Source organism: Cyprinodon tularosa, unplaced genomic scaffold (genome assembly GCF_016077235.1).
Source record: "Cyprinodon tularosa strain WSP-4 unplaced genomic scaffold, ASM1607723v1 ctg571, whole genome shotgun sequence".
Classification (NCBI taxonomy): Eukaryota; Metazoa; Chordata; class Actinopteri; order Cyprinodontiformes; family Cyprinodontidae; genus Cyprinodon; species Cyprinodon tularosa.
Genome location: NW_024039309.1, coordinates 90802 through 162890, shown reverse-complemented (window position 1 = coordinate 162890; position 72089 = coordinate 90802). Strand labels below are relative to the sequence as shown.

At 39.9% G+C, this 72089-nt stretch overlaps 2 protein-coding genes across 2 annotated transcripts; one reads left to right on the top strand and one right to left on the bottom strand.

Moving 5' to 3' along the window:
- Positions 1-18813: 18813 nt before the first annotated feature.
- LOC119797144 lies at positions 18814-26947 on the bottom strand. The gene is made up of 2 exons (XM_038306100.1): positions 26901-26947; positions 18814-19972 (listed from the first exon to the last, which is right to left on the bottom strand). Exon 2 carries the CDS (start codon positions 19967-19969, stop codon positions 19058-19060), a length of 912 nt encoding a protein of 303 aa, XP_038162028.1. The 5' UTR covers positions 19970-19972; positions 26901-26947; the 3' UTR covers positions 18814-19057.
- Positions 26948-30370: 3423 nt separating this feature from the next.
- On the top strand, positions 30371-65776 carry lratb.1 (lecithin retinol acyltransferase b, tandem duplicate 1). The gene is made up of 20 exons (XM_038306089.1): positions 30371-30682; positions 33775-33875; positions 34340-34409; positions 34484-34614; positions 34728-34813; positions 35054-35153; positions 36561-36604; positions 36744-36821; positions 39440-39636; positions 46572-46636; positions 46734-46840; positions 46948-47050; positions 49319-49418; positions 52035-52074; positions 52159-52210; positions 52310-52427; positions 53761-53844; positions 56794-56911; positions 59302-59392; positions 62288-65776. The coding sequence occupies exons 1-20, from the start codon at positions 30487-30489 to the stop codon at positions 62360-62362; spliced, it is 1956 nt and encodes a 651-aa protein (XP_038162017.1). The 5' UTR covers positions 30371-30486; the 3' UTR covers positions 62363-65776.
- Positions 65777-72089: the final 6313 nt, after the last annotated feature.

The following is a 72089-nucleotide window of genomic DNA, read 5'->3' as shown; positions in this document are numbered from 1 at the left end:
TTCTCATTCCTGAATATATCATAACCCAGCAAACAGAAATGCTGCAGAAACACACTATCAATATGATTAAGGCAAACATGGAAAAGTAGAATGCTATCGGGATGTCTGGAAAAAACATGGCTACAATGCCAACCGATACAAGGTTCAACAGCCAGGCTGAAACAATGCAGCCGTTTCTGATTCTGACCCCATCGGACTGTTTCAGCCTCATGTAGATAATAGGGTGGACAACAGCCAGATAACGCTCCATGCAAGTCAGACAATGAAAGAACGTCTGTGCAGCAGAACCAATAAAAGTGTAAAAATACCCGAACACCATGATATTTATAGTGCAGGTTCTGAGCGCACACCAGTAGGACATCTGACCACAAATAGTAATAATCTCTGTAGCAGCCATGTAGTAGGTGAATACATCAGTGTGGCTGGTTTGTCCTGAAGCTGAGCCCTTGTGTCTCCATCTCTGGAAACCCACCCTGAAAATGAAGAGGTACAGAGGGAGGATGAGGAGGATGTAGATGAGCGTCTGGACGAGGTAGTGGTTGACGTGTTTGGTGTCACTGATGCAAGAGAAGAGGGCAGGATAGAGGGATGCATTGAATGAGCAGATGAGTGGTGATGATGGGATGAAGTTAGAGGATGAGTTGGTCAGCATGACTGATGAAAGAAATCTGAAAAGATAGAGGTAAAAAAATCCGGTGACTGTCGTCCTACAGGTCAGCCCACATGTTATGTATGAGATCAAATCTCAATATTGAAATAATTGTGTGATCAGTCAGAGTTGTATATGTTTTGGAAAACTTCAGTATGCTCTTTTGGAATGTATCTCAGGATTAATTTTCTTTCTTTTTTTAGTTCTGCTTCATTTTTCAAGAGGCTATTTTATGATTGATTTGAAATATGTCCAGTTTCATGTAAAATATTCCTGACATCTAAACAGGAAGATTAAACAAATGTGAGCTTGTTTGGTTTGCAAATATGGTGTTCATGAGTCCATCTAGTTATTTATAATCCTTAGCAGAATGTCAGTAGCAGCTCCTGCAGCAGGATTTATCTGACCACATAGCAATAAATGATTACTTTCTAAACATACGTAGAAAAGGTCAGAAGTCCATTCATATAAGCATTTCAGAGTTAGATATATAATCTTTCCAATAAATTTCTCTAACTTTATCTGAGTGTTTTACAGAAATTGACTAGAGTACTGTTAATCTAATATTATGAGGGGGTCTTTTAAAGGATTGTATAACAGTGATACTGAAATAAGACTAATTAATTATTGCTACAGTTTAGGCAATTTTTTACACTATTTTCTCATTTTGATGTCCACTTAAAAGCAATTGAAATTGAACACATTAAAACTTGCCACTACTTGTCTTTGATCATATCCAAAGAATGTGCAAAATATCCACTATAATACTCACTATAAAACATATTTTCAAATCTAGCTGTCATATGGAAGATCATACCAACCTCATCAGTCGTATCTTGATTTTCTGTGATCGTTATTGTTTGCAGTCGGCCAATATTCCGAGTTAAAACAGATCTCACCTTCTAATGACAACAATTTACTGCAGGTCTGTGTGTTTATTTGGTCTAATGGGAGGGAAAATGAAAGGCTCTTTGCATCATGGCCAACCACCAATGTAAATCCATTTATGTCATTTCAAAGGTTCCCACATAGCCTGCAAAAAGAAATCACCTGATAAGTATGCAATGGAAAAACAGTGGCTTGATCAATTATAGAAATGTATATAATATTCCTTTCTTGCTAAACAATATCAATGGATAATAATAACACATGGATAATATTTATGAAAAGTTTCAATAATGTTTCAGCGCTCATCATTTTCCCATAATCTTCTCTTTATTTTGCCTTTGAAATCACGCTGTACCAGTTCCTTTCTACACAGATATTTTGTCTACATGGCATTAATTAGTTTTGCTGGCAAAGCTAATTCTCATTGCTTTAGAAAATAGTTTTGTTTCTTCACTTGTCCTGTTAGTCTCAGTGTTGCATTAGACAGAGTATATCATGATATACTCTGTCTAACGCAGGGTATATCATCTAGGCTGGAACGTTCTGTAGGAATTAAGCAAACTACACGTGGCTGGTTTAAATCTTGTCTGATATATTTCAGTTAGTTTATGTAAATAATAAATCTTCCTCGAGTTCCAGGGCTACTTCAGGAGCACCACAGGGATCACGTCCTGTTTTCTTTATTAGGAATTTTCTCCCAATTTGTCAAATCATAAGACAATAACAGGTTAATTTCAGCTCTTTATATTTAGCAATTTCTTTTTCATAAACCCTTACAATCCTGACCTGTTATATAGACTACTGGCATATCTTGCCAGCCTTTGTGCGAGAAGGAACAGGAGGAGTACTGCCAGAGCCCTGCAAAATGACTTCCAACAGGCAACAAATGTGCATATGACTGAAAAAGTGGTTAGAAACAGACTCCATGAGAATAGTATGAGGGCCCAACATCCACAGATAGGGGTTGTGCTCACAGCCCACACTGTGCAGGACACTTGGCATTAGCCAGAGAACACCAGGATTGGCAATTTCTGTGCACTGTTCTCTTCAAAGATTAAAGTAGGTTCACACTAAGCACATGTGACAGATGTGTCTGGGCACAGTGTAGAGAATTCTGCTGCCTGCAACATCCTTCAACATGACCGATTTGGCAGTGGGTAAATAATGGTGTGGGGGTTCCATTTGTTTGGAGGGCCGCATCACCCTCCATATGCTCGCCAGAGGTAGCATGACTGCCATTAGCTACCGACATGAAAGCCTCAGACTCTTTGTGAGACCATATGGTGGCGTGGTTGGTCCTGGGTTCCTCTTAACCCAGGAAAATGCTAGACCTCCTGTGGCTGGAGTGTGTCAGCAGTTCTTACAAGATGAAGGCATTGAAGCTATAGACTGGCCCTTCCATTCCCCAGACCTGAAGCCAACTGAGCACATCTGGGACATCACGTCTTCCTCCACTCACCATGTGAAATAGTTGAAAAGTGCTTTAGTCCAGGTCTGGGAGGCAATCCCTCAGAAAACCATCTGCTACCTCATCAGGTGCATGTCCAGGTGTTTTTGAGACATCATACAGGCACAGGCCTTATTTTGACCTGTTTTAATGACATTATATCAAAGATGGATCAGTGTGTAGAGTGTTTTTCAACTTTAATTTTATGTGTGACTCAAAATCCAGGCCTCCATTGGTTAATAAATCTGATTTCCATTAATGATGTTTGTGTGATTTTAATGTCAGCCTGTTCAATTTTGTATAGAACATAGTGTTTAATGAGAATATTTAATTTATTCAGAATTAGGATATGTTATATAAGTGTTTGCTTTATTTTTTTAAACACGATATTTATTTTTTATTCTGCTACATTCTATATTTATGCTACAATTCTGTAGTATTTGTTAGTCCTGCCTCTAATGTGATTCTTGCAAAGTTGCCTTTTTACATTCAGCTCTCCTCCTGGCATCATTGTCACCCGTTCCTCTCACCTTCAGATCAATTCTGAAAGCTAGCCTGCCCCGGAGCAGGTTTGTCGTTCAGAGTACATTACTGTTGGGATCCAGAGGTTTGCCCACCAGAGGGCGCCGTGGATCCCTTCCTGAGGGCTTCTGCTGTCTGTTGGGATCCAGAGGCTTGCCCACCAGAGGGCGACAAGGTCCCTTCCTGAGGGCTTGTGCTTACCAGCAACACTTGTCTTTCATCTCCTCATCCGCCTTGGGCTTACTTAAGGGGGAGGAGACTAATACTCCAATGCCAGAGTGTTTGCCAGTTACGGTTAGTAAAGCCTGAGCCAACCTGCCTGTCTGAGTCCTTTGACTTTTATGACCCGAACCAGATCCTGTTTTCTCCAATCTGCCTCACAGGTAGATCCTGCCCGTTAACCTGAAACTCTGGAGAGTTCAACCTGCTGGAAATCAGCCTGCCCGTTCTCAGAGGACGATTGGGAGAGAGACTCTGTCAGTGATCTGCCTTCAAGCACACAGTAAGCTCTGCCTCCACCTCAGCCTGGTTCTCAAGAGAGAGAGAGAGAGAGACAAGCCTGGAATCTGCCCGTCTGCACGCTGACCGTCTCAACCCAGCTCTCAGGAGAGAGAGAGAGATCAAAACCTGGAGTCTGCCTGTTTGCATTCAGACAGTTTCTGCCCAGCTCACAAGAGAGAGAGAGAGCTCATCTGGAATCAGCCTGCCAGCACTCATACTGCCTCTGCCCAGCTCTCAGCTCTCCTCCAGCCGGCACTGTGTTCCTAACCTGGAACCTGCCCGCCTGAACTCAGACTGCCTCAGCCCAAGCACTCAGCTCAACCTCTGCTAGTCCTCAACCCTCGGTCTGCCAACAGCCTCTGGATCCACAAGGTTTCCCCCCTCCCTGCAGCTCAGCTAATCTCCTAATCCAGATCAGCCTCCCAAACCCTGGACTTGTTTATTAATTTTATTTCCTTAAATAAACCTTTGAACTTTTCTCCTGCCTCCGAGTGTTCTGCATATGGGCTAGGTTCTCACCAATCATGACAATTACTATCGTGACACGCCTTGCTAAAAATGAATCCAGCTTTGTGGTACTGGAAAGTCAAGGTTGAGGCCTCATTACAGAGGCCTCAGGTCTGACCAAACCAAACAGAACTAACCAAATGATGGCATGTAACTAAATCTCAGAGCGCCTATTTATTTAAATCTGGTTCACATACTTAATTATCATTTAGTTTGAAATGGAGTCCTAAAAGCAGGCAATGCTGCCCAAACATCACTTTAATTTATGGAAATATGGCAAGGAAGCTGTGGTGTAGAATGACATGTAGATGCAAACATAAGCAGAGATGCAAATGACAACAAAGGCAACAACTGAACACCAACACGCTGAATAATAACTTCAGAAACTCCCCAGATTATTGCACAGTTGCTACAGCTTGCAAAAGTCTTACTAATGAAAAAACCTGCTTGGAGTTCTTGAAATATGCCAAATGACTTATCTTTGTCAAATAAAACCTTGTGAACCTTGTGAAAGCCCTAGAAAACAATAAACTGTTAAGATTTAATTAACTGTACTGTAGATATCTAATATCACATTGCAGCGTGGCGGGGCTGCGTGATGGTAAAGGAATGTTTTCCTTGGTGTCATGATTTTACTAAAGTTCAGACCCAAATGCAGAGGACCAAACAGGGAGACCAGGGAAAAGGTTTAACAGGTTTTATTGAAGAGGTAAAACAGAGAGAGAAGTGTTGCTCTGAACACTGCTCAACCGGAACTGAAAAGTGAGGGGAAGATACAGCGATTAGTTCAGGCTCAGTGGGAAATTTGACTCGTGAACTTGGAGAAGAGGATTTGGTTGCTGACTCACGTTTCCAGAGAAGTTGTTGAATCCTTGACTCCAGTCTGTAGTTCCAGTGTTTGATTCGGTGGAGGGCGAAACAGGGTTTACCCAGAATGTGGTTGTTTGTAGGTGAACGGAGAAACTGACTGCCACTGTGTGTGAGGAGGCGGACCAGAACCAGGCACCTCCTGGTGGAGGAAGTGAGAAAAACACAGAAACACAAACACACAGACAGGAGTCCTGACAATTGGGGTAGCAAAAGTTCTAAGAACTCATAGGCTGATGGACAATGTTTAACATCATCCATCGTCAAATCCCGTTTATTGTCAACATGCTTCTTCAAGCTTTAAAATCACCTCCAGCTGCTTGTAAAGGTGAGTTGAAAACATTTAGGCTCAACCCAAATACAACAAATCATAATCCTTGTTCCTCACTACTTTTCCTTCATCTTTTGTGGGGACAACAGTAAGAAAACTGTCAAGAGTAAGAGAGAAACTCCAGACCGCTGTGCTCAATCCAGAAAAACGTAAGCCTTTCAGATGTAATCTTGAAGAGGAAAAGCATACTGTATGTTAATCAAATTTTGACCATAGACTTCGGAGCTCTTCAAAATAATGGAGGTTACATCCTCACGACCTTCTACAGAAGCACCATGGAGAGCGTTCTGACACACCTGTCTCATCGTGTATTATAGACACTGCAGCACCTCAGACTGGAAGAAGGGGAGAAGAGTGGTGAGAACAGCTGACAGGATCATCAGGGCTCCTCTTCCCTCCATAAAAGACATTTTATCCCAGCTCTGCGTGTCCCGAACTCGTAATATCATCAATGACCATGGACTGTTATCCCTGCTGCCCTCTGGGAAGAGGCTTGAAAGCATTTAATGCAGGTTCCAACAGATTCCAGAAGTTTCTTCCCCACCGCCATCAGACTGCTGAACTGTTGAGAAAACTCTAAATCATGTCACAAACTCTGCATCACACTGACAACACCAAACTAGTGCTCTAATGCACTAATGCAAAAATGGAAATGTCATGAAAGCTGTACAAAACCAAATTTCATTTTGTATACACTCTGAGCATACTATTTTGTATGCTCAGAGTGTATACAAAATGAAATAACAATAAAAAGTGCCTAAGTCTAAAGAAAAAAAATTTAACCTCTATTTTTACACAACCTGGAACATATGAAGGCTGTTTATGACATGTTTGCACGTGTCATTAACAGTACACGTGAATAAATCATTTATTTGTTTTCATTTCCATGAGATATGCTCTGCTTACACATTATCCTACCACACAAAGTATCATGGGATTCCTTATAGCTCCTTAATTTCAGGTAAGAACCTTGTGAGCTCCCTATGCAAGAGGAACATACATAACTGTATGTATATGAGGTTATTGGCAAATGGTGTCTTGCAAATCTCTGATGGTTTTCACATTTTGTATTTAAAACCCCAAAATTTTGATCATTCTATTCTATTCTATGTCACAGGCTGAGACAGAGAAGTACACTATTGTAAATATATTGTTGCAAAAACATAAATTTGTTGCAAAAACATTTATTTGTATTAAGTTACAGGCATTTGGGCTGCTAGGAATGTTCTGTGTTCTTTTATCTTCAAACGGGAGCCCTGTTTTTCCCAGGGCCTGGTCTTATCCAGTTATGCTGCCGCAGGTGACCGATCATCACCTGCAACAAAACTACACAAGGAACTGTCATGCTTTATCGTGTGTACAATTCTGACTCCTCCTGACAACTTCTGACCCCTCCTGTTACTCTTTTGAAGTCTGTTGATAAAGACAGGGGTCAGAGATTTCCCAGCAGAGTTGACCACAGGCATTCAGGGAGTAAATTTCTCCGTCTAGGGCAGGGGTCGGCAACCCACGGCTCCGGAGCCGCATGCGGCTCTTTCATCCTTATACTGCGGCTCTGAGTGGCTTGGGAAAATAAATTACAAAAAAAAAAAAATAAGTATTTAATTGGCAGATGACAGCTTACAGTCCTGCGTAAAGATGAGAGTGACTTCGTACAGCCTCGATTTGCAGACGCTGTGCGCAGAGGTTCAGGAGCAGAAGTCCCATTAACCAGGTTAAATAAATATTTATGCAGATATTTTGCAAATATTTATTTTTCATTGTTTAGTGATACAGTTCTTTTTTCCCCGATTTATTTTTTAAATTCAGGTCAAGGCTCCGCAACATGCTCTGAAAGCGAAAATTTCATAAGCAACACACTTTAGTTGTTTATACAAAGTGTAAAGGTAAGAAAAAGCAATATATACAGTGTTATCTTCATTTTAGATAAGATGATAGCCCATCTCCAAAAGGGTAGTCAAAGCACTAATAAGTGTACTGTAAGGCTGGGGTGAACCCCGAAGCATGAAAGGGAAGTTGTTGTTGTTGTTGTTTTTTTTTTTTTTTTTTTTTCTTTCTATTTAATAAATGCGTTCATAAATAAATTCATTTTAGATGTCATAAAGTATTTGCGGCTCCCAGTGTTTTCTTTTCCGTGGAAACCGGATCAAATGGCTCTTTCGGTGTTAAAGGTTGCCGACCCCTGGTCTAGGGTCTACTCTCCTCTTCTAAAGAAATGTAACTGTGTTTGTGTTGCTTTATATCTAGAACAATAAGAGGTTATTATCATTTAACCATAACATATAAAAAGGAGTATAATTTTTTTTTTTTGTAGATAAAGAAGAAAAATTCTGGCTTCTAATAGTAATGCTGAGTTTTCTCCAGAAGATGGGAGTGTGGTGTCAAACTAGACTCCCAGTTTTTGTTAAACAGTGATGTTTTCATGAAGTTGGATCCTGTGTGGAGGTGGGTTTTAATTTTTGGGTCATTTCTAATAATTTGTCTTGTTTATGAGGTAATTCAGTTTATAAACACAACCCCAAAATATAGTTTTCCACTAGGCTTTTAGAAGTTCTTCCTTCAACCACAAAGCCATGATCAAAGTAAAACTCTTGTTTTAACTGTTGACCAGCTTTTCTAGTGTTTGTACTGGAGTTTTGATGAGTAATGTCTGATGAAGGTTGAGGTTGGACTAGCTTGCTACCATCACCCTAAGCTTTATTTCCCTGCACATGTTCTTTATCAGATTGAAGTCAGGATTCTTGCTCGAATGCTCTAAAATGGTAACATTTCTTCAACTCTAAAGAAAAATGGACATTAAAATTCAAATATTACAAAATACACTTTATACTTTTTCTCTATAAGATTAATATAGAAAAGGTGAATACTTGATTATCCAGTCGCTATCAGTTTGTCAATAGAGCAGCACTGCTGGCTGTGAGTGTTTTTGTGTATTGATTTAGTTTGTTTAGATGTGCAGTTGTAGAACAGGTCAAAGACGGGAATAAAAAAAAGAATTTCCACATCCAGCCTGCTTGATTCAACTTTTTAACATTTTAAATGGTGTGTTGTTGCTTGATAGTCATGCTGGTTTAATGGCTGTGGAGGCGACCGCGGGACCGTAATGTTAGTGGAAGCTTCTAGTTTCAAGCTAAACTCACATGATGGATTTTAGTCCAGACAGACATTTCTTCTTGGGTCTACCTTGGCTATACTGTGGCTCAACCTTTCTCACATTTCGTCCAAAATAGTTGGGTTATCCTGTGCTTTTTTCGCTATTTATTCTGCTATTTGTTTAGACTGCTGGAGGACAAAGGGACCAATTTTCCACATCTTGCTTCATCTCTATTCTCCCATTCTGAAGTATTTGTTAGTTTAATCTCTAACTTTAAGCTCTCTGTTTTTTCTCATCATAGTAGCTTCATCTGGTATGTTCCTGTTTAAACCTGGTTCTAGTGTATGTTTATTCCTGTTACAAGTTTTTCCTGTCCTTCTGAGGAATCAATGACAAAACGCAATGGCATATCTTGCAAGTCAATGACTTGATGGAATCCACTGGTTTTTCTTGACAGAAACTTGTAATCACTCTGACTGTGTTGTCCCTGTAAAGGGACAAGTGTTGTGAATTGGAGCTATGTATATACACTGAATTGATTGAAAAATTGAATATACTGCCTAAAAAAAAACAACTAACATTTGAGGTAACCTAACTAGTGTAAAAGCAACAGCTTTATTTAAAAGTTAGAAAATTATACAACACTTTTTGTTTAGTAGGAAGTATCAAAACAATAAAGGTTTTACAGACTAATAAGAAAAATTCTTTTAACTCTAATTCAAATAATTATGTTGTGAATAACTGTTAAATTCAATTCCCAGCCAGATGGGAATTCATATGTTCTGATTAGTGTTGCACAGATACCGATACCAGTATTGGACAGGGGCCCAATACTGCAATAAAATGGTGGTATCGGTGTCAGTGAGTACCAACAAATAGGGCACCGATACCATTTTGAAAGCAAAAAGTTTATTCAACTATTGTCACCCATTCCAGGTAGGCAATAAAAGTTCTATTGGATTCACTTTGGATTAGTCTTTTTCCTGCTTCACAAAGGTAGGCAGCACCTTGACAAAGCCATGATGGCAATTATTTTACATCTAGTATGCAGTTCTTCATATGTACACACACTATCAATTTGTCATGATCAGGTAGGTTTTACTAGCCCAGATGCAGAACTCACAGACACAGAGAGGCAGGGATAAAAGTCCAATGGTTTATTGGATAACGTACAGGGTTTCCTCCTGGGAGGCAGAGAAGACAGAGCAGGTTAGGTTCAGGTACAGTTTCAGGTTACAGGTTCACAGAGTCAGATTAACAGGTTCAAGCAGGCAGGGTGGCTCAGGCTTGGTTACCACAACGGGGTACAACAATTTGGCTACGAGTGGAGCTCTCTCCCAGCTTGTATAGGGAGAGCTTAATAATGAGCTGATGGGGATCAGCTGTGAGCGCTGAGCACCAGCTCCCAGGAAAGGATCCACGGCGCCCTCTGGTGGGCAAGCCTCAGGATCCTGACAGACAACAGAAGCCCACAAAAAGGGATCCACATCGCCCTCTGGAGGGCAAACCCCTGGATCCCAACAGTAACAGAAGCCCACACGAAGGGATCCACGTCACCCTCTGGAGGGCAAACCTCTGGATCCCAACACAATTTCAAACAGATGATATCGGTATCGGCCAATACAGCCAGGTATCAGGTTTCGGTATTGGGGCCAAGAAATGGCATCGGCGCAACACTAGTTCTGATACCTTAGGATGTTTATTGCCCTCACCGGTAGTTTTTTAAATCAGATATTATTCGGACTGTCATATATCGTTCATGAACAAACACCCTACTAACAGTGTGTTAGAACAATAAATGTGTCATGATGCGTTGGTTTTACTAGCCCATATGCAGACTCACAGACACAGAGGGAGGAATAAAAGTCCAATATTTATTGGAAACCAGAAGCAGCTGCAGGTTCAAGGCTCAGACAGGCATGATGGCACAGGTAAGACACACGATCCAGCACAGAGAGCAATTCACACACAGCTTAAATAGGAAGCTTCCTTAATCAGCAGACTGAAAACAGCTGATCAAGCTGAGTCCAAGCTCCCCAGGCTTGGATCCACGGCGCCCTCTGGTGGGCAAAGTCCCGGATCCTGACAGTACCCCCACCTCAAGGGCGGATTCCAGACGCCCCAAGGAAAAAAAAAGAAACAACTCGCCCATGGAGGGCGAAGGGCGAACGAGGGATGCCAGGAAAAGCCTCAGGTGGCCGGCCATGAAACCAGCAGCAGAGCAGAGACTCAAAAGATGAAGGGGCCTTGGAGGAGGGCGTCACCTCCGCTTCAGCAGGAAGCACCGGGAGAAACTCTGTCTCCGCTTCAGCACGAAGCCTCGGGAAGGACGCCGTCTCCGCTCCCGCAGCTCTGCAACAGGTCCGCCCACTACGGCTCCACCTCCAGAGCAGAGGAAGCCGTCAACTGCGGCTCCACCTCAGGAACAGAGGAAGCCACTGACTGTGGCTCCACCTCAGGAACAGAGGAAGCCACCGACTGTGGCTCCACCCCAGGAACAGAGGGATCCACAGATTGTGGCTCCACATCCGGAGTCTCTGGAAGGTGCAGAGCAGGCTCAGGGGTCTCCTAGATGGCACAGAGCGGGCTCACCAGGAGCGCGTAGAAGGAGTCTGCGGGGCTAGTCTGTTGGCTGGATCGTTCTGTCATGATGCGTTGGTTTTACTAGCCCATATGCAGACTCACAGACACAGAGGGAGGAATAAAAGTCCAATATTTATTGGAAACCAGAAGCAGCTGCAGGTTCAAGGCTCAGACAGGCATGATGGCACAGGTAAGACACACGATCCAGCACAGAGAGAAAATCACACACAGCTTAAATAGGAAGCTTCCTTAATCAGCAGACTGGAAACAGCTGATCAAGCTGAGTCCAAGCTCCCCAGGCTTGGATCCACGGCGCCCTCTGGTGGGCAAAGTCCCGGATCCTGACAAAATGAAAGAGTGAATCGAGCACTAATCATGGTCAAACAGTTATTTCTGCACATACATGGAATAAAATTACCACAACTTCTGTTCATAATATAAGAGTTTATTAACAAAAGTCATTAATCTCCAAGTCAAACATATTTCACTTCTTGACTAAAACTAGTGAAACTCAACTAAACTAAACTACTATGTACAAAGAGCAAGGGAAACATGGTTGAAAACCATATGACAGTTTAAGTGGATTTTGTGTTTGAAAACCAAAGTTTATCGGTAAGAATGTGGGATGTGATCAAATTAGCTTTTCCCTAATTTGGAGAAATTGGTATGTTTTCAGATCAATTCACAACGCAAATCCATGAGGTGAATAAAACATTATTTGGCCAAATCATGTTTTATTAACTGATTTGCTTAATAAGGAACATTTAGTTAAATTATTCTTTACACTCTTTGAAATAGCTAACTGTGAATAGAAATAATGATTCCATTAAATAACTCTTGGTCATACTTGGTAATCGAAATGAAATGAGCATATAAGAAACACATGAACACTAATGTTATATCAGTTTTTAAACCCTTAGTGAAATAAAGCTTGTCCAAGCTTCATCAACAGCTTAAAACATTTACTATAGCATAGCGTAGTATGCAGTCCATCCTGTTAGCTTTGTCTTTACTCATCAGTAAACACATGAAATGATCAAAAACATCAAAAGAAATATTATTTGTTCTGTCCCTAATGGTGCCAGACCTGCAAACCTCTGTCTATGTCAGTTTTTGGAAGGTTTGAGTTTCATCCAAAAGCAGCTCAGCACAGCAGGTTCACAGCAAACGGGGGTTTTCTTTTCCATGCGGCTCACACTAAGGGATCCTCAGTAGAATTCCTCTTCCAGTGTGAATCTGTGGTTTGTGAAACTCAAGAGATATGTGTTGCAAAAAGTCTCTTTTTTGCAGCAGTTTGGCTCTGAATAGTCAACCATCATGACTTATCCTTAGTCATCCTGGAAATATAGGCCTTTTGCCTGGATCTTCATGACGGTTGCCTCTTGCGATGTGGACCCCCAGGTATCTTCATGGAAAGACAGAATGAAATCCTGTGTGCTGTGGTCTTTTACTCTTCTCTACACAGTGGGGGGCCAAAGCAAGTCACACCTCCTGGGTCCAGTGGAGCCAGTTGGCTGAAAAGGGGGGTTGCAGGGCAGAGAAGAGAGGTCTCACAGCTGTTTATGAGCCAAAACTGCATTCTCTTCTTTGGTCATCATGCCAAGATGAAATAGGGACACTTGTTTCCAATATCCAAAACCACGATCATGGCACATGGCACAATTATTAAATTAAACATATAAGGTCCCACAGATGAAAAGCAGTCAAAAGTTCCCTCATTACTCCCTATTTAGTGTTTGAAATCATCTAATATGATTGAGTTTGGATAACTATAAACTAATTTATAGTAGTTATCTAGACTAATCCTACAAAACCACAAATTTATTTCAAGCATGTTAGTTTTCCTGCTCTGTGTAGAAACAGAAGAGGCAAAACAAGACTACTGGGATAGGTTAAAAAGACTGCTGCATCCAGCCTTCCGCAAGAGTTCCTCTGATCCAGTGATCCCACATTTTTTAAACCATTACCTACCAACATGCCAATAAACCTTAACACCAGGGTACCTGTTATGGCCAAGATAATGTAAAAAGCTCTCTGTTTGGTTTGGTCAACCTGTTTCTTATGATTCCTCACTTCCCCTGGTGCTGAGTGAGTTAGACCCCACAGAACAGAAAAGCAACAGAACAATATAACACTTATACTGGTCCCTAAAGTGAGGAGAAAAGGAACAATGGGAAAGTTTGGCAAATGCAAATAAACAATCCCCAGGTAACCAAAGCACAGCAGCCAAACACAAATGTTGCTGATGTTTCTGATTCTGACTCCAAGTGTGTCCTTTTTGAGCATGTAGGTGATGGGGTGAACAACAGCTAGATAGCGATCAACACATATCAGAGTATGAAAAAATGATTGGCCAGGTAAATTAAAAGCAAGTAAAAACAGACCCAACAGGTACAGATCCCCATCTCCAGAGTACATGGCTGAAATAAAGAAAACTGATCCCAAAACACATATTGTCTCTGAAATCATCATGTTGAGGGTGTAGAAGTCTGAGGGGTTTATTGACATTCCTGCTGGTTGAGAGCGCTGATGTCTCCATTTTTGGATCCCGACGTAAAGGACGGAGAAGAAGAGAGGCAGAAGAAGGAAGGTGTTTATAATGGCATACACAGTAAATACTGCTCTTCTGGGTACCGAGTGCTGACATGCTAAGTAAAAGGGTACAGTGGAGGAGTTGGAGGTTGAGAGGGGATCAGAGAAGTTACCAGTGGACAAGGAAGAATTGGCAGACATGGTCTATAAAAAGAGCAAAAACAAAACAAGGTTAAACCTTCACTAATTAACTGTCCTCCTGAGTCTGCAATATAGTAGTATCATTACATAACCAATGTTAACCAATGTTATTTCTTCCTTGCAATTGATTAAAACCATTTAACACAAAGGCAGTTCCTTTAATACATCACAGCCAGAGTAGTAATACACTTTAATACAACAGCTGATACCTTTGCAATGTTGCTGCCTGGCGTCCTGTTGTTATCTATATATAAAATGAAAAAGAGAAACTTTCACATACTGCTATTATTCTTTTTTTCTTATTACACCTGTCTCCCATTCGATCCCATTTATCACATCATGTTATATGTACTGTTGATTATGATCTAAAAAAAACATTAAAAACTTTATTTTTTGTGCACACAAACATGGTATTTAAAGTTGATTCAGAATTTGAAATGAAGAATATAATAACGTGTGGATAAAGAGTTAAAAAACTTGACTTGTTAAAATCAAATGAATAAATTTACCCATTTGTCCACCCCATTATCACAACCCCTCATATTTTTATGTAATAGCATAGTTAAGTCTCATGCAGTGTTGCAGAAAAATGTTCACATTCACCAACTGCCATTAATACTTAACAGTAAAATAAAATTAACAAAACTATATTCTCTGACCATTATGTCCAGACAAGTAACCTCATATCTACAAAAAATGCTTTCTTAGACCGAAGGAGATATACATACATATATATATATATATATATATATATATATATATATATATATATATATATATATATATATATATATATGTATATATATATATATATGTATATATACGTATATATATATATATACATATATATATATATATATATATGTATATATATATATATATATATATATATATATATATATATATATATATATATATATATATATATATATATATATATATATATATATATATATATATATAAGAAAAATCTATCTTAATTAGCATTACTAAATGTAAAAAAAAAAGATATTTTCTGTCAAAATCCTAAAATATACCTGATAATTTGAATCTTGTCAGTGGTTTGGATTTCTCCTTCTCCAAGATTTCCCCTTTTGTTGGTTCTGACTTTGAGAGTCTCCTACGATAACTGAATATATATTCCTCAAGCAGGTCAGGGTTAAACAAACAGATACACAAAACTGATCAAATGCTGCCATGTAACTAAATCTAACTAAGCCTATTATGTAAATCCGATTCCTATTCTCAATTGCTTAATGTGAAATTGAGACCTAAAAGCAGACAATGCTGCCCATTCATGAGCAAAACATTTATTTTGCATGTATGCAAAGACAGCGTTTGCAGCTATGGTGTAGAATGATATACACAGCACAACAATAAAAAGTTCTTAAAATCCAGGCATGTTCGGAAATAACTTCTCTGACTGATGCACAGTAGTTATAATTTGCAGAAGTTTGAGGCTGTTACAACGAGATGAAACCTAAACTTAAAAATATTCTGAAGAAAAAGAAACTGCTTGTTGTTGGTGAAATGGCCTAGTGACCCACCTTGTAGGAATGGAAACTTTTGAAAATCCTGGAAAGCAGTGAGCTTCAGATCTTTGCCTCATCATCGAAATCCAGCATTATAGAATAACATGGTGGTGGCAGTATCATGAAAAAAGAGTGTTTAAAAAGATGGGTCTAGTTTCTGTCACAAGATTAATTCATGGTTTTTGAACAGTGACATGTTTTTGATTCGAGTTTAGTCAGCAAGAAACTTGTGTGGACTGAAAAAAATGACAAAATATTGCTTTCTAAGAAATGGAAAACACAGCTGCTGTTTCCCTTTCAGTAAAGGGCTGGTTTTCCTCCTGCAGCAGTGTATCACATGACCTGCGGCACACACGCAGACGACCTGGTTTCCAAGTTTAGATCAGCCATAACTCTGCAAGAGGTTTAAACTAAGTACTACACTGCAAAATGATCTAGAAATCAGTTAAATTAAGTGTATTTACCCTTACTTTGAGTGGGTAAATAAATTATTTCCCAATGGAATGAGTATTTTAACTCTTAAAATAAGATAATTAAATAATATGCTCTTGAAATAAGATAATGCTATTTTAAATTCAAATAGTCTTGTTCCATTGCCAAGGTTTCCCACTTACCCTGTCAATTCAAGACAAAATGCACTTATTTTAATAAAATTGCTGTGTAAAAAACCTCATTCAAAATAAATGAAGTCAAGTAGCTGAAATCTGGGCCGGATTTTCATGTTCAAGTAACTATATCCATTGCAATGAAGCGCAGGCCTATGCAAAGTGTCTGTGAAACAGTTAGGGCTGTGTCAGAGCTAAGGTCCATTTACGCTGCCAAGTAAAAGCAGATCTGGATCCTGATCATTTTACATGTTGCCAGATCTGCATAACAGCAACCTGATGCGGATCCCTACCCCACCTGTGTAAGGATCTGCATCAGAACTGTGCTGGGCTTAAATGCTGAGCCCTCCTAAACACATGCAAAAAGGCGCGGCCCCAATCCTGCCCTTGTTTGATCGGTCAAAAATGTGAAAATGAATTTTTTTGTGTGAAAGAATTTAATTAAAACATTAACTGATATCTTAGTTCAGTTAATTGAGCTTCTGCTGAGCTTTATGAAACACAATGTCAACCTACTAAACCATACTTAGCCAAATAAGCCTGACTTTTCAACCAAATGTAAATCCCTTTATTCTCCCACAATGGGTAAATTCCAACTCTGCATTTAATCCATCCCCTTTGGGAGCAGTGTGGGGTTCAGGGTCAGACGTATGTATTTGGAAGCCTGACTTTATGGACACCTTTGCTCAGCCATACCCCTAAAAACACTTCATCACCGCAATAGGTTATAAAAAGGTATTTCTGTCAAACTCAGATAAACAGTCTTCAAAAACACATCCAATATAACAACTTTCCCTTAGAAAATTGTAAACTTAATAATGGTAAAGGCTACCATAATGCTGTTAAAAATAATTACAGGACTTGACGAAAAAATAATACCTATCAGTGGTATTTTAAAGTAGGCCTTAGAAACATGGAAAAGAAAACAGAATCCCTGACAAAACTCATCGGTTTCCATGATTAACTAAGCCTGGCGGTCAGGATGGTCTGGGGCAGGTTAGCTGCATAGAAAATAAAGCAGCATGGTGATTTATGGATAGAGGCTTAATTAAAACAGGATATCTAAAAAAAATCCCAGCTTGATCCCTTATCTGGGTTTTGTGACGCAATCCTGGAGTCTTGGAGGTTGAAACCAAATGGCAGCAATAAACGCAAAAACCAAAAAGGTTTTATCCTTTATTTAGATCTCCAATAGCTCCCACAAAGTGGTTGCTAAAAATTTAAATTTACTTGTATAACTGACATCAAAACATGTTACAATTTAAGATAAAATGAAATACCCACAAAATAACAACACATAGATCCCACTAAGATGAAATAAAATAGATCCAAAATATGCTACATTATTTTCATAAAAGTAATCTGAAAGAAGTCTACATCAGAATGAAGTTCAAAATAATTTTAGTGGAAGCTTCCTTAATTTTCAGGCCAGCAGCATCACATTAGGCAACATGAAGAATGGATGTTAGAGTGCCTCAATACATAAAAAAATCTACATTTGACGCAACTTTACAACAGCTCCACCTAAAGTTCACAGCTATGTTTTAATTCAATCTACACATTCATTCCAAAATTATTATATAAAGTACCAACAATGTCAAGTAGTCATAAGATTCTTCATTGCTATTACAGGGTTTATACAGGAATGAGTAACTATAATCTAATACTTTTTAATGCTCTTAGAAATTATTGTCATGCCATCAACAAGTACTCTCATGACTACATGACTCACATATATATATATATATATATATATGTATATATATATATGACTACATGACTCTCTCTCTCTCTCTCTCTATATATATATATATATATATATATATATATATATATATATATATATATATATATATATATATATATATATATATATATATATATATATATATATATATATATATATATATAGAGAGAGAGAGAGAGAGAGTCATGTAGTCAGTAATTGTTGATGGCATTAAATAATTAAAATAAAATAATTTCTAAGAGCATTAAATTATATATATATATAAATATATTTTATATATATATATGTGTATATGTATATACATATATATATATATACATATATATATATATATATATATATATATATATGTGTGTATATATATATGTGTGTGTATATACATATATATCTATATATATATCTATATATATATCTATATCTATATATATCTATATATATAGATATATATAGGTATATATATCTATATATATATATATATAGATATATATACCTATATATATATATATATAGGTATATATATCTATAAATATATATATATATATATAAATAGATATATATATATATATCTATTTATATATATATATATATAAAAATCTTTACCGTCGACAGGCTGTAGCCATAATGAATGCCTCATTTTCCAGCCACTTTTGTTTGCAATGTGTATTTTCCCCATTCTTTAGGTTTTTCTCGGCCTCAAGCTTCTTTACCGAACATACGGCTTTAGGATCAACCGGAAGCAGTTCTGCACAAATATATCGCCACACAATATATCTGACGAAATTGTTTTTATAAACGTTTTTCTTTCTTTTTTTATAAAGCATCTCAAAATGATAATTACATTTAATGAATTTTAATGCAGATTAAGGCCTTAATTTAAAAAATCTAAATTTAATGAATTTAATTATTTCTAATGACCCACGGAAACCCTGTATTGGTTGGGATTTTTCAAATCTTCTTAAATATAAAATTTTGGCTGTATATCTAACAGAGTAGTATCTTGTCCTCCTATCCAAAGAGTTTTTGTCTGAACTCACCATTCTAAACCACCAGTTTACTTCCAGCATGATAGTTTTCCTGCTCTGTGTAAAAACAGAAGAGGCAAAACAAGACTACTAGGAAGGGTTAAAAGGACTGCTGCATCCAGCCTTCCACAAGAATTCCTCTGATCCAGTGATCCTACATTTTTTAATCCAAAACCCACCAGAAGGCCAGTAAACCTCAACATCAGAGTACTTGTTATGGCCAAGATAATGTAAAAAGCTCTCTGTTTGGTTTGGTCAACCTGTTTCTTATGATTTTGCACTTCCCCTGGTGCTGAGTGAGTTAGACCCCACAGAACAGAAAAGCAGCAGAAAAACATAACACTTATACTGATCCCTAAAATGGTGAAAAAAGGAATAATGGGAAAGTTTGGCAAATGTGAATAAACAATCCCCAGGTAACCAAAGCACAGCAGCCAAACACAAATGTTGCTGATGTTTCTGATTCTGACTCCAAGTGTGTCCTTTTTGAGCATGTATGTGATGGGGTGAACAACAGCTAGATAGCGATCAAGGCAGGTCAGGGAATGAAAAAGAGATTGTCCAGGTACATTGATTGAGAAAAAATACAGACCCAACAGGTACATAAGCCTCCCTCCCGAAAACATGGCTAAAACAAAGAGGGCTGATCCAAGAGCGCAAATTATCTCTGAAATCATCATGTTGAGCGTGTAGAAGTCGGAGGGGTTTGTTGATATTCTTGCTGGTTCAAAGCGCTGATGCCTCCATTTTTGGATCCCGATGTAGAGGACGAAGATGTAGAGGGGGAGGAAGAGGAGGGTGCTGATGATGGCATACATAGTAAATACTGCCATTCTTGGCACTGAGTGTTGACATGCTAAGTAATATGGTACGGTGGAGGAGTTGGAGGTTGAGAGGGGATCAGAGAAGTTACCAGTGGAAAAGGAAGAGTTGGCAGACATGGTCTATAAAACAGCAAAAACAAAAACAGGTTAAATCATCATTAATTAACTGTCCTTTTGATTCTTTAATGGGTTCACGTCATCACATTTGCTGATCCATCCATCCATCCATCCATCCATCCATCCATAAATCATTCCATCTTCTTCCACTTATCTGGGGTCGGGTCTCAGGGGTAGCAGCACTAATGGCTGGGGACGTCCCTCTCCCCAGTCACTATTGCCAGCTCCTCTGGGGGAATCCCAAGGCATTCCCAGGCCACCCAAGAAACATACTCCCTCCAACATGTCCTGGGTCTACATCTGGGCCTCCTCCCGTTGGGACTTGCCCGGAACACCTCGCCAGGAATGTGTATGGGGGGCATCCTAACCAGCTGCCCGAGCCACCTTAACCGGTTCATCCCGACGTGGAGGAGCAGCAACTCTACTCTGAGTCCTCCCCAGATGACTGAGATCCTCACCCTATTTCTAAGTAAGAGCCCAGACACGCTATGGAGAAAACTCATTTTGGCCACTTGTATCCAGGATCTCGTTCTTTCGGTCATAACCCAAAGCTCATGACTATAGATGAGAGTAGGAATGTAGATTGACTGGTAAATTGAGAGCTTTGTCTTTTGGCTCTGCTCTCTTTTCACCACAAGAGGCAGGTAGAGTGCACGCTTCACAGCGGACACCACACACCTCCTGTTAATCTCCCGCTCCATCTTCCCCTCATTCGTGAACAAGACCCCAAGATTATTAAACTCCTCCACTAGGGGTAGTACATCCTCCCCAACCCGGAGAAGGCACTCTAACCTTTTTCTGCTCAAGACCATGGTCTCAGATTTGGAGACACCGATCCTCATCCCGGCCGCTTCACATTTGGCTGCTCAAACTGCTCCAGTGAGAGCTATAGATCAAGCCCTGATGAAGCCAATAGAACCACGGCATCTCCGAATAGCATATGACTCGAGACTAAAACAGATCCCCTCAACACCTTGGCTGCGCCTAGAAATTCTGTCCATAAAACTTGTGAACAAACCCTCACCGGAAACGAGTCCAACTTACTGCCTTTATTAAAGGGCCTGGTACTCCATACTCCTAAAGTACCCCCCACAGGACCCCCCGAAGGACACGATCAAATGCCTTGTCCAGATCCAAAAACACGTGTAGACTGGTTGGGAAAACTCCCATGCACCCTCCAGAAGCCTGCTGAGGGTATAGAGCTTATCCAGTGTTCCACGGCCAGGATGAAAACCACACTGCTCCTCCTGAATCTGAGATTCACTATCCGAGGGACGCTCCTTTCCAGAACCCCGGCACAGACTTTACTAAGGAGGCTTAAGAGTGTGATTCCTCTGTGGTTGGAACACACCTTCCGGTCCCCTTTTTTTAATAGAGGGACCACCACCCCAGTCTCCCCTAGACCCCTGGGGCCTTGCCACCGACGAGCTTTTTAATAACCTTAGTTACCTTAGCACCAGAGATGGGAGAACCCAACCCGGAGCCCCCAGACTCTGCTTCCACAATGAAGACTTGTTCGTGGGATTAAATAGGTCTTCGAAGAATTCTGACCACAGACACAAAATGTCCCGAGTCCAGGTCAGAAACACACCACCCCCAACTTTAAAGAGTGTTGGTTCTGTACTGTTTCCAAGGACTCCAGATTGTGGACCACAATTGCTTCGAAGCCATACGAAAGTCTTTCTCCATGACCCCTTCAAGCTCTTCCGACACTCAAGTTTTTGCCTCAGCAACCAGCCAAGCTGGTTCCACAGGCCAATAAAGCCAGATTATCCATCAACACATTTGCTGAAGACATAGGCGGTTTTAGACAGGGGCCAACAGGGGCCGGTGCCCCTGTAGAACCGGCCCTGGCCCCCGTTATGGCCCCTGCACCGAACCGAATGCGATGACACGGAAACTGGAACTAATATGCCGCAACGTTTCACGCGGAATCTTTAGTGCGGTGCGCGCTAATATTTCTCAACGAGAAAAAGAAAAAAGAAGAATAGCATTTACAGACGAGTCGGACGACTAACGGAAAATGGTGTAAAGAGACGGAGGTAAGCAAGAAATATGATTGTTTGTTGATGCGCTGTTTGGCTCATCTTTGAGTGCTGCTGTCGTTTTTACTGCAATGAAACCTGGCGTCATTGTTTTGCCTAATGCAGTCCATACGGGTTAGGAACTAATAATATTTTCTTTCTTACCAGTGAATTAAATATAAAGTTGCTAGTTTTAAACTTAAGGATTTTTAAGATTCTGTCACAGTTATGCCAATTAGATATTATCCATTACTTTCTTGCAGCACAGGAAACGTCAGTAATCATGAAAAGAAAAAGAGACATTGCCTCATTTTTCACCACTGTTGGCAAGGAAAAATGTAGAGAGAGGGAGGATGAAGATAACAGAGCCGAGGAGCAGGATGAAAGAGAGAAGGAGGAGATGGTTAGTGAGGAAGCTGACAAATCAGAAACAGAAGCATTCAATCCTGAGATTGAGGAAGACGATGTAGGCTGTGAGGGAGAGAGTGAGGAGAAGAAAGGACAACCAGTGGATCCTCCATCACATTTATCAAGTTCACAGCCATCAGGTTTGTGATGTTGAATAAACCTGTGTGACTATGTGTAAAGTGTCTGTAAATTGTATCTGAAACTTTAGAGAGAGAGAGAGATTATTTTTTACTATTCTAAGAGCAAAAATCTTTCTCATTGGCAGATAATATTATTTACCTGTTCAAATCAAGGACAAATACAATAATTTCAAACAATTACTTAATTTTAGTCATCTTTTTTCAGTATGATCTTAATGTATTATAATGAATAAATATATACAATTACAAGCGAATAAATCCACTAATGCTCTCGGTTACACCCTCATGTTTTCATTCATTTCTTTTCAGATATCAGTAAGTGCAAGGATGATCAACCAGTGCAGCCTAATTTAAAGATGTTTCCAACCACAGTTATGGCGGACAGAAGACGCAGCTTCCAGGCAAGCTGGTATGAAAGTCATCCTTGGGTGGAATATTCTGCAATTATGGATTCTGCATATTGCTATGCCTGCAGACATTTCAGCCCACCAAATATTTCTGGCAGTGTGTTTGACTCACCATCAGGCTTTAGGAATTGGAAAAAAGCAACTGAAAGAGAGGGAGGGTTTTCAGTACATGCAAAATCTGACAGACATAAGCAAGCAATGATAGCATGGAAGGACTACCAAAGGGCTGTGAAAGCTAATACAACATTGGAAAATATCCTTAACCAGGAACACAGTAAACAAGTAAAAGAAAACCGTGAGTATATTAAAACAATCGGGGAAGTAATATTGCTCACAGCTAGACAAAACATAGCACAGAGAGGACATGATGAGTCTGAGGAATCAACTAACAGAGGAAATTTCAGGGAAATTCTTGAAACAGTTGCAAATCACGATGCAGCTGTTAAACACAGACTAACATCCATTCACAACGCAAAGTACACAAGCAAGACGATTCAGAATGAGGTTCTGAATTGTTTAGCAGAAATGGTCCGTTCTGAAATAATTGAAGAAGTAAAAAGCAGTCAGTTCTTCAGCATCATGGCAGATGAGACTAAGGATGTCTCAAAACAGGAGCAGATTTCATTTGTACTCAGGTACTATTATAATGGAACAGTCAAGGAGAGTTTCTTCATTTTGAATCTGCTGAAAGACTAGATGCAGTGGGGCTCACTGAAAAGATAGTCCGCTTATTGGAACACCATGGCCTAGACTACAAAAACAACCTTATAGGCCAGGCATATGATGGAGCTGCTGTGATGAGTGGTAAGCATTCAGGGGTCCAGGCGAGAATCAGAGAGCAAGCCAAATTTGCATTTTACATCCACTGCAGTGCTCACTGCCTTAATTTAGTGCTAGTTGATTCTGTCAAAGCAGTACCAGAAGCAGAGGAATTCTTTGCGTTGTTGCAGAGTATTTATGTTTTCACTTCTGGCTCATATGTGCATGCCAAATGGCTGGCTGTACAAACTGAAATGTATGGCAGCACAAGAGAGCTCCAAAAATTAAGTGACACACGATGGGCTTGTCAGTTCATCGCCCTACGTAACATAATGAACAGATTACCTGCCCTAAAACGTGTCCTACAAGAGATGGCACTAGAGCACAGGGGAGAAAAGTCTTCTGAGGCCCGTGGTCTTCTGGCCCAGATTGACCTAGAGTTTGTTGTGCATCTAGTTATGCTTCGTAAGTTGTTTGGGGAAACCAAGCTTCTTTCAGATATGCTGCAGTCATCAACTGTTGACCTCTCAAGAGCAGCAGATTTAGTGGAAGGTTTGGTTCAGACTTTGACAGATTTCAGGCAACAGTCCTTCTTTGACAACCTGTGGGGTGAAGTATTAACCATCTGTGAGCAGTGTGATGCTGCCACCCAGTCGTTGGCAAAACGACAAAGAAGAAAAAGTTCCAAACTCCGTGAGTACTACGTACTAAGTTCTGTTGGTCAGAGGGAGCAAGTCTGTGATAAAGAAACTTATCGGTCCTCTTTCTTTTATCCTGTCATTGACTGCATGCTTAGTGAACTAAGCAGACGTTTTTCAAAGACCAACCGTGAGCTGATGAGTTGTATCCAATCTCTTAACCCCAAGAGTGATGCATTTTTAAAAGACACAACTCTGTTTGAATTTGGCCGTCTTTATGATGCCAATATTGAGGATCTGGGACCAGAACTCCATCAGTTCAGGAGACTTTTAGAGAGAAAACTAAAGAGTCATGAGATTGGAAACCCTTCTAATACAGTGGAGTTGATCCGTTTCATTGAGCCATACAAAGACGTATTCTGCGAGCTTTTTAGACTGTGCAAAATTGCTGTTGCACTCCCAGTGAGTTCTGCCACCTGTGAGAGAAGTTTTTCCAAACTAAAATTAGTGAAAACCTACCTCAGGTCCACTATTACTGATGAACGTCTCAGCAGTTTAGGGATGCTAAGCATTGAATCCAGAAGGGCAAAGGCTTTGGATCTTGATGCATTTGTGGACTATTTTGCACGAAACCACAAACGCAGAATACTATTATTGTAATGTTTCAGGATTTGGTATTGCCAGTGCACGTGCATGCAAGATTACTGAAATTAAAATTTGACTGTTAGTCTCCTAAATGTTAGTGTACAGGTTTGTGAAGGTTTATTGTTCTCATGTGTTGTATTTGAAATATTTTGAATAGAAATTTTTGTTTCATTGGTGCTCTAAATAAACAATAAAGTTGTTTAAAAAAAGATCGTCATTTTTTTTTCCCATTCTTCTTTCTGTGCCCCTGTGAAAAAACAATGGCCCCACCTTGGCCCCCCTGGAAATGTTTTCCTAGAACCGCCCCTGGCTGAAGATAGTTTTCCATAAAAGTATTTCTGCTCAACAGCTGACAAAATAAAACCACCAGAGAGGCAGTTCCTCTTTTGAACCCGATAAATACCTCACAGCAGTTAACAGTCAACCTGCCTTCTATTATCATGCATCTACGTAATAAAATCACACTTATAAATATGACTTTTCTCTTGTTTTCTTTATCTTGTCCTTAAACCCTTTAAGCAGTCTTTTAACATAGCATTGTTGATCTTTGTACTGTTGATTATGATAAATACAAGTTCTTCTGATTTAATTACTTCTGATTCTAATTCAAACAATATGAACATAAAGACTTGTGGACCAAATGTTGAGGGAGTTGGCCTGATTAGAGAATTCATTGTTCTTCTTAGTCTATGACATAGGTGTCCAACTCCAGTCCTTGAGGGCACTGTCCTGCGACTTTTAGATGCATTTATGTTTTATTAAGACACGTGAATCAAATAATGAGATCAGTAGGACAACTCTGGCAAATTATAGCCCCTGGCTCTTGGTCCTAGGTTCTATTCTTTTACCTTTTATTTAGACAATGGGAAATACACTATTGTACGTGGGAAAGTAACTCCGGAGTTCTCTACGTTTTTTTGCGCCCAGTGGGCAGAAATATGTCACCAATCCAACGACAAATGGAACAGATTTACATCTTTATCTTGCACATCTAAAAAAATATATTATTATATTTTGAAATATTTAAATTTTGTTATTTAATTTTAATTTTTTCTAAGGCTTAAGCACCCTAACACCCTGTTGGCTGCACTAGCACGCTATTGACCAGCCGCCACTGCTTAAGTGTCTGTGGCAATCTGTTCTATTCAGATGGACCTGTTCACAGCATGATCAGTGAAGTAATTCAATTATGATGGATTAGAAGCATATTAAAAAATTGCAGTTTATCAGCCATCAAGGACTTGATGGGACACATTTCAATCTTCTGCCATATACTAATGATGGTTTTCTGCTCTATCGAAGTACAAATGTACCCTTAGCAATTGCCAACAATATAGAATTGTAGAATAGAACTGAGGATACTGCATTCTCTATGTTTCTTAAGGGAACTACATAAAAAAATGGCAAACCATTACAATTAAAAGTGCAGAATCTTGGTGTCCTCAACATATATATAATGTCATCAGGACTAAAATGTAATTATTCTTTCCAAAGGACAATTTTTACTGAATCTGCGAGCATTATTGTTGTACTAGACAGAAAAAGAACAACTTTTTTTCACAGAATAACCATTTTTGATGCACAGTAGGGCATCTCCTGCATATCTGAAGGAAAAACAGTAGAGACATTTGAAATGGTCAGGTTAAACCTCCCCCTTAAAATGTTTCGAAAATGCTTTGCTAACCAAATGAGATATTTGCTTTTTGCTTTAATGAATTTTATGAAATATAAATATTCTATAAAAATGTTTCCTAAGGACTGTTTGAAGATGGTTCTCAGAAGTAAGACAGAAACAAACAGAAACAAATAACTTAGTTTTAAATATCAGGATTCAATCCATAAATCAGCACATTGTGGAAAATACAATTTTGAATGGATACACTTGTTATTTCAGTAAAAATAGAATGTACCTGATCTTGCTGGTTTTCGTTGTCAATCAACCAAATTTCAGCTATTTGCAGCTTCTGACTTCGAGAGCGTTGGGAAAGAAGTGGATTTATATACATGAAGCAGGTCTGATTTAAACAAACAAATAACCAAAATTGATAAAATTTTGGCATGTAACTTCATCTCACTGGGCATATTATTAAATTTGATTAAAACCCCTTGTCAGTTTCAACTGATATTGACTCCTTAATCCTCGAGGGACAACCTGGGCCCTCGAGGATTAAGTGATTAATGTTCTCATTTGTCATTTATTTTGAGATCGAGGCCTAAAACCAGGCAATCCTGCTCATCCAGATGTAAAACAACCCAAAATGTATGCAAATGTGGCGAATGAAGCTTTGGTGTAGGCATGTTGATGCAAACACAAGCAGAGATGCAGAGGAGAACAAAGACAAGAACTGTAAACCAACATGCTAAATATGAACCTCAGAACCTTCGCAGATTAATGCACAACTGCTACAGCTTGTGAAAGGTTGGGCTATGGCAAAACTTAAACTACAAAACATCATGATAAATAAACGTGCTTGGAGCTTGTGAAATGGGCCTATGGCTCATATTGATTGAATGGAACCCTAAGAAAAATATTAGAATCCAAATGGCTTTGCTTGATCATATATATCTCACAGTACAGTTGAAGCATGGTGGTTGAAGCCTAATGGTAAAGGAGCGTTTGATTTATTGAGCCTGAACATTTCTCAGAACCTCCCAGATGATTATGAGGATGAAGAGGATGCTAAACAGAAGCATGTTCAAATCCTGTAATCTGTGATATCAGGCATTTGCCCGTTGGGCCAGTCCTATTTTCAATGTGCAAGGGCCGGCCCTCCTTTAATCATGCCTCAACCTTTACTCTCCTACCCGTGACAGTAAATAACTCAAGGAGCTCAAGAACTAATACAATGTTAACTACCTAAATTATTCTGTAAAATAAAAAAAGCAATCCACTGGACGTGGTTTCCAAGGTTTGAAGGCAGAACATGTCCCTACTAAAACAGAAGGGAAGCACAAAGAACAGAAACACATCAGAGATGCTCTCCAAAACTGTGGATACCCAGACTGGGCATTTATCAAATCAGCAAGGAAATCCAAAAGACACGCAGCAGAAGATAGCGGGGAGAAAACTATACGCAAAAACATCACAATCCCTTATGTTGCTGGAGTTTCTGGAAAACTCAAGAGGATTTTCTCCAAACACAAAATCCCAGTACATTTCAAGCCAAACAAAACCCTTAAACAGAGGCTAGTGCATCCTAAAGATAAAACCCCCAGACCGAATATGAGCGGAGAGGTATACAGGTGCTGGTCATAAAATTAGAATATCATGAAAAAGTAGATTGATTTCAGTAATTCCATTTAAAAAGTGAAACTTGTATATTATATTCATACATTACATACAAACTCATATATTTCAGATGTTTATTTTGTTTAATTTTATGATTACAAATGACAACAAATGAAAATCTCAAATTCATCATATCAGAAAATTAGAATATTGTGAAAAGGTTCAAAATTGATGGCCCCTGGTGCCACACTCTAATCAGCTAATTAACTCAAACCACCTGCAAAAGCCTTTAAATGGTCTTTCAGTCTAGTTCTATTGGCTACACAATCATGGGGAAGACTGCTGACTTGACAGTTGTCCAAAAGACGACCATCGACACCTTGCACAAGGAGGGCAAGACACAAAAGGTCATCACTAAAGAGGCTGGCTGTTCACAGAGCTCAGTGTCCAAGCACATTAATAGAGAGGCGAAGGGAAGGAAAAGATGTGGTCAAAAAAAGTGTACAAGCAAGAGAGATAACCGCACCCTGGAGAGGATTGTGAAACAAAACCCATTCAAAAATGTGGGGGAGATTCACAAAGAGTGGACTGCAGCTGGAGTGAGTGCTTCAAGAACCACCACACACAGACGTATGAAAGACATGGGTTTCTGCTGTCGCATTCCTTGTGTCAAGCCACTCTTGAACCACAGACAGCGTCAGAAGCGTCTTGCCTGGGCTAAAGAGAAACAGGACTGGACTGCTGGTGAGTGGTCCAAAGTCATGTTCTCTGATGAAAGTAAATTTTGCATTTCCTTTGGAAATCAAGGTCCCAGAGTCTGGAGGAAAAGAAGAGAGGCACTTCATCCACGTTGCTTGAAGTCCAGTGTAAAGTTTCCACAGTCAGTGATGGTTTGGGGTGCCATGTCATCTGCTGGTGTTGGTCCATTGTGTTTTCTGAGGTCCAGGGTCAACGCAGCCAATACCAGGAAGTTTTAGAGCACTTCATGCTTCCTGCAGCTGACCAACTTTTTGGAGATGCAGATTTCATTTTCCAACAGGACTTGGCACCTGCACACAGTGCCAAAGCTACCAGTACCTGGTTGAAGGACCATGGTATCCCTGTTCTTAATTGGCCAGCAAACTCTCCTGACCTTAACCCCATAGAAAATCTATGGGGTATTGTGAAGAAGAAGATGCAATACACCAGACCCAACAATTCAGAAGAGCTAAAAGCCACTATTAGAGCAACCTGGGCTATCATAACACCTGAGCAGTGCCACAGACTGATCGACTCCATGCCATGCCGCATTGCTGCAGTAATACAGGCCAAAGGAGGCCCAACTAAATACTGAGTGCTGTACATGCTCATACTTTTCATGTTCATACTTTTCAGTTGGCCAACATTTCTATAAATCCTTTGTTTTTATTGGTCTTCAGTAATATTCTAATTTTCTGATATGATGAATTTGAGATTTTCATTTGTTGTCATTTGTAATCATCAAAATTAAACAAAATAAACATCTGAAATATATGAGTTTGTATGTAATGTATGAATATAATATACAAGTTTCACTTTTTAAATGGAATTACTGAAATCAATCTACTTTTTCATGATATTCTAATTTTATGACCAGCACCTGTATGCTGTTCAGTGCAGCGAGGAATGCTCTGATCTTTACATTGGAGAAACAAACAACCTCTCCACAGACGCATGGCCCAACACAGAAGAGCGCCCTCCTCTGGACAAGACTCTGCAGTACATCTACACCTTGTGGACAAAGGACATTCTTTTGAGGACCAGAATGTTCACATTCTGGATAAAGAAAATTGGTGGTTTGAGAGGGGCGTGAAGGAAACCATCTATGTTAAGAGAGAAAAACCAAGTCCAGTGGATTGTTTTTTTTTTTTACTTTTACAGAATGTGGGTATGATATTGATGTGTAGAATACAAAGTTATATATTAGTATGTATAATTGTGTGTGTGTGCCTATATATATGTATATATATATATATATTTATATTATATAAATATTTTTTTCCCTTACAATTTATATATATATATTTATAACTACATAGTAGTCCATCACGAACCACACTCCATACCAGTAAGTGGCGGTAATGCTACAATAAATTCAAGAAGAAGAAGAAAAAGCGGAACCTCCGTGGTTTGTTTCAAAAGGGACTGTTTTTATCGACGCACCAGTGCACCTTGAACTCCGTACAGAAACAGTTTGGACTTTCCTCCTCTTTTCTGGTCTCATGTCTAAACGTCCCGTTTTATGAAGCATGTCTGGGTTCCCTCGGTTACTCCGGCCGTGGCGCAGAGGGGGCGCCAGAAAGCGCGCCAGTTTCAGGGCTAACTGTCTGCCTCGCTGCGGCTCGGTCCAGCAGAGCAGCAGAAGCGGCTCCAGGTGTTACAGTCACCAGAAAACGGTCCGGATCGGCTGCGCCTCTGGGTTCTGGGGCGACACTGCCACATCAGGTAAAACTGGACGGTTAAATATTTAGAAACGCTAAAACCGCTCAGCTCAAAATCCGCCATGTTAACATGATATAAACAAAAAAACTGAACTTCTAAGTCCATATATCCGCACTTAGACCCTCCAAAATAACAGTGGTTCATCTCTTTAACACATTTCCAGGGATTCCCTGCGTATTAAAAGTATTTAAACCCTTAAACACTGATTTTTAATAGGATTTAATTCCCCTGAATTATTAACTGACTAGGTAACTTCATTGGAGCTGCATCTCAATCCTTCCGGAAGAAACCTGGAAGAAAGTCCTGGAAATAGATCATGGCTCTGTTCGAAAACCTAGGACGGGACCTCCAAGGACGCGGTCTACCTAGACTGGATCCTTCGAAGTACTTGAAAATAAGGAGACCGGAAGAGTTCTGGCTGTAAATTCGAACAGGTCCACCCTTCGGCAGGTTTTACCGCCGTATGCTCTGTTGCTTAACAACCGTGAACGTTGACACACAAAGCAGGAAAAGAATGAATACAGAAGTTTTCAAAACTGTTTATTTATTTGTTTTTTATTGTGAAGTGATCAAAGACTACACTCACAAGAATCCAGAGTGGAATAAAGGTTCCAACCACCGGGAGCAGGAACAAATCAAATCAAATGTAATGATAGAAACCTTAGTCAGTTAAATAACCTGCTGCTGTCATTCTGCACATCTCTGATGCTGCTGCTATTTTCAAATATCCATTACTGTAAAAATGCCCATAGCTGCATATTGGTTATTTATTCCCCAGTTTTATATTGTTAAAACACTTTACAGGATTTTATTGTTTATATTTTAACTCTTCCCTATTATGTTATTCTTATACATTTTTTTCCTAAGGTCCACATTTGTGTGACCATTTTCAATAATCTTTCTGCTGCTGTAAATTTTCCCATTGTGGGAAAATAAAGGGATTTTCTATTCTATAAAAGGGGTAGAAAGATATAAGTAAATCTAAACAATATATTTATAAAAAATATATCTGCAAAATCTCTAATATTCAACAACAAAAAATACGAAGTTAAGCATATTGTGCAAAACACCAATAAAAAGATAAAAATCCTATCAGATTTATAGTCCCCACCCTGCAGATATATTAGAATCTGTCCTTAAATTCCAGCCAAACCCATTTACACAGTAACAGATAAAAACCTTTAGATAAACCAAACATTACCGCCACATATCTGACTCAATAACCATTAAAACAACTATTTTCATTCATTTCAGACGGAACTATTCACTGATTTGTATTATATTAAACTGAACTTCCAATTTTCACCACTGTTCGGCGCCAAGTAACCTTTCCTCTGATCACAGCTTGCTTGGTCTCGCAATGAATCCTGGGTAAACCAAGAATACCGAGGATACATCAGACCCGTCCTTCAAATCAGGCAAAAAGAAGGACGCATTTTAAGGCCGCATAACAAGGACTCTTGGAATCCGACCAGACCTCGGCGCAGCGCTATGACGTAATCAGCCTTCGAATCCGGTCTTCTAAGGATGCGTCCTAGGTTTTCGAACAGAGCCCATGATTTGGAGAACCGTACGGAAGAGGATTAGGGCCACTAAAAAAAATAATAAAAAAATCATTTTTAAATTTTATTTCAGTTTAATATGGGGAAAATTTCAGAATTCTGTGAAAAAAGTCAGAATCCTGTGAGATAAAAGTCAGAATTCTGAGCAAAAAGTCAGAATTTTGTAATTAAAGTCAGAATTCCGAGAAAAAAGTCAGAACTCTGAGAGAAAAAAGTCAGAATTCTGAGATTAAAGTCAGAATTCTAAGGAAAAAGTCAGAATTCTTTTTTCCCATAGTAAACTGAAATGAAATTTAAAAATCAGTTAACTTTCTATTATTTTTTTCAGAGGCCCTAATCTTTTTCTGTAGAACAGGGATATGCTGGTGGAGATTCTATTGTCCTGTGCTGCCCTGTTGAGATGTCTGCATGAAAAACTCATCTCTCCTCATTCCCCACCAGTTTCATGTCTGATGTGGGGTTATGGTGTGTGAGGCTGCTTTCTTCTGTTAAAGCATCCGTTTCTTGGCTGATCACTCCAGAGCAGCTTCTTCAACACCTTTGTATGATCTTTTCATGCATTAAAGGAATCCACAAGCACTGTTAACAGTTTGCAGTTTCATAGAATGCGAAACCGAGTTTCCATTGTCATAGATGAATAACGATAGTACAGTGGATGAAATGGACGTACAGAGAAGTTCAAACCCTATCAACACCTCCTTTCTCTCCACCTTAAAATGGGCGAATAAAAGTGTCGACTGCTGGGCAGCTGCCTCAGCGTAGAGCCATGAGCCCCCCGTCCTCAGACGAAGGAAGGGGGCCGGTAAGGCAGGCGTGGGGAAGCACGGGGCCGCCTGTGTCCAGGCTACTGTCACCGGGTCGGGTTTGGTCGCTCCGTCTCTTGCTGGCTCCCTGCCTCCGTTCGCCGGGGTTCCAGGACCAGCCCCAGAGCTGACGGTGCTTTCCGAATGCCCGGTGTGTTTCAACTACGTGGTGCACTGTAGTCGACCAAAATCCCGGATGATTTTGACATTTTTTTAGTTATGAAAAGTAGGACATGTCGAGGAAACAAAGGACGTCTGGTCCCCCTACCATATCAACAATCTGATGTTTCAGTGAGTGAGTGCTTGTTGCTATGATGCATCTTTGCTCAGCAGCTTCGCTCGTTGTAAACCAACCAATCAGCGCACAGCTCATCTAAATATTCATGAGCATACCATAAAAGGAAGAAAACCTGTTGTTTCATTCTGGGGCTTTTAACCAGGCTGCTTTAGGGCTCATAGAACAGCAAATATGCCATTTTCAGCCCAACCAATGTTACACACCCTATTCAGAGACCTTAAGGACCAAATGCCCTATAGAATCATTCTATGACCCCTTTAATGCTGTCCTTTCTTTCAGTCAGGTGGTCCGTTATCATTTGATGTCCAGGTGATGAGTTAAATGTTAATCTGGGAGATTTAACTAGTAACTGTAGCTGAGAACCTAAATGGACGCCGTTGCTGATATCCGGCGCCGTGAAGCTCATCCCCCTTTTTTTGTTCTTGTCCTCAGCCCCTCAGCTGATCTACGGCGGGAAGCTGGACTTCCTGGTGTTTGACTACCTCAGTGAGATCACCATGTCTCTGCTCACCGCTGCCAGGACCAAGATGCCCGTGAGTCTCATTATCTGTCGACAGGACGCCCGCTTAGGGCTGATGTTCCAGTTGATTCTTCTGCTCTTTCTGAACACTAATGGTTTTTAGATTTAGCTTTGTAAACGGGGGATTCTGTTGACCATATAACAAAAAAGCAAAAAACATATCACACTAATGAGTATAATCCATTAGATTTATTCACATTTGCCTCATAGATTTTATTCTCATTTATTTGACCTTTTTTGTGTAATTTCAACATGTTCTCATCCATCCTCTCTTGCTTTTTATCTATTCTTTTTTCATAACTATTGTTTTTTTATGGTAGTTTTTTTCTTTATTAATATATATTCATAATGTTTTTAAATATTTTTTATTTGTATTTAGTTTTACTAATGAGAAGTATTAAAGTGTAAGTTGCAGTTGCAGTCCAGAGCCTCTAGAGGGCGGTGTCTCCCATGTTTTAACTTTCCATCCGTCTGCAGAACCTGGGTTATGCTCCAGACTTTGTCCAGGTGGCTCTGGCTCCGTTCATCAACGACATCCACAGGAAAGGTGAGTCCACATCTCCGCGGGAGACGCCCTCCGTCTCCATGGCAACAGCCAATGCAGGCCTCTCTTCTCGTCAGGCATCCGCGTCGTCAGCAACGCAGGGGGAGTGAACCCTCTGGCCTGCGGCGACGCCATACAGGAAGTGGTCAAAAAGGCTGGGCTGGACTTGAAGGTCGCCGTGGTGACCGGTGATGACCTCATGCCCCATGTACGACCCCCCCTCCTCTGATGTGATATGACCGTTTTTTTTTTTTTTTTTTATCGTGATGTGTAGCGATTAAGTCCACCTGAGCAGATCTCCTCCTCTCTCCGATGCTGCAGAGGAGCCGCCTGTCTGAGGTAAAGATGGCCGACGGCGGCAGACAGCCGTTGCCGAAAACCCTGCACAGCATGAACGCCTACCTCGGGTACGAACACAGCGAGCACTAGGAGAAAAATTCATTTTACCATCAATCAAACTAGACACCTTGGTGACTTTTGGCTTAAAGGAAGTGAAACTTTAAATGAATCTATGTGATATTTATCAAAGAAAGGATGTAGGATCATTATGAGGTTATTTCTCAAGGATTCAAACCAGATCTGATTTTATAATGTAGTAAGTGACCTTAAATATTGTTGGTGACTTGACGACCCTCCCCTGTCTTCAGGGCAGAGCCAATGCGCCGCTGCCTGGATCTGGGAGCTGACATCGTGGTGACGGGGCGTTGCGTGGACAGCGCCGTGGCTCTGGGGCCGCTCATGCACACGGTACGGCTCACGGCTAGCATCCATGGAGAGGGAAGCTTCACAGCCCTGCTGCTGCTGCTGAACTGAGGGGGTTTAAAAAGCAACAGCTTCTTCTCCGCCACCATCAGACAGCTGAATGTTGAAAAAACTCTAAGTCACGTCACAGACTCTGCATCAAAATAATAACACCAAACCAAAACACTGCATATTTGAACCAGATATATTTTAATGCTCATTGCATTTCTTTTCACCATGTTTCTTTCTCCAAATGTTTACATTTTGATCACGGCTGCACTTTAAGAAATGGAAATGTCATGAAAGCTGTAGAAAACAAAATAAAATTTTGTATACACTCTGTCTAAACAAAATGACAATCAAGTTTGTCTAAGTCTGATGCTACTTTCAGACTGCAAGCATTAGGAGCAGCAAAAACTCATGTGCTGCTTTATTTTAGATTTTTGTACAAGTTTAGATCTGACGCGCGGCTGAAGCATCTTTGCTGCTCTGGCTGCGCAGTGGAATAATTGGGTCTGATGCGCGTGGGTGGAGCTACCCTATCCTTTCTTTGCCTGCAACAATGGCAGCTATATTTGCTGTTATCAGTGGTTAAAAAGTAGTTTTAATATGTTTTTCAATGAGAAAATCCTCCTTAACCCTTTAAAGCCCGATCCAAGAATAAAACAAAACAGAAAATTACTTTTTTTGGGTTTGAATTTCTTATTTGACCTTTTAACAAAATATGTAAAAAGAAAAGAACAGAAAAACATTTTTGATATTAATAATTTATTACTATGCGATAAGTCAAGATTATTTTTTGTGTAGTCTCCTACTGGCTGTTATCACAGCGGCTGGAAGGCGTTTTTCACGTACATATTTCAAACTGCAGGCACCAAAATAATAAAATCAAACATATTTTACCTGCAGGTACTTTAATAAACGTTAAACGCTAGGAGTTAGTAAACAGTTTCAATCAAGTCCTGCAGCACTTTGTCTGTCTCCCTGCCAGCTCCAGATCAGCTTTCTGATTGGTTGATGTGGCGCGTCGAGCAGCAAAAGCTCAATTTTTCCAACTCCAGCAGCTGCTGCGTTTGCAGCACGTCGCGCGCGTCCGATGCTCAGAGGCTCACGACGTGCTGCTCTTGCTGCTCCAAACTCGCTGCGGGACCTTTTGCTTTTTCAACCATTGACTTTGCATATAAACCAGCTGCTTCTGCTGCCTCTGCTGCTTTAGGTGTGAACAGAACATAAGGCTAAATATCGTTCCATGCTTGGACTTTTCAACAGAAGATGTAAATTACAGAAACAAATATTGTATCTAAATGTTGACTCAGTTTGTAAAAGTGTGGTTTCAGTTTCTTTAGAGCTGTGGTGAAAGATTTATGTTGGTGGCCTAAACGTGTTTATTCTTAATCTGTTTTTCTCCTGCAGTTTGGATGGAAGAAAGACGATTACGACTTGCTTGCAGCAGGGAGGTACCAAAACTTAATCAGAATCATTTTAACTACATATTTTGAAACTTTTAAAAATGTCTTTTACATAATTTACATCAGAATGTTTATTTATTCACTTGTTAAGCCCTTATTATTGTTGTTGTTATTGTTTGTCTCTCAGCCTGGCTGGTCATCTGATTGAGTGTGGCGCTCAGAGTACCGGGGGCATCTTTACCGACTGGCATCAAGTTCCAGACTGGTAAATTTTAACAGGAAAAAAAATCATCCATCCCAGTTTTCTGTGATTTACTCAAGATTTGAATCAAGTCCTGAACTAGAGCCTTGAGATTAAAGGGATATTATTCTTCTAAGTGGGGTTGTGAAGAGTATTTATCAGTATTCAGTATCTAACTACTTTTTTTTTTCGTCAGACAGCCCTAATTTTAGGAGAGAATTGGTTTTTCTTTCTGATTTTGTTGAGTGCTGCTAACCATCTGAACCTGGAAGAACTCATCTATAACCTGTCCTATATCTATAACTAACTATTTTTATTAGTTTATATAGATATTTTACTATCTTAAGGATAAAGAAAGCAGTAAAACTTCTAGATAAAATCCTTTTTACTTTCAATGAGACTGTTGGTTAGAAACATTTTTGACTTTTACTAATTTCCATACATATAAAGTTTACCTTAATTGAAGATTTTAATTAAGCTAAGATTTTCTTCTTTCTTCTATATTTCTTTCATTACATTTCATAAGTAGTAGATTTTATTAGCTGATCACTTTTTTTCTTCATACTAGCAATTATCTTAACACTGAAAATCAGTTAACTTTACTTCGACTAGCTGTTAGGTTAACTCCTAAAAACCTTAAGTCGGACATTGAGAACCTCTTAGTTTTAATAAATGTTGCTTGACTTTGATTAACTTTCAAATTACCTACAAATAGTGGTAAAAGTGATCATCTGTGAGCTTGCTTCATGGTAGCGGTTAGCTTGACTTTGACTAGCTGTTAGCATGACTCCCATAAACTGTTAGCTGGCTTTGAGAACCTGAGAAGCTACAATAATGTTATTTTTACTCTAGATAATTATTTTATGTGCAGTTCTGAATTGTATTAGCTGTTAGCTTGATTAATGGCAGCCATCACTTAACATATTAGCTATAAACTTGATTTACTAATAGCAGTTAGCTTGCATAGCTTTTATCTTGATTCTCTCCGCAAAAGGGATATTATTCTTGTAAGTGGGGTTGTGAATAGTATTTATCAGTATTCAGTATCTAACTACTTTTTTTCGTCAGACAGCCCTCATTTTTAGAGAGAATTGTTTTTTTTTTTATTTTTTGAGTGCTACTAACCATCTGAACCTGGAAGAACTCATCCATAACTTGTCCCATATCCATAACTAAATATTTTCATTAGTTAGCTTGACTTTGACTAGCTGCTAGCTTGACTCTCATAAACTGTTAGCTGGCCTTGAGAACCTGAGAAGCTTCAATAATGTAATTTTTACTCTAGATGATTATTTTATGCGCAGTTCTGAATTGTATTTGCTGTTATTAGCTGATTCACTTCAGCTATATCGGATTTTGAGAGCATTTTTACTTAACTAGGGGTTGTTAAGGGCGGATTATACTTCTGCATCCGCAAACATCAAATGTCGCTTGCGTCTGACCGCAAACCAGTTTTGATGGTATGCTTCTGCAACATCGGTCTGGAATTTCTAGAGACGCGCAGCAGTTTCCCGCCAAAGAGCTAGGGGAAGCCTATTCGGGAGCTCGCGAGAACTTCAGCGGATCGTCACGAGAACTTCTTCGGCGGTGCCATCGGGAGTGTTTATTTTCCAAAACAACCTGTGGGGCATCGTACAAGTGGTTGTACTTCCGAACCTCCTCGATCAACCTTTCGTCGTGGTTATCCATTGTTGTTATTGCTCCTCGGATTTTAAAAATGGCGCGCCCCGGCAAAGAATCGAGAAGGACAACCACACAGACAGCCAGAAAGGCATACCAAGGACCAATCACAGCTGCTTTTTGTCCGCGCACTTCTGCTTGAGGTATGCACGGGTTTGCGACCATCCGACGTGTAGTCAGGATTTTTTTGAGGGGCGCGACAACAGTTGTAGAGCCTCTGCGCGGGGACAGATTTGACGGTTGCAGAGGCTATGCGTCAGAAGTATAAATTAGCCTTTAGTCTCTAATTAGCTGTTACCTTCCCTCTGAATTGTTGTTAATTTGGTTCCAAGTAGCCGTTAGCTTAGATCCATTAAACATTTAGGTCAACTCTGCAAGCTTTTAAACTGACTTTAAATACTGGTTAGCTAGTATAACTGTTAGCCTCACATAGAGTAGCTATTAGCTTAGCTTCTCCATGATAAGATCACTATACCTACAGCTCTCAGCTGTACCAGAAAAGTTCCTGAAAAGTCAGTATCTTTAGATACTCAGCAAAACGGCAAATTTTCCCAAAAGGGCCAGAAGCGGCCATTTTGTATTGTTCTGGTCCTCTAGAATGAAGAAGAATGAATCAATACATTTAAAGGTTAAACATCTGTAATGTTTACATTTCAAAGATTTTGAAACAGCTGTTCCTGGAGAGTAAAGAAAGCCACAGATTGTGCAATATTATTCACTCTGAAAACTTTGAAGCTGAATCTAAACATTTCCAAGATGGCTGTTTATTGAAATGATATCAATGTTTAAGGAAACATTTTTGTGTTTGGTTGCCTAAATAAAAGTAAGGAGTTGTCACTGATTAATAAAGAGCACTAAATGTTGTTTTCAGGTGCTTTGATTGTATTGAGTCAGTATCCCCCACATTCAGATCTTCCAGCTGACAGACAGAAACCTGACGCTGCTCTCTGATCCGCTCTCAGGGACAACATGGGCTTCCCGGTGGTCCAATGTTCCTCCGACGGCTCCTTCGTCCTCTCCAAGCCTCCTGAAACGGGGGGCCTGGTCTCCTTCGGAACCGTCGCCGAGCAGCTGGTGTATGAGATCGGCGACCCGCGGAGATACCTGCTGCCTGACGTCATCTGCGATTTCAGCCAGGTGGCGATCCAGGAACTACCCGGTACCCACACACACACACACACACACCGAGAGCGGAGGACATGACCACAGTTTGAACCGCTGACTGTTTTCATAACCCCGAAAAAAACTCCAAAACAAATGCATCTGGAGCTGGGTTTGGCCCCCCCCGACTGAACCCTTCACCCTCCTCTGAACCTCCATTAAACGCTCTATCAGCTATCACTCACAGCTTTCCTTTTTATAAACCTAAACACGGATCCATCACCCCCTGCCTGAACCCATGGGCAGCTCTGCAGCAGCGTCTAACCTTCACTTGAACCCATGAAACCTTCTGCTGAACTCTGATAAAAACGCCTCGTTTTCGGCCTGTTTGGTCGTTAATTCTTGATTGATAGAGAGAAACTGCACCACTGTTGCCAGATTTCTGAAATTCCACCCTCAGCTCTCCCTCCCTCTGCTCCGCCTGAGTAAATAAGAGCCCTGTATACATTTGGTTTCAGAACATACAGAAAATTTCACACATCTAGGTTGATGTTTAGTTCAGTTTGACCCAGATCTGCACCATGGCGTCCCGCTCAGGGAACAAGAGAGAGCAGAAACAGCAGGCATATATATATTTTTTAACAACTGTGTGACTTCTAGCCTTTAAAAACATGTCATGTTTTCTAAATTTATGCAGGTAAAACCATTTGCCCTAATAAGCACTCTAATAGACAGACTCCACCCGGGTCTAATTCAAGCTTAGTAGACAACTGTTGGCTGTTAAGGTCTACAGCTGTAAAGTTGTATGCCGTTGTTATTTAATACTTAATCTAATAACTAGTGCTGTCAATCGATTAAATTTTTTAATCGCGATTAATCGCATCAATGCCTGAGTTAACTCGCGATTAATCGCATTTTAATCGCACATTTTTTTCCTGATTGAAAATAATTTAAATACTCCCGATGACATACAAAAAAATACATACAGGCTAGGTTTGTGCCAATGTTCTTTTTTTTAAATGAAAACAGGTCACAGATACTGATTTATGCCATAGAAACATATGGCAAGAAGATGGGGAGGCATGTAGCAAAAAATAACAAATATGTAGCCAAAAAAAAGGCCCTGAAAACAGGCTGATGTAAAAGACAGTCTTTACAGTTAATAGTCTTTTGAACAAAGACAAGCATTTTACCCTACTGCTATAAAATTTAGTAGAGTTAACATTAGATGTTAATTAACCAAGATAATAATGAACAATTTTCAATCAATACATCAAAATCAATAGACCAACATCACTAGATGGACGTTCTATGCTCTAGAAAGTTACTTTTCAGCCTCTTAACAAAAATGAGAACACACACAGACACACCCACCCACACACACACACGCGATACCGAGCTGTGGCGTACACATGCGGCAAGAGTGCCGTAGCAGATTCCATTTCACCTCAGTAATCTGTTTTCTCAGCGTATTTCAGGTTGCTACTAGTTACCAGACACTCAACTTGTTTGTTGGTGGTGGGGCTTAAAGAAAAGGCACTAGCGTCACCCAGTGTATGAGCGTCTTTTTCCCTTGAGGAGCTCCGCTCTGGAAGCCTATGAGAAATGCATACACTGGGGGAAAATAGCCCCGCCTTCCCGCAGGCTGCAGGGGGATGTACTTGGAAAATTGTACCATAAAACCACATAGCGTTAATCTCACGTTAAAAAAATTATCGCCGTTAAAATGGCCTCGCGTTAACGCGTTAATAACGCGATAATTTTGACAGCACTACTAATAACTTTTTCGGACTGTTATGTGTAGTTATGTTTGCTAGGAAAGCAAATGAAAGTGTGATTCAAGGCCAAACAGTTCAATCTGCACACATTTGGAATCAATTCTCAAAAACATCCATTCAAAATATTGTAAACACTTGATCAGGGCAATTAATTGCATTTGCAATATAATTGCCATTTTAAAAAGACATGATTCTTTCTATTTCCTGAGGCACTTAATTGGGGAAGAGATTGGCTGTTTCTCAATATGTGTACTTGTGCGTTCTCGTGTACTCGTGAAACGTCATCAGCCTCAGCCCTAGTACTGTTCCAGTTCACAAGATCAGCAGACCGAGAATAGATAAAGTGACTTTCACATTTCATTTGCCCAGAAACAATTTTTACTTGCCCAGTATAATGTTTGATAAATATGGTTCCTAATATTCATTTTTGTATATATATCAATGAAACATGTTTGTTTTTTAAATGTTTTTTTGTAATTCAGTAAGTTTCCAGGTTCCTGGTGTGTATATGCGTGCGTCAGATAATGAACTCAAGCCTACATTACCGTGTTAACATGCTTTTCAATCCTTCTTGCACATTCTTTTCAAACTAAACTTTGCTTTAAACTGTTGTGTGCTTGGAAAAATATAAATTGTAATGTTAAAAATCTAAAAAAAAAACTTGACAGGTTAAAAACTTACACTACTACTACTCACCAATTTAACATGTTTAGCTCTATAACATTTAAATGCATCTCTCCAATGTCTAAGAGAAAAAAATTTAATGAACATTTTTCAATGTATGACCACTGTACAGAAGACTGCCATATGATAGAAATATTTACACTGTGTGCATACAGTTATTATTATTTTCCTAATCCCTGACGGATCATTTTTAATCTAGCGTGTATTATAGTATAGATTAAGTTCATCATCCAGCTGCTGCTCTGCAGAATTCTCTCTCCAAGAGCTGAATCACGCCATCTAGCGGTAAAATCACGCGGCTTTTTCAAATCACGCGAGAATGTGTACAAAACAACAAAGATGGCGCCGGCAACGTTTGTGGGTCGTTTTCAGCGAATGTCGGTGATTTTAAAGTCATTTTGAGGGATAAATATTTTTTTTTGTGATCATTGCCCGGCGGGCAAATGCAATGAAATTTGTACTCTCCCGACAATTAAAACTACTTGCCCCGGGAGATCGGGCGATAGTTAACATCGAGCCCTGGTATGCCCGCTTTAACCGATTTTCTACTGGGAAGCCCACTCTGGTAATTAGCGCACCATAGAAACACTCAAAGACATGGCATTAGAGGCACCAGGGACCTACTCTAATATTTGCTAGGGGTCAGAACAGGTGACATCAAATCCTACGTTAAAGTGCCGGCTAAGGATAAGGTTAAATACATTAAAAATATTACTCATGATGGCGATAATGACACCTTTATGAAAGTTCTTATCTACATTCATAAAGGCGTCTATAAGCTTTACCTGAAACAATTATGACTGTCCCTCAGGTACGATTATTAGGCCCACTGTATTTTTTCTCTATGTTCCCACTACTGTACAGTATGTCTATTAAAGGGATGCAGGTGTTTAAGTGTACCTTTTTCCTTAACTGAACAGCTATGATATCTTTTGAGTTAGTGTAAAAGCATCCCTGGAATGCTTTAGTCTTTAAAAAAAAAAGGTATTAAAACTTTACACTAGCAGCCTATTTTTCATTGTAAAAACCTTCCTGTCTAAAGGTTTGATGGCGGGGCTTTGGTCACTGTCAGTGAGATGGGAACGTCCTGTTGCTTCTAAAAAAATGTAAATATAATCAGTGGAATTCAAAGTTCCTAAACTCTCAGAGCCTGTTTGACCACTCGGTGACCCGTCTTAGTCATCGACAGTTTATCTTCTAACATTAGCAGGGCGGGAAAGGGAACTGAAGACGGGCCAGTGGTGAGTCTGCAGCTCGGTTCAAACTGGGGTGAACGAAGCGCTGCGTGATGTTCTCAGGAAGAGCTGGGAGAAAAGAGACGAACAAAGATTTTAGAGGTTAAGCTGGAAACAAATAGTCTGCATAAAGCCGCAAAGCTGCATAGCCGGGTGTAGCAGAAAAAAATCAGTTGTTGTGGAGAATTGTGTGGGTATGGCGAGTGGGAAAGAACAGGAGTTGGAAGATACGCCAGCAGCACTTTATAGGTCTGCTGTATGGGAGCGCTTTGCATTTAGAGTGACCTACGATGATGGCGGAAAGAAAGTTGTGGATAAAAGTGCAACAGTGTGCAAGCATTGTGCAACAAATTTGTTTATGCCAACAGCAACATGACCAACATGTCATGCTAACAATCAACATATACCGAACCGAACCGAAAACCGTGACCATGAAACCGTGAACCGAACCGTGGATTCTGTGAACCGTTCCACCCCTAATGACAATAATAACTCAGGATTTTTTTCTTTAATGAAAATAAATTAAAAAAATTAACAATGCTGAAAACATTTTTTTTTTACACTATTAAAAAATAAGATAAAAGTCTTTATTGGGGGCCCCAAATAATACTATTTGTATGTTACGCAATGAATGTTAGAAATATTTAAAAAAAATTAGACATTTATTTAAAGAAGTTACATATTGTAACAATTTAGATATATATTATCCAAATTAAAGAACAATATTCAGTGCAGAAAAGTTAATGAAATGCTTTATCACCTCATAGTAGAAATTTGTTAACTTATCAACTTGTAAACAGTATAAACATAAAACAAATACAAAAACAGGCTGATCTCCAACATCTATAAACAAAGGTGTTGATGGCAGCAGCACAGCTGATATTTCTCTCCAGGATGGAGTCACAGACAAACAGGAACAGACCAGATGAAGCTACTATGAGAAAAAGCAGAAAGTTAGAGATTGAACCAACAGATTCTGTAGAGTGGGAGAATAGAGATAGAATGAAAATATGTCCCTATGTCCTGCAGCAATCTAATGCTACATTCAGACCGCACGCGACAGAAGCTGCAAAAAAATCCTCCTGCTTCATTTTTGATGCTTGTACACATTAACATCCGACGTGCCTCAAAAGCATCTTCCATTCTCCTGAAAGGCGTCCAGTAAAGTGTTTCCAGATGCATCTGATGCTTCAGCTGCTCCTGTGTTCGATGGCAGAGAGCAGCTTTGCTATATTTGCTGTGATCAGCGGGTAAAAAGTAGCTTTAATATGTTTTGAAGTGAGAAAGTCCACCTGAAAACTTAATCTGTGCAGTCAGTTTATCCAGATTAAGATCTGCCTTCAGATGTTATTCCACTGGTGGACCAGCACGAAACCCCCGTACATCGGTGGTGCGCCGTCACTGGAAATCCCATTCAACGGCAGCCTCTGGCCCGGTCGCCTCTTGGGGGTTTTCCACTACTGTTCGTGGCTGGTGGAAGGTGTTGTTTACTTACGTGATCTAAACTACAGGAACCAGAATAATAAAATAGAACATATTTTGCTGGCAGGTTTCGACATTTAAATTTAATTTATGCCTTAATAAACGTTTCAGAGGAGTGATCATAGCAATGTGCATCAGCAGTGCTGTCTGTGTCTGTCTACCTTCCAGCTCCCAGGTCAGCTCTGATTGGTTGATGTGGCGCGTTGAGCAGCAAAAGTTCAATTTTTCCATTTCCAGCACCTCAGATGCTGGAGTTGGTGCTGCTTTGGCAGCTTGGATGTTGATTTCTCTTTTTCATTTTCATTAGAACTCTGGCTGCAGCATTTTGGATCAGCTGAAGGCTTTTAACTACAGTTTGTGGACTTCCTGATAGTAAAGAATTACAATAGTCCAGCCTTGAAGTAACAAATGCATGGACTAGTTTCTCAGCATCACCCCTGGACAGGAGATTTATCATTTTTGCAATATTCCTCAGATGAAAGAAGGAAATTCTAGAAACCTCTTTGATATGGGATTTAAATGACAGGTCCTGATCAAACACAACACCAAGATTTTTTACTTATCTGTGATCAGGTAAATCCCATCCAACTGAAGTGACTGACTAATCAGTGTCCTTATCAAAGACTTCTGTTTTGTCTGTACTCAGGAGAAGAAAGTTAAGAGTCATCCAGGTTTTTATGTCTTTAAGACATGCCTGTAATTTATGTAATGGGTTAGCTTCATCTGGATTTATAGCCAGATATAGCTGGGTATCATCAGCATAACAGTGAAAATTAATCCCATGCTGTATAATAACTCTACCGATTGGGAGCATGTATAAAGTAAAGAGAATTGGTCCTAGCACTGATCCCTGTGGTACTCCACAGGTAACCTTTGAGCATGAGGAAGATTTGTCATTAACGTGAACAACCTGAAATCAATCAGATAAGAGTTAAACCAGTCTAGTGCTGTACCTTTAATACCTACAAAATATTCAAGTCTTTCTAAAAGAATATTATGGTCAACTGTATCAAATGCAGCACTGAGATCCAACAGGACGAGCACAGATACAAGTCCATTATCTGAGGCCATGAGAATATCATTAGTGACTTTCACCAGAGCTGTTTCAGTGCTATGATGAGCTCTAAAGCCAGACTGAAACTCTTCAAAAAGTTCATTATGGTGTAAGTGGTCATACATTGGCATCTACTTTGTCAATAATTTTAGATAAGAAAGGAAGATTGGATATAGGTCTATAACTGACCAAGTCATTTGGTTCAAGAGACTGGGGAGATTAATCACAGCTATAATGGTGGAGAAGATCAAACAGAATACTTAATTAACCTGGTTGGAACTGGTTCTAACATACAAGTTGAAGGCTTAGATGAAGAGAATAACTTTGGTAAATCTGAAAGTTTAACTGGATCAAAGCAGCCTAAACCCGGTTCAGATTCTATGGCTTCCTCAGGTGCTGCCCCACCTTCAAGAGATAAACCAATCATATTTAGAGGGTTGCTAATGATCTTATTTTTAAATAAATCAATCTTATTTATAAAGAATCCCCTAAAATCATTTCTGCTAAGAGCAGGTGGGATGGATGGTTCAACAGAGCTATGGCTCTGGGTAAGTTATGCAAAAAAAACTCAGATGGACAAACAAAACGTTGAGGTAAAATCCTATAATAAATGCTGTACCAGCCCTCTCAGTATCAGGAATCATTATTAGACAATATTTTAACGATATTTGGTCTAAAACAATATTTGGTCTAAAATGTTTTGATCTTTACTCCTGCTGGGCTACAATGAGATTAATGAAATGTGTTTGTATTGATTCAGGGGTAGAAGGAGGGGCCGTCAGAGTCACCGGTGCCAAGGGCTTCGCTCCGTCCCATGACTACAAGGTAAGTCAGAAGTATCAAAGGCAGAGGACGCTAGTAAGGAGAGGTGGGGCTTCATTCAATAGTTTAACTATGATGTTATTTTGGTCCTGGTGTCCAGGTGTGCGCCACCTACTTGGACGGCTTTAGAGCCACGGCGGTATGTCCTGTCGGAGGGCCGAGAGCCGCTCAGAAAGCCCGACGGACCGCAGATAGCATCATCAAACGGTGCGTAGAACCGTTTGATGATGAACCGGTGTTTACCATAGTTATTACTTTAATGGATAGGATACTTATAATCCTCTAAAATCTACCCATTTTTATTGTTTGTTCAGGACCAGAAGAATGTTCAAGCAGCTGGGACTGGAGGACTTTAGCTCTATCAACATCCAGGTTCTTGGAGCTGAAGACACTTACGGCCCAAACGCTCGCAGTACGGTAAGACGGAGCGAACAGAACTTTAACCAGTTGGTTCAGCTCAGTTTACCAGTTGTTCAGTCTGTTTACTAACTGCTGGTTCTGGGATAGAATAAACCCAGTTGAGGTTCTTCAGATGGTCTCTAGAAATTAGATTTATTTAGAAGCTGTGTCATAATACTTCTAGAGATCAAAAAGCGATACGATTATTCTAGTGGTTGTAAATCTTTGTGTTGTGGTCGTACTGTGGTTTAGTGGGCCACTCAGTACTGCTGCATTGTTTTTGGGATTATTTGCACTCTTCTGTTCCTGAGCTTGAAAGGCTGAGTTATCTGAATTATATCGGTCACATGGTTGACAGCTTTAGCACAGCTGATTATGATGATTGCAGCTGTGCAAAAGCCTGTTAATCACCTTTCAATTAAAATTAGCTGTGCTGGAGCAAGGAAACCTCTCAAACCTGCTGGACAGCGGCCCTCGATCGACTGTGGGAATGCCTGCAAGACCAACTAAGGGAAGTAGACAGAGATCAGAGCTTTCATGTCTAATAGACCATGTCAGATCTCTAACATAAGTAAATGCATGAATGTCATTGGGTTTGTCTTTCTGAGAATTCATTAAGAATTGCTGATTAGTCTTTCCTGTAACCAGATTAATCTGTAAACTCTGATTTAAATGGTTCAGTTAAAGTCGTAGGGAACCAGCTGTTCCTACCGTTGCATTTCCAAATTCTCCCGAGTGGTGCCCGACTTTACACGAGTGAATAAAGTGAATGTGATTTGTTGATTATCATGGGGTCGGGATTGTTGTGGCGGAAGGGTCGCAAGCAAGTTTGGTTGTGGCTGGTTTGTCAGAAGCATCTTGCTAACCAGTTACCAACTCAGTGCTAGTAGGTTCCCAATGGGAAATTCCATTGGGACCAATTAGCACTAAATTGGTGACTTAGAATCGACACTGTCAAGGAACGCTATGCACAGCGGAAACATGCAAGAGGAGGAGAGTTTTGTGTCAGAGGTCGTGGATGAGTCTCCTCCGTCATACATTTTTTATTTAGAGGAGGAAAGCGGGGGCAAAGATGTGGAAGAGGACGCCAGGGTGGCAGAAGCTTGGTTTGGTGTAGAAGGCTTCCAGCCGTACATGTTTGAGCCCTTGCCTCGCAACGCTGCCAGTTCTGTTAGCTCTACGCCTGCTGAAGACACAGACGTCCATCCCCGTGAACACTGGGACGGAACTCAATGGGAAAGGAAATGATTCTCATTTCTTATTTCAACCATATGACTGAAAAAATTTGATTGACAGGTAACCGTTGATATATGATTGGCCGAATTTAGGTGTTCAGGCTGACGTATAACTAACTGACTTGCATAAGATAACGAAAAAAAAAAACAGATTTTAAGACAGGATTTTTTTTTTTAAAAGACATTTTCTAAATTTAAGGACAATATGGTCTGATAAAGAATACATTTATATACATGTTTAAGCCAGAATGATTTGAAATTTAAATATGACTTCCCTACGACTTTAAAGGTGCTTTGGTTTGAAGGTCTGTGTGTTCCAGTCTCACATCAGCTCAGATTCCAGTACATCCCATTCAAAATGGCTCTTATTTGGTGACCAGTTACATTGTTTGAGTCTTTGTATGTGTGATGCTGGACTTAATTTAAACTCACTGAGATCAAGTCTGTAAACCAACTACAGAAACTGTCCATCTAACCAAGCTTAATGCCGGAGAGGTAGCTTTAAAGCTGCTTTATTAAGCAGAAGCAAGATTTTGTAGCTGATTCATCTTCTTTTGAGAACATTCTACTTAAAATAAGTGCAGTAAGGCATGTGCACCATGATACAAGAATTCTTACCAAGTCAAACCACACTGGCAAATTATTGTTCTTATTTTGAATAGAGGATTAATAATCTAAAAGAGTTTCTGCAGTGCTAAAAAGTCAGCTCCCCACTAATTGGACAGATGAGAATCTTTATCTTCCATGTTGGTTTTTATTCTTAAGGGCGTTAAAGCTACACTAACTCCAGTCCTTCCAGCCCCCGTCATTCCTACGTCCTCTTGTTAAACCAAATGGGCCGGGGTCAGAGTTAAGCCTGTTTCAAGCCTCTAAACTCTCTCTGTCGCTCTTTTGTTCTCCATTAGACACAGACGCTGCCCTACTTTCACCCCCAGAGTTCCCCTTCAGAGAGTCGGGTCAGGGTCAGAGCGGTCGGGCCGTCTTCCCCTCTGAAACCAAACCCTCGGCGGTTCTGACTCTCATCTTTGGGTCTCTGTCTGTCTGTGTTTAGGAATCCAGAGAGGCTGTGATCTGGATGGCCGTCCACCACAAACAGAAGAAAGCTCTGGAGATATTTGCCAGAGAAGTGGCTCCTGCAGGCACCGGCATGGGTACGGTAATCAGTCGCTGACTTTGCGCCCTCAGGAGCTCCATCCCTCGTCTTTGTAAACAGCAGAACATCCATATGATCCGCTTTGCATTCGATGAAAGCCTGATTTTATCAGTATATCAGAATGAGCTGAAGGAAAAGACTCAGTGTGCAGCTCCTTAGCCCTGAGGCAGATCAGATACCAGTGAAAGCCTTAAAACACAACCTATAGTTTGGTCACGTCTTCTTCCATCCATCCCCAGGTCAGGATGGCTCTGAAGATCCTTTCTGAGAAAAATTCCTGGATTATTGGGGGGAAAATCTCTACAAGTTCAGATGTGGGTCATGTTTATATTCGTTCCTCAGCATCACCACACCCTGTCCTGGTTTACAGATTCTTTTCTGTTTGGAAGTTCTCCAGTTGGAGATTCTCTAAATTGGAAAGTTTATTTTGATGGATTTTAGATTTTATTATCTTTAAACGAGAAAAAGCATCAGATCGGCATCGTTATCATCCTCCAGGGAGGAAAGTGTGGTGAAATCATGGAGTTCATTACATAATCCTCTATAAAGAAGGAAAACTCGGATTCCAAACCACTGATTTCTTGATCTATTATTTACTCCATCCGCCATATTTCATAGATTGATCATGTATTGCGGCGGGGTAACATCCCACTGAGAAAAAATCCACATTTTCACTTGCAGGATAATTTGGAGGTATGGAGTGAGTTTTGTTCCATGACTTTGTATATGAAAAAGCAAATCTAGAAAAAACGTATTAAATAAAAGATTTTAGAACATTTCTCTGTGAATTGCCTCCCTTTCAAATAGCGTTATGTAGATAACATTCTTTTCACTCTTTGGGCCGGGCTTTACCTCTGGTTTGAGGAGCAAAAAAGGATTTCTATTGGTCTGCTGATCATTAGCAACATTTTTATTGGTCACTATCTACATAAAATGTGACTCTCAAAGCTACTCTCAAAAACTTTTTTTTTATTAAAATCATTTGTAAAGTTATATTTCTGATTACATTTTTTTTTTTTCAGATTTCAATTTTACTAATATTTTTCTTTGCCTGCAACATTGACGGAACAAAATTCACTCCATATTCAAATTTCCATTTTACAAATATTTTTCTCTTTGCCTGCAATATTGACGGAACAAAATTCACTCCATATTCAAATTTCCATTTTACTAATGTTTTTCTCTTCCTGCAACAATAATGGAACAAAATTCACTCCATATTCAAATTTCCATTTTACAATATATTTATCTTTGGTTGCAACATTAAAGGAACAAAATTCCCTCCATATTAAAATTTCCATGTTAGAAATATTTTTCTTTGGTTGCAACATTGACGGAACAAAATTCCCTCCATATTCAAATTTCCATTTTACAAATGTTTTTCTCTTCCTGCAACAATAATGGAACAAAATTCACCCCATATTCAAATTTCATGTTAGAAATATTTTTCTTTGGTTGCAACATTGACGGAACAAAATTCCCTCCATATTCAAATTTCCATTTTACAAATGTTTTTCTCTTCCTGCAACAATAATGGAACAAAATTCACCCCATATTCAAATTTCATGTTAGAAATATTTTTCTTTGGTTGCAACATTGACGGAACAAAATTCCCTCCATATTCAAATTTCCATTTTACAAATGTTTTTCTCTTCCTGCAACAATAATGGAACAAAATTCACCCCATATTCAAATTTCATGTTAGAAATATTTTTCTTTGGTTGCAACATTGACGGAACAAAATTCCCTCCATATTCAAATTTCCATTTTACAAATATTTTTCTCTTCCTGCAACAATAATGGAAGAAAATTCCTCCATATTCAAATTTCCATTTTACAATATATTTATCTTTGGTTGCAAGATTGACAGAACAAAATTCACTCCATATTCAAATTTCCATTTTGCAAATGTTTTTCTCTGCCTGCAACAATAATGGAACAAAATTCACTCCATATTCAAATTTCCATGTTAGAAATATTTTTCTCTTCCTGCAACAATAATGGAAGAAAATTCACTCCATATTCAAATTTCCATTTTGCAAATGATTTTCTCTGCCTGCAACAATAATGGAACAAAATTCCCTCCATATTCAAATTTACATGTTACAAATATTTTTCTTTGCCTGCAACATTGACGGAACAAATCTGGCCAGCAGCCTGAGAGGGAAAACATCTGATTATATAACCAGACGTTTCTGAAGCAGTTTGTTGTTTCATTTAAAAACCAGATAACGTGACCAATAGGAAGGCTTTTATCTTTCTTATCACCCAGAGGAAAAAAATCTGTAAATATGAACCAAAGTTCATGGAGTTGTTTCTGGATTTTTCTTTGCAGTCAGGGAAGCTCCTCTCAAGGCATTAGTTTATGTCCAGAAGCTAATTAATTATCTTCGGTGTATAAAAATCAGCAAGCAGTAAACAGAAGCAGAGGTTTATTGAACCGTGGTCTTCCTCGCCTGGCTGCAGATAAGACGATGGGGGTTATGACCTCCTGAACCGCTTTTCCAGCTCAGAGCGAATCCTGCGAATACAGCCGGTTCAGACTGAGAGACGTGCAGGAGCTCATGTGACCTCTGAAGACCAGAAACTGACCTCTCTCTCTCTGTACCTGCAGCTCCTGGACTCACCGCCATCGTGGGCGGACGTCCCAGAGTGTGAGTCCATCTCCCCGCCGAGGCCTTTCTCCCGCAGTAAACAACATTCCTTCAGTGCTTCGCTTTGCTTTTTGATATTTGCAGATCCCCGGTCCTGAAACCGTTTTTCTTCTTGCATCCCAAATCCCAAATAAAGGTCAGTGTGATGGAGACGCTGTTGTGTTTTTTAACGGCAATAAAGACCCGCACCTCCAGATAAAGCAGACTTTCACCCGAAGCGTCATTGTTGCGGCAGGTGGACATCCACGTTGCCGGGGAGGTGGTCCAGTCGCTAACGGAGAAGGAACCAGACGCAGCTGAACCGCAGCAGGATGAAGCTCCTCCCACATCGGATCAGGAGGTGCCCGACACAGGTAACCAAACTGCTTAGTTGTCTCAGTTTCACTTTTTTTTTTTTTTTTTTTTAAACGGTGTCCTGGGCAATGTTGCAATAAGAATAATTGTCTTGATGCCAAAAAGAGTCCAACAGATTTGACTTTCACAAAAGGAGCAGTACGGCTATCGCCATAGTGTTCCGTTGATTTATGCACATAAATTGCTTTATTATAATCATGCAGGAAGTTTTACAGATTATATGGACTCTGCAATGTAGGTAGAACAGGAAAGAAAAAACAGAAAAAAAGGAGAAAAGATGAAAGAAAGAGGAGATAAAAGGGAGATAACGATAAAACGTCTTCAGTCTGCTTCATCACCTGCAAAGAGATGTAAAAAGAACAACACAACCAACGGATATAGCATTAGAGATGCAATAAATGAACATCTTGATACCATCGGTGAAGTATAAGTAGTATTATTTAATCTGACATGTATACTGTGATAGTTGAAGATAAGAATTTGGTCTTTATGTATGGAAGTGAATCTCTTAAGTACCTGGAACCAAGCACCTGTAGTTGTAAAAGTGCACTTGTGCATGTAAAGTTTATCCAAAGGAAAAATGCCCAATAGTGGTTGTGAAGAGCCGAAGACCCGCCCCTCCAGATCACCCAGGCGAGCGTCTCAGTTTCGAACCGGACGGATTCCTGTTGGGTTTTTATGAGTCTCTGGTCCATAAAAAAATGAAAAACTCAACATGCATGGAAATTATTTCTAGGTTAGAGTCAAAAATCTCAGCAGGAAGATGCTTATTAGAAGCGTTCAGAAACAATCCGGGTTCTCTCTGTGTTTGTTAACCTCTAAAAACATGCGCCCGTTTCCCTCCCTTTGTTCTTACAGCTCTCAGCGGAACCTCAGACTCTGCATTGCTGAGGGTAAACCCCCCCCAATCACACGCCGCGTTTGAAGCACCAGCATCAGTAGTTTGAGTTTTTATTCATGCCTTCAGTTTCACAGATGCTTGACTCAGAAATGGCTCCATAAAAAAAGATCCTTCAGCCACAGTTTAAGTGTCCCTAAAGGGCAGACATGTTTCCTGAAAAGTCTTTGTTAGAAGAGATGTGCGTATGTTGGAAACGAGCTAAAGTGATCACAGATGTCCTCCCGTAAACATCGATTTTTGCCATTCTCAGAGAAGTTTCAGGAGCTTTCATGGTTTGTGGAGAGCCTTCACTTCAGCTGAATGGATTGCATTGGGAAGGGAGCAGAGGACTGGCAGGAAACGAACTACTTCACAGGAACTGAATGTGTGTTTGCCTGTTTTACTACAAGTATCTGAGCCAAACATGCAGGTCTTTTCTGGTTCCTTTTCAGACCTGCCCTGCGGACCACACACCTACAGGCTGGAGGACCTGGCATACACACGCAGCGGCGACAAAGGAGACTCGGCAAACATCGGTGAGAACTTCTAAGCCTTGCATTTTAATCGAGCCAACAGACCCAGATAGAGATTGCTTGGAAGCAGTGAGCAGCGGAAATACAGAAAAAATTCTAACGGTATAATAGTTCGAAAGTGAGAAATATAAAGATGAGACAGAGACTCATCAGCAGCTTGTTAGAGCAGAGCAGTACACTGGTATGTTTCTAACTAGAAGCAATACCAGTAAACACCACTCTATGCCACTGTTAGGAATGTAAACAACTAATCAACCTTTGATTAATTATTGATTAGTGTTTTTTTTTTGGTTCAAATATGCTCCATCCGCTTAAAAGAAAGCTCCAGTAGATGGCGCCAATGTTCATTCCTGACCGATATTTGCAAGAGAAGAAATAGAGTAGAGAAACGCTAGAGCAGAAGCATGAATAAATCCAGAGTCCGGTCCGATTTATTCAACATGGTTTCCACAGGTCTTTAAAATCATTTAAATTAAGGCCTTAAATTCAATAAATGTGATTATTGTGGCATTTAAAATGCTTAAAAAAAATGTATAAATACAATTTCGTCAGATATATTATATTGTTGTTTAATGGCTACAAGGAGGCAGAATTAACTTTATTTGGTTCTGATTGAAAACATAAAGACTGGATAAACTTCTAAAGTTCTCACCTTAATGGAGGATATTTAGCTGTGCTGCATTGTGGAGCAGCGTAACATTTCTGCTGTTATAAAGGACCCACCCGACCCTCCACCCCCCATCCCGCGTCTAAAATCCCTGCTAGCAGCATAGAGTCTCTTCCAGCGCTAGCTTCTTGATTAACTAACGGCGAGAACTGCTACACGCCCCCAGTGAAAGGCATTCTTTGTTGCTAGCGCAGTGGCAATATTTGTGCTATTTGGCGGAACCAGCGAGAAAACAGCGAAAGCCCATGTCGGGTTATTTAGACACATGCATTACAAATAATGTATGAAAACATGCTAAATTTTCAAACTCGAAAATTGGAACAAAATAGTCACTTACCGCAGTAGACATGGTGATTCGTTGCGTTCGCCTGTCTGCTAAGCTCAAAACAACCGCGCCTGGCTTGACGGAGAAACCAGGAGAACAGCTGAGCATATTTACGACAGTGCACTTTTACTTTCGCCCTCTGGGGGGAGCCTCGCTGGAAAATCAACACCAGTTGCATAGTATACCTTTAAGGCAGTGGAGTCGCACATGCGAAGCAATAAATACAAAGTGTAAAAATGGAGTTACCGAGAAACAGCCGGTATTTCTCAGTTTAGTTCCACCCTTGTCTCTGCAACGCCTCCACTTATCACCAAATCAAACATACTAAGAAAACCATACAATGAAAAATAGCTGCAAAAAAGACTTAGCACTGGTTATGTTGGGGCTTTAAAACTGATTTGTTTTGTTCCCTGCTAAAACAAAGTTTGTGAATTCAGTTAAATAATTGTTAAAATATATCTGTCATTTGTTTGTTTTTAGCTTTCTTCCTGTATGGGAAGCTTTTCAAAATCTGAAACATTAGTGCAGTGGTTTATGTTAAAATAAACCTTTGGGTTAAGTTGTCACAAGCGGGTTTTTCTTGTGTTTCTTGTGAATTTGGTCTTAAATTTTAATTTCAAGTGGCATTAAAGAGTCTTAAAAAGTCTGGCCTCTATCTTTGTATCAATATTCGGTTATAATGACAGCAGATTTAGTTTCATGTCAGTTTGCACCTGACATTAGGGGTGTAAATCCCATCCATCATGGTGATTCGATTCAGTATCGATTTCCTGACCCAACGATTCGATTATTTTTGATACTCAAGAATACACCACGATTCGATTTGATTAATTGGTTCTTTTTTTTTTTTACACCTTACAGGCTAGACAATGTTTCAAATTTGAAATAAATCAATGAAAGCTGTAATATCGTTATGCTTTTTATTTGAGAAACAACAGCAAATAACAGAAGTAGAAAAGTTGTACTCCACCTATTCCTATTAAAACCTCATTCACTGAAAAATAATAACACCCCTGCGTTATAGATTCTGAAAGCCCTTGCATCAAAAAATACTGCACAGAATCAGTGCAATGAGTGCAATGCAATACCTCGGCTCCAGACGTCCCGCCCCCTGCACAGACGCTCCGCTGCACCTCTCCCAAATTGTAACTGACGGCAGACAGTGCCGCAGACAGGAGGCCGGCTTGTTTTGTTTTTATGACCGAAATTGCGGAAACAACTCATGAAGTTTGACCCGCTAGAAGAGCGAGGTGCGCAAGAACGCTGGGACCCTTTTTCCAGCTGGATCTCCGCTCTTTTTGGCCCTCATGTCCCTCCGTCGTCTGACTAAACTCACCACCACTTCCTCGCCGCCTCGGCCGTATCTAGACCCACAGTATGTAGCGCAGACCACGCTTCAATATTGAGCATAAATCAAAAATTTCTGTGTCAAGCTCACTGCAACACACTGCTGTAAGAGTATAACCAGGAAGCGAGGTAGGAGGGCAAAATAGGTTTAGCGCCACCACAGCACGGGAGGGAGAATTACACCCAGGAGCAAATGGATAAAAATAGACCGGAGGGAAAAAAAAACACAAATCAATGCATTGGATCGTCGGCTGTTGGATCGATGCGTCGATACAAAACAATTATTATTTACACCCCTACCTGACATTGCAAAAAAAAAAAAAAACTCATAAAATCTAGTTTCTGATTTAAAAGAACTGTTTTCCACGTGGTGAATGTTTGCATTACCATATCCCCATTCCGTGAATTTGCACAGTTTGGTCATTAGTATAAGATCTGCTTATTGATGAAGGCAAAGGTTTGCACAGCTGTCCGCTGAATTGCAAACACCCTGAAGATCTACTCTGTGCTTACGGACATGTTTGCCCTTCCTTGTTTAAGATTCACCAACCTTCTGAAGATCAGACCCTAGGATCTGATCTAGGATAAGCTAACCCTTCTTATGTCTCTGTAGGAGTTATAGCTCGCCATCCTCTCTACTTTCCCTACCTGAAGAAACACCTGACTGCTTCTGTGGTGGAGGACTACTTCTCTCACCTGATCGAGCCTGGAGTCCACAACGCCATCACACGGTGAGCTCAACATAGAGGGCCGCAGGATTTAACCTAACTAGAATGCTAAGTCATGCTCAGACCTCTGGAAGACAATGGTTGTCTGAGGACTTGGAAGCTCTCCATCAAGTCGGTTTAAAGTCTTTTGAGTCCAAGTGAAAGCAATCCGTGCAGAATAATGGAGGAGAGGAGCCTGACTTCCTTGGAATATTGTCCAAATGTGGAAGACCGACGGGTGGATCAGGTCTTTAGCTGTTTAGGTGAGGTTACAGGAAAGGATCAGAATAAATAAACTGCGAGTAGCCAGATTGATAACTGTGAAAGTGAGTCGAGTTCTAAGTTACACTGGAAAAACTATCTAGAAATAAGTAAAAGTTTCTTAAATTAAGTGTATTTACCCTTGATTTGAGTAGGTAAATGAGATAGTTTGCCAATGGAATCAGTATTTAAAATAAGATAATTAGATAGTGTTCACTTGAAATAAGAGAATGCAATTGTGTTATCTTATTTTAAATCTAAATTGTCTTGTTCCATTGGCAAGACGTCTCTTTTATCTCCTCAATTCAAGAACAAATGCACTTATTTTAGGAAGAAATGACTTATCAAGATTTAGTTTTTTGCAGTGTATCAATCTGGGATGGCTGCAGTTCATACTGAATACTCAAGTACTGACATCTAGATAAGTCATTTTTTTCATAAAATAAGTGCATTTTTTCTTAGATTGAGGAGGTAAAAGAGACATTTTTTGCCAATGAAACAAGAACATTTACACTTAAAATAACAAAACACAATAGCACTGTTTTATTTCAAGTGCATATTATTTAATAATCTTATTTTAAGAGTAAAAATACTCTTTCCATTGGCAAATAATCTCATATACCTGCTCAATTTAAGGGTAAATACTCTTAATTTCAGAAATTTTTACTTATTTCTAGATTGTCTTCCCAGTTAAAAGTGAAAGTAACACAAGGTTTTACTTTTACTTGTTCAAAGAATTAGCTTAACACTCAATAATTAAAGAAAACATGCAGAAAATGTAGATTTTTTTTTAAAATCCCAGTAGATTTGAAATGTAAGGTTTGCAGGTTGCAGGTTTTCCTGGTCAACAAGAAGACGATGGCGAGCTATAGACGTTTTTCCTACATCATGCTTTATCTTGCTTATGATAAAAAAGCTCGTACAAGTTTGTTCTTCAGTAAAAGTTCAGGAGGTTTGTTTCTATTTGCAATTATTGAATATTGCACGCTAAATGGAAATAAAAAAAAAATGCAATCTGGAAAAGAAACTTTGAAAAAAAAAAAACGTTAAAAAAAGAACTAAAAAAGCCTTTGAAATAACGTTTTTTTTTCTGTTTTCTTATTATTATTTTATTTGTTCAAATTTCGGTTGCGCAAATTGAGTTTTATACGTTGTATTCTTTACAAATTGCGTTCCACTGATCAACGTTCTCTTCACTCTTAGCCCAACACAACTAGCCTGGGTGCCATTCCGAACTTAGTCCCGCCCACAACGTTTGAGGTCGGGAAGTTCTGTCTGGCATTGCTCAGTAGTAGCGCGAGTATGCTCGCACAATATCTGGCGGGCCAATCAAATTGTCAGGGCGGGCTTTATACGATGATGGACAGATGATCAACAGTAACGTAATCAACCACGTCACCAAAGCGCGCATGGGTGACAACAACAATGGCTGCCGCTGGAGAGTTGAGGTGTGTAGATTCTGCTATTAGGTCTGTTCTAGAAGATACGTCTCCGCTCCTCAACCCGAAGCAAAATCCGCCACCACAAATGAAGAGAAAGTCAACTTAAGATGCATTTTGAAACTCGTAAAATTCAATACAGAAAGCAAATTGTGAAAAATTAAAATATGCAAAAAAGGAAATATTTAAAAAACAATAATTTCATAAATAGTATATAAGAAAACAGTTAAGTTTCATTTCTGAATTATATTTCTTATTTTATTTTTATTTCTAAAACACATTCTCTGCATCAATAATGGAAGAACATTCGCTCCATGTAACTGCAGCAGTTGGAGCAAAGGCTCAGAACATGTTGTGGTTCTGATTAGCTCAATAAAAAGTTTCAGGCCGACTTTTCGCACCTCCAAGCGCCTCCAGACGCTTCATTAGCACACTGCGGCCGCTCGTTAACCCCGCAGGCGGGCCCTGCACACGCTCACCTTTAAACACTTACAGACGCACACGTTTCTGGAGGCCTTAGAGTCCGACCCAGGTTTTAGAAATGGGAATGTTCTCCAGCGCACGTGTGCCGCGGTGATACAGCCGTTCATTCATCACACGTGAACTTCTGGTAAGTCCCGCCGACGCTCCAAGAAAAACACGCAGACATGTGAAGGTATGACTAAGGCTGGTGTGTTAAACAGATTTTCTTTTTGCTCGTTCCTTGTTCTGCAGATACTCTCTTCCTGGGATCCATGCCCTCAACTTTGTCCTGAGGAGTTCCCTGGGAGGGGGAGGGGTGGCCTCGCTACGCAGCGACCCCCAGGTAACGTTCACATGCATCACTGCTGCAGGCTCTGATTCTACCTGGAAACAATGCAGCCATTTAGAGGAAGAAATGACCTTAATATGAAACAAATGCAGGCCACCTCTCAGCTTCTTCAGCTGTTTTGACTCCTGCAGAGATTTCTGCAGAAAAACATTTAAAACTAAAATATTTACGAAAGTATAGGCTGGAAATTCATGCATGTTTCTTTAAATCTTTAACGTAGGAAGGATTTTCATTTGTGCACAAAGTTTAGAGCTCGCAACATATCCAGCGTTTGTTCATGTTTTAGTCACAGCCGTCAGCTTCCCACAGCTTGCTTCTCACTAACAGATCAAGAAAAGTGATTTTTTTATGAAATAATTACAATGTAGGAATTAATTTCTTAGTTCAGCTCTCTGCTGAGAGGAAATCTCTCCATGACTCAGAATATCTGCCTCTCTGACTGATTTTTATCAGATGTAAAGATGCTTTATAGAACATTTCTTTCTTTCGGCTGCTTTGCTTTACTTTACGTTCCAGTTTTTGGCTCTGTGCTCCCAGCATGTTGGGCGAAATTAAACACAAATGTGGAGAAAATGTGTAAAAAACAGTGCAACTGAATCACGAGCTGGATGGAGCAAAGCTTAAAAAGGTCACTGAAAGTTTAACTGAAACTGTCATTTTAAGAACTGGTTTAGTTTTAAAGAAAGTTTATGTTTTATGGCTTATATTATTGTTATGAAGGTCTGGATTATGCACAATTAACTTTTCAGATTTACTTTTACATAGAAGGATAATCAACCCCTCCAGGAAGCAAACAAACGCCAAATTTCTCCAATTAGCAAACAACGATTTGAGGCAGAGCCCCATCTCTTTTCTTTTAGTTGAGATTAAGTGGCTATTTTAGCTAATTCAGTTTATTTCTATAGCACCAATTCCCAATACATCATCTCAAGGCACTTTACAGTTCAACCAGATCATACAGTGAGATTGATTCAAAGTTTTTATCTAAGGAAAACCAGCTGATTGCATCGACTCATTGACTCAAAGGCAATCCCTCACTCTAAGCATGCTTGTAGCGACAGTGGAGAGGAAAAACTCCCTTTTAACAGGAAAACACCTCCAGCAGAACCAGGCTCAGTGTGAGCGGCCATCTGCCGAGGGCGACTGGTTTTTAAGGAGACAGAAGCAGAGATACAAAAGGCAGCTGTAAAAGGCGGGAAACACACAGCCAGGCAGACGAGCTCCGAGCCAACTCCCATGTCAGAGGATGAAGAGAGCACATCCAGTTAGCCACAGTCAGAGAAACAGGACCACACTGGAAAACAGGCCGATCTCCAACATCTATAAACAAAGGTGTTGATGGCAGCAGCACAGCTGATATTTCTCTCCAGGATGGAGTCACAGCCAAACAGGAACAGACCAGATGAAGCTACTATGAGAAAAAGCAGAAAGTTAGAGATTGAACTAACAGATTCTGCTGAGTGGGAGATTAGAGATAGAATGATAAAATACGGGTCCCTATGTCCTCCAGCAGTCTAAGCCTATAGCAGCATAACTATAGAGATAGCTCAGAATAACCTGAGCCACTCTAACTAGAAGCTTTATCAAAAATGAAAGTTTTAAGCCTAGCCTTAAAAGTAGACAGGGTGTCTGCCTCACGGACTAAAACTGGTAGTTGGTTCCACAGGAGAGGAGCCTGATAACTAAAAGATCTGCCTCCCATTCTACTTTTAGAAATTCTAGGAACCACTAGTAAACCTGCAGATTGAGAGCGAAGTGCTCTGTTAGGAACATAAGGTACAATCAGATCTCTGATATCAGATGGAGCTTGGCCATTTAAGGCTTTATATGTGAGAAGGAGGATTTTAAATTCTATTCTGGATTTAACAGGAAGCCAATGAAGAGAAGCCAGGATAGGAGAGATATGATCTCTCTCTTTAATTTTTTCTCAGAACTCCGGCTGCAGCATTCTACTTATCTGCACCATGAAGATAGTTGTTCCTTTTTTAGCTTTTTTCTAGGTAATTAAAATTTGTTTTTGGGCTTTGACTTTATTCAGTATCAATTCTACTTTCCAGACCCTAAAGTGCTAAACTCATCTGTTAAAACACAATCATGACTCTTAGAAGTCATGATTGCTAGCCATACAATTTTTGAGTTTTTTTGATCAATTTCAGAACAAAAGTAAAAAGAAAAACCTTGTGAAGATGCTGGAAGAGTCTTGTATATCAGTGTTAGTAAGTAAATCCTTAAACAACCTGGGCTGAAAAGCCATTTAGTGAGGAAGAAGCCATTAATGCAACGTACAAATCCAGGATTGCAGTTTACAGATGCATTTAGAAAACAAAAGCAATCATTTTTGGCGACATGTCTGAGGAAACTAAAACACATGTTTGTCTATGAAAGCTATTATCATGTTGGGAGATATAAGGGGGAGTCTACAAGCCTGATTAAACCATTCAAACAGTGAAATTGCTGCAGGAGGGTCCACTGAACTTCATGAAATAGATGGAGTCACAAGAAAACAACAGAAGAATCCCATGTTGACCAACCCGTTTCTGTTGGAACAATATGTTTACTGGAAACCTATGGGAGAGTGGTGAAATATACAATGGTGTTTAGTTCGTTACTAACGTCTGAAGAGAAACATGTCACTGTTTTTCCTTTAACTGGTTTCGAGTTAATCTGACCTAGGTTTTTTATTGAGATGTAATAAAATTTTTCAGTTGAAATGAAGTTCTGAAGTTCAACATTTCTTTCTTGCAACATCAAAGAAGCAATTCAAATGTGCCAAACCACACAGATTGCAGGGCCATAAAACTCCAACACATCCTGAGAAACCAGACACATTCTGAGTGTTTGTTGTTTGAACACATGAGGAACATTTCGTTTGGCCTTTTCTTTTCTCAGGGTAAAGGCTATGGACAGATGCTGCTGGACGTGAAGCTGAGGGGACTGCCAGATCTGAAATCACTGGTGGACTGAATGCGACCAAGACCCACCGAGAGAGACAAATGGAGCAGACACCAATATTTCACCTCAACAGGAAAACTAATTGACCATTTATTCATTTTGCATCCGCTAACTAAAATACATGAAGCCTGTAAGACAACTTTATTTAATCTAACAACCTGTGCCAAATTTATATTGTAAAGAACAAAAACAAAGAAAGGGCAAAGCAAGAAACAAACAACAAATCTTTACTTAGGTACGTAGTTTACTGACAATGGAAGCAGATTCTTTATCTCTGAAATAGCCGTTCAATTAAACATTTCGTTGTGCTTTTAAAGAAAGGTAAACATGAGCTGTCGGCCATGTTTAGGTCAGTCTTGGCTCCTATTTAAAATAGGTACTGTAACATATCGTCATATTGAGAAGCAGGAGTAAAAGAAAGCTTTAAAAGAAACAAAATACACACTGAAACTGTTGCAAAATCTCTGCAGCTGCCAAAAAAACTAAATTCTCCAAACCCAATGTTTATTTCAGATGTTTTATTAGTTCCCAGATGTTCTTCTTTCCCAGCAGAAAGGACCCTAAATATGATCAAAAGTTGCCGTTTTGGGGGGAGAAAAAAATCTTACTGTCATCAGCATAAGTGATGAATCACTCAGAATGCCATTAATCAGGAAGGATTCAATTTTTGTTAGAAATTTGCAGTATCTAAGTGAAATATAAACCGATTGACCCAGGCGGTACGCACAAGTCAGGCACGCCTTGACAAACAAGTTGTAGATTTACCCATATTTACACATCAAGTCCGGATCTCCAAATTTGTACGAAAATTCAGTCTGCAGTAGCACTTTGAACATTTTATGCTGTTTTAAGGATTGATAAAAATTGGTGTTACGCCAATGCCATTTTTTGGCCCCGATACCGATACCTGGCTGTGCAGTATCGGCCCATAACGATACGATTGAAATTGATGTGTGTGTATATATGAAGAACTGCATACTAGATTTAAAATAATTTACATCATGTCTTTGTCAAGCTGCTGCCTACCTTTGTCAAGCAGGAAAAATACTAAAAGTGAATCCAGTAGAACTTTTTATTGCCTATCTGGAATGGGTGACGATAGTTGAATGAACTTTTGGCTCTCAAAATGGTATCGGTGCCCAATAGTTGGTATTCGACGATGCCATTACCACCATTTTAGTGCTGGATCGGGGCCCTGCCCGATACTGGTATCGGTATTGGTGCAATACTAATAAAAATGAAGTGTGGAATATTTTAGCCCGTAAATAATCATTACATCTCAGTCAGAACGTTCTTTGTGTCTCTGCTGAAAGTTTATATGGCATCATTTACTATTAATAGGCATAGTTAAGAAGTTAAACATTTTGAAAACCTGGACTCATTTATTCCTATTCTGATTAGCATCACCTCATCATATCTTGTTTGCAAAATGCAATGACAGTAAAACAAGCCGGAGGTCTTTAGAAGCTATGTGTTGCTATAGGGACCCAAATATGTCTGGCTATGGTGTCGGAAGTGTAACACCACCAATACTTCCAATGCCAGAAGACTGTAGATATCTTTGACTCATATCAGCCTTTAAAAAATGTTTTTATTTTTTTATGAATATAAAACATTGATTGATTGATATGTTGCTAAGTAAAATGGCATGTAGGTGCTAACATCGATCCAGACTTTTATGGAATCTCTTTGTGAAAGTTTATATTAAAGCAGACGGTAGACAGAATAAACACAACTTCTTGAGATCTGCCCAAAAAAAGTAAAAACAAAAAACAATCCAGTGGACTTTGTTTCCAATTTTGAAGACATTTTGCTTCCCATCCAGGAAGTTTTTTCAATTCAAAATGTCAGGAATAGCATTGAGTTTGAGGTTTTATACAGTAGCCCAACAAGGCCTTGTTTTTGTTTAGAGAACCTTCAAGTTGAAACAGACAAATGGGTCCCGCCCTTTGGAATGGGGGTTGTTTGGCTTCTTTTGTTAGCCTGCAAAGCCCCATACCTGTCTATGTCTCTGAAAGGAGGGTTGTTAAGGGTAATTGTTAGCCTGGCTAAACAGGAGAGGTCTTCAGTTCCCCTGTAAAGGGGTGGCAGTTGCGACGATAGCAGGAAGGGATCAACTCAATGGCTGCATTGTAGTTTGATATCTGAGTCCACCCCCTCGGTTTAAGGTTGTTGTTTTTTTCTTAACATAGAAGGCTTCCTTCATGCCCCTCTCAAACCATCTGTTTTCTTCGTCCAAAATGTGAACATTTTAAAATAATGTCTTTTGTCCATAAGGTGTTGTGAGATCTGTTTAAAAGAAGCAATTGCTGCTCATTGTATTCAGATTTTTCCTAAGCTGGATTTACCATCCATTAATGAATATTGGAAGAAAGATGGGTTTGCTTTCTTAGTTGGGAACACCCCTCGTTTCAGGTGCCATTTTTAAACTGAAGACTGATCGTCTCACGTTGCCAAAAAACTATGCAAAGCATTAAAAGTTTCTCTTTAGGTTTAGATTTTGCTACCTTTCTGAAGGGCAACTATGCTTGTTACCCCACTGCTTTCCCTCAGGGATGCTGACCTTTGACCTGAGGACTGAAGGGTTTTGCTTTGGGTTTCTCCACGAGATTCTCCTGTCAGATACCAGGTGGCTTTCACTCAGTGGCCTTACATCCGACAGACACAGTGGTGTCTTATTCACCTTGGTACGACCTAGTTCTGATGTTAAACGCGCCCAAAGGAATGCGTGTCTCTTTCCACCAACCAGACCATGCTGCCTTGAGTCTGTTTAGTCATAATTGCATCCAGACTGAAGCTGGGAGTCGCAGTCAATCTGCACTTTAAATACCTTCCAGCTCTGAATCATGTCTCTCCTTCCAAAAACATCCTCATTTGATCCTTCTCTACCCCCACCCCATTTTAAAGGAAAGTCTTCAGCTACTGTTCTGTTTACCTTTGACCTGAAGTGCCCAAGAACCAGAAAGCAAACGTTAGGAAAAAAACTGATTTAAACACCAATGAAGCCACAATAAAGTCTATCCAAAACAATAAATAAACAGCAGCCCTATAAACACGCTATCAAAGGTTTTTTGGCTGACAGTAAAACAATAATAAATATCAACAAGTCAAGTTCTTCCTGACAAGAATTCAAAGCAGACTATAAATCATGACTTTCATTTAGAAAACACAGATCTATGTGCCTTTGTTTGAGCCTTAAAGGACATCCAGGGGGAGGGAAAGGGGGGGCCACAATAAAAGCCTTAAACGCTTGTTCTCATAAAACCCAAACTAAAAACATAAGCCGCAAGTTTCACCACTTTGCTTGATGACTTAAAATGAGGCCTGGACGCACATCTGTCCCATGTTTTCCCTGTCAAGAAACGAGGCGTTCCAAAAGAACCGGTGATTAAATATTTGTGCTCATTGCTTTCTCATAATAAACCACCGTGAACCAGAAACTAAATCATATCTTTGTAATCCCAAACATCCTCGCATTCAAATGACATCTACCCACTGCTTTGTCCCATTCTTTCACACACAGCTGTAACAACTCATGAGACTTTCTTCAAATTAAAGGACTAAATTTTGGAATTATTCAATTTCCATGTAACAATTTGATTATTAGTCCTGAAATATAGTGTTATTCGATAGAGTTTATAGACATTTTCTTACAGAAAAACAAAGTTTTGTTGGTCCCTGTGTAACGCCACAAACCTACTTCTTAGCTCGACCAAATTTGGAAGCTGTAGACTTGTTTGAATGTGATTAATACTGAAATAGAGATCAGTTTGATCACATGGAATCACAGATTTTCTTTATTTGTTCACAATCAGGTATATTTAAAACAGTTTAGAAGGAAGTGTTTTGGTTAATTTGTTAGTAAACTTCATTAAAAGGAACTAAACTTTGAATTTTAACTTTTACCTCTGAGCGAATATTCTCTATGGAAGAGAAAAAAGAAGATTTGAAAAGAGCTGCAGAATTCTATGGAAACGTATTGCGTTCACCAAAGAAAAAAAAAATCAGACAGCTTATCTCATTACAAGATCAGTATCTCGTAATTAAGAGATCTAGACTATATATGTGGTTATGATTACTTGAGCCAGTAATGTAGCATCTCTCAGAAAACTGGTCTTCATGATTACTTTTTAAAAATATCTGCATCTGTCCCACTGAACAGTTCTCTGTACTGAGGTCTGACCTGATGTGCGTTGGTGCCATCCTGATCTCGTGAGCTTTCAAGGTTTCACTCGCAGATCAGTCTGGAGACTCTCCGTTAAAGAAAATTTGGAGCAGTTCACCAAACGAACGTCCAATCAGCGTTGGCTTTGAGGCGGGTTGAGGTGTGACGCAGTGAGAAGCGCGACAGTCTAAAGAACATGGCGGCTTCAGCCGATGAAACTAGCGTTAGCGTGGCTATCGAGCAAGTTTTATCGGAATTACAGAGTATTTCTTCACTGAAAGAAGAGCAAAACACTGCTCTGGAGGCTTTTCTCAGAGGAAAAGATGTTTTTGCTCTTCTCCCGACTGGTTTCGGCAAGAGTTTGATCTATCAATTGGCTCCTCTTCGTCGTCGCTCAGTTAGTACGTCATATGCTTAGTTGATCTGATTGGTTTATTTGGCCCGTCTATCACCAACATAGGCCAATTAGCTAACCAGTATTTTCGCCCCTTCCCAGAATTACTTCAACGGAAGGTTTCCAGATGGATATGCGGAGCAAATCCATCTGGCGGAGTCAGGTTAGCGTTGGTGCTCCGCTCCTGTTTTTCACTTCATCAACAAAGTACGCAGCTTTAATCCTGGGATTAAGCATGCAGCCTTATGAACACACGCGAAAATCCGTCAACAGCTCCATGAATCGGGATGGGAATCGAAAACCGGTTCCATTGGTTCTAATTCCATGTTACTGTTTGGCAGATCGCTTAATGATTCTCTTATCGATTCCAGGCAGCACCAGAGCCTAGCACTGGGCAGCACGACTTACAACAGGTTTTTTACGCAAGTTATGCACACGGCATTCAGTAAGCAAGTACGACGTGACCAGGCGTAAATCTAGAAAAGCAAAACAAAAACAAATGTCGTTCCAAGTTTGGCTTCACTTTAAGGAAAAGAAAGATGGCAACAAGGCGCTCTGCAATCATTAGAAAGTGGCACTTACATCCGCGGGAGAAAAAACATCCGACATGCGGAAACACCTGCGCACACAAGATGGCAGACATTTTAACGAATGCTGTGTTTTTGATGCCTTCCAGGCAGAAGCTAAAGTTACGATCAGCATGGAAGGCAACTCTGGTAGTAAGTAGCTAGTTTTATATCCCTGGCTGTGCTTAATGTGGTTCCTAGTAAATCATAAGCCATTTCTGGAAATAAACCAGTTTCCTACGTCTCTTTGGGGTTATTAAACATGCTACGAAGTTGCTCTGCACTTCAGGGAGCGAGAGAAAGTGGACGCTAGTTTATTTAAATCGGGGGGAGATGAGTTTTTTTCTCGAAATTGTACAGTAATCCTTTTTCATTAAACAGAGGCTGGCAGCTCCCGTTCACTGCCTTCTGTTTTCACAGAGGCAGGCAGAAATAGAACGTCCCAGGCGAATGTAGACGAATGTCACCGTGCACTTACCAAGTTCATTGTTTCACAGAATCGATAAGAGAATCAGAATCGTGAAGATCTTTTCCATCAGTACAGATTCTGTATGGTTTTTAGTTTTTCATATGAATCGACATGCTGCATGAAGTTGGGACCTGGTCGTTTTAAAAGATTCTGAAGCCTCAGCTGTTCTCTTGAGGATCTAGGATTTTGAGAAGGTACCGGCAGAAAGTTGTTTGGGAAACCACCAAGCCAGTTGGAAGGCATTTCAGATGCGTTTATTTATAGTCATAAAGCATTCCGTGCTGGTTTAATTGCTCCTGCAGGAACAGTGCGACTTCCAGCAAGTCAGAGTAGAGTGGGCTGTTTCCCCTAAAAAATTCTAAGGACTTATGCACAATGCTGACAAACTAAAACTAATTCCATCCACATTGAGGAAACTCAGTATTTCCCAGTGTCGCATACCTCAAAGGAAACAAAAGCAGATTAAATCCAACAACCCACTCATTGAAAAGATCTCATAATATCGAGATAAGCATCTGATAGTTATGAGATTTTGTAATGCAATACGCTTCCGTAGGATAAATAAATTCTTCCACTTTAATATCTGAAGTTCTGCCTGTTATGATGTCAGTGCCAAATTTTATAATCATCGCTGCGGTTACCAACATATTGGATATTTGCCATTCATTGATGCTCTCTTAACGGTTGCTCTCTATAAAAAGTGCAATTAAACAAATATGATCTTGAACAATTAATTCTGATCAATTGTTTAACCTATCCAGAAATATTATCTTTATTGTTTACAACTAAAATTTTACATTTGAATAAAGGAATAAACCATATTTTGAGACTTAGAATACGATGTGTTGTATTCAAGAAGAAAGGGTCAAGAACTCAACCCTGTGGAATACCAGAGAAATTTTTATTACTTAAACCAGATTTCCTTTAACTAGAAAACCCATTTTCTTTATTTTCAAATTTTATTTTAAAGCCTGGTAATGTTCAACTTCAGCCACCGGCTCCTTATTTACCTGAAGACTGGTTTTACCATTGAGCTCAACAGGAGGCCTTATAGTGGAACCACATATGCAGTAATTTAATAATATATGTTGTGTTTTAAAATTTCTGTTTATGTGATTTTGAAAATGTGAATTCTAAGCGGCATTAAAATAAGAGATGTACACTCCTGCCTTGTTCTCTATCATTAACTAGAAACTTGATTTGTTTTAAAGCTTTCCAAGGTTCAAATGCCTTTGAAGCATAATGTATAAAACTGAGTCTGTAGATACTAAACTAATTGAATAAAGATATTTTTAATACCAAAGTTTAAGGTTTCTTCTTGTTTTTCTTGGCATTTTTGTTTTGTCATGACTATTACTGATAATTTTTTTGTCAAAGTTTGCTAAATATCCTTAAAATCATAGGGAAATTATATTTAAATGTCAAATTATTCTGGCTTAAACATGTATATAAATGTATTTTGGGACTATATTGTCCCAAAATTTTGAAAATGTCTTTTTTATAAAAATCCTGTCTAAAATCTGTGTTCTTTATTTCGTTATCTTATGCAGGCCAGTTAGTTATACGTCATCCTGAACACCTAAATTCGGCCAATCATATATCAACGGTCATCTGTCAATCAAATTTTTTTCGGTCAAAGCATCTTGATTCATATGTCGCAGCTAATATACGCAACGGTTGAAATTAGAAATGAGAATAATTTCCTTTCCCATTGAGTTCCGTCCCAGTGTTCACGGGGATGGACGTCTGTGTCTTCAGCAGGCGTAGAGCTAACAGAACTGGCAGCGTTGCGAGGCAAGGGCTCAAACATGTACGGCTGGAAGCCTTCTACACCAAACCAAGCTTCTGCCGCCCTGGCGTCCTCTTCCACAACATCTTCGTCCCCGCTTTCCTCCTCTAAATAAAAAATGTATGATGGAAGAGACTCATCCACGACCTCCGACTGGTTACCGAGACACTCCGGCGCTGCAGAAAATTCCGCAAGAAAGCTATCCTTGCGGCGTGCCGGAGCCCTCCGCAACAAGCTCTCGCAAAAATCCTTTATTTGGGCCGTGTTATCGCGTGAAGTTACGTGAACTCAAGTGAACTTCTGTTAAAATCTCCGGACCTGTTGCCGGAGCCGCACCGCACCGTAGTCACAAGGGCGGTGTGAGAGGGGGTGTGCGGGAGTTGCGGTCTCCGTCGGCTCGGTAACTGCACCGGAGCCAGTGTGAGCAAGGGGTTATACTTCGAAACTTGGTCGTCTGCGTGTGTGTTACAGTTAACGCAGAGACGCCCCCGCCCTCTTTCGCAGACGCTCTGCTGCACCTCTCCCCAATAGTAGGTGGCCACAGACAGGAGGCCTCTTATTGGTCAAATCTACATTCGCGTATTTCCTGTTTGGTACCTTACCGGCTTTTTTTGTTTGTATGATCGCCATTGTGAAAAATGACTTGTGAAGCTGGACCAGCTAGAAGACTGAGGTGCGCAAGAACGCTGGGACTTTTTTTCCACCTGGATCTCAGCTCTTTTTCGCCCTCATGTCCCTCCGTTGTCTTACAAACTTGCCCCCACTTCCTCACCGCCTCGGCCGTATCTAGACCCACAGCTAGTTCCTGATTGTCCCTCTTGCGTTGTGGCGTGGAATAACATAGCACAGACCACACTTCAATATTGGGCATAAATCAAAAATGCCTGCGTCATACCTGCGACAAGCTCATCGCGACACACTGCTGCGGGAGTATAACCAACCCTTTAGTGACCAATTTAGTGCTACTTGGTCTCAATGGAATTTCGTATTGGGAACCTATTAGCACTTAGTTGCTAACTGGTTAGCGAGATGCTTCTGACAAACCAGCCACAATCAAAGGAAAGCCTTTATTGTCATTCTACACAATACAATGAGATTTGGAGAGCAGCTCCGTAAAAGTGCACACATAAATAACACGTACATACATATACATTAGTGCAAGTCCGAACGTAGGTTGAGTGTGGTAACAGCTTTAGGAAAGAAGCTATCCCTGAGTCTGTTTGTTCTGGTCCGTATTGACCTGAAGCGCCTGCCTGAGGGCAACAGGTTAAAGAGATGGAAGCCGGGGTGGGTGGTATCCCTCAGGATGTTTCTGGCCCTGCTGAGACAACAGGAGTGGTCTTGCTTGCAAACCTTCTGCCACAACAATCCTGCCCTCTTGATAACCAATCACATTCACTTTATTCACTCGTGTAAAGTCCGGCACCACACGGAAGAATTCGGAAATGCAACCATTGGAACAGCCGCATCCCTACGATTTTAAAAATAGATTCTCTCCGGCAGTATGCAATGTTTAGATGCAAACGCTGCCTCAGAATAAAGGTTGTTTTCTTCTGTCCTTCACTTGGTTCAGTTTATTATTGTTGGTTGATCCGTCCGCAGCTGATTTATGATCTTCTCTAACTAGATGATAGCTGCCAAACAGAACAAGCATTCATATATTCCCTGCATGTCCTCAGACTTTCTACAGGGATCCTGCAGCTCACCCCACTTCTAGCAGCACTTTCACATGCTTTGTTTACTGGTGATGGATTAATGGCAAATACAAAACCTTCAAATGTGGAATTAAAGAAAACTATGGAATGTGCTAAAGGAGGAATTCCACCCATGAGGGACCGACTCCCGGACTTCTTGGCATGAGCGTTGTTTTAACCAGGCCCGTCTCAGAGGATTCTGATGTTTCTTTGCAAACAAAAGAACCAGACGCTTAAATTAATCAAACTTTTTTGTCACTACTTTGAAAGTCTTTCTGTCGCGCCGTCATTGCTGAGAAAAGGAGATAAATTAGATGCCATCTGTCATTTCTCTTCCCTCTTTGTTTAGACGTTGGCCTCCGTCTTCCCTTTGTGTCAAAACATTAAAAACCCTCCAAGGTCGTCTTTGTTGCTTCGCTCTACTAAGTCTGACCAGATAAAACGGACTGGAGGAAATTTAAAGCTGTCTAGACAAATAAAGGTAAATGATATATAAAATTTATTGTCATCCAGTTTGTAATCATTCGGCTAATTAGTATTTAGGACTTTCGTTTTCACCATTCCTTAACTTTTGTAACTTTCTTTAACCCTTTAAGGGCACTCAGTGAAATATTTTGAAAATCAAAATTTCAAACCAGTAGTGTTATTGGAATCCAGGACAA

Coding starts and splice junctions, on each gene's coding strand:
- LOC119797144 (XM_038306100.1), bottom strand. CDS start 19,969: ATGTCTGCCAACTCTTCCTTTTCCACTGGTAACTTCTCTGATCCCCTC.
- lratb.1 (XM_038306089.1), top strand. CDS start 30,487: ATGTCTGGGTTCCCTCGGTTACTCCGGCCGTGGCGCAGAGGGGGCGCC. Junction 30,683..33,774: donor GGGCGACACTGCCACATCAG/GTAAAACTGGAC, acceptor TCTTGTCCTCAG/CCCCTCAGCTGATCTACGGC. Junction 46,637..46,733: donor CTCCGTCCCATGACTACAAG/GTAAGTCAGAAG, acceptor CCTGGTGTCCAG/GTGTGCGCCACCTACTTGGA.